Source organism: Cryptomeria japonica, chromosome 4, assembly GCF_030272615.1.
Source record: "Cryptomeria japonica chromosome 4, Sugi_1.0, whole genome shotgun sequence".
Classification (NCBI taxonomy): domain Eukaryota; kingdom Viridiplantae; phylum Streptophyta; class Pinopsida; order Cupressales; family Cupressaceae; genus Cryptomeria; species Cryptomeria japonica.
The window spans coordinates 5,723,085-5,795,173 of record NC_081408.1 but is presented as its reverse complement, the minus strand read 5'-3'; the positions used below and the strand labels follow the sequence as shown (position 1 = coordinate 5,795,173).

The following is a 72,089-nucleotide window of genomic DNA, read 5'->3' as shown; positions in this document are numbered from 1 at the left end:
AATTCTTCTATATGCCATATCAATGTTATGTCATACATGTTCTATTGTTCATAAATGTGCTTTTATGTTGTATATTTGGGCATGATGAAAAGTGTTGGGATCTCTTTTTGGTCTCTACCATGTTGACCAAAAAACAATTCCATTTGTTCATCTTATGTGCTCTTCTTCTATTGTTCTTGTAGTTCCAAGTTACCTTTGGGGGGTGACATCAATTCAATACAATCATAATTGATATACATGATTTATCAAAAGTGGTTAGTAGCCCCAACTAGTGGATCCCTTATGTTCTTTCTCATTATGTTTTGTGACTATTGTCCTTGATTTGTCTTTGCTTGCAGGCATATAATTGTGGCAATGAGCTTGTCTTTTGGATGAATGTATACTACCTTAAAGCTATCGCCCTCTTTGAGGTGTATTCAATCATTTTAATGTGAGAACAACGATTCATTTATTGTTACATTTTGTGCACACACAATGAGACTCGCTTCGTACACTTTTTATTACATACCATGACATGTTTGGTACATGTTGTAGTACCAAATTTGTGGTCGATTTAATTCACTTACTCATATTACTTTGTAAACTAAGTCATTTTCTTGGTTATCTTTTGCACTTGTTTTTCAATTCAAAATTTCCTTTCTGAAAATGACTCATAGTAAGTATAAGCCTTACTAGGCCAACATAGTCATGCTCTATTTTCTCTTCACGTGTTGCTATTTTTATCTTGATATTAGATTCATAAGATCCTAAGTCCTTGGGGGTTTTGTGTGTCTTGCCTCTTTAATGTCTCGATGAAAGTTTTACAATTATACTTTGTACTTTACTAAGAGTGTGAATGTAGGCTCATACTCCCACTAAATTGGGGGCTAGATGTAGCATCATAAATTGTATCCCTTCACAATTTTGTCCTCACCTAGGCCTCAATTTTGCATTTTGGGCTTCCTTCCTGGATTTTATTTTGATTCAAATCACACCCACCTAAATTCAACATCCTCTATACTTATGTGGGATCATTTTCAGATTTCAGTCCTAATTAATAGAACTAGGATTCCCTAGGTGTCATGGCCCTAGGACTAGGACACCATGGTTCTCCCAAAAGAGGCCTAAATTTGGATCCCACAACAGTCATATTTTGAAGGTGGGAAAACATTCTATATGTTGGTCTACCTAAAAAAATAAAACATATTTGATGTATTTAGGAATAAAAAAATCCTATCCCCCTCATTTTGATCTCTATCTCTCTACAAGTTTCCAATTTCACTCTAGAAAATTCAAGTGAGCAAGAAATAAAACACACTCAAGGTAGTGAACGAGAGGTAAAAGATTAGATTTCAAGCATTCACAATGACATCCATGATCAAGACTTTATGAAAACATCCTACATAAAATTATCAACCTTGGAATAAAGACTTCAATGCAAGATTCATCAAGTTATCAAGTTTCAATTCAAGCATTTCAAATGTAGATCTAGCCTTGCCCTCAAAAGGAAAGATTTTCAATTTCATCAATTTTATTTCCAAGTTCAATTTCAATTTCAATTCAAAGGTTAATTCCAAACCTAGGGGTAGGCAAGATTCATCCTTCTTCATCAAACATACATAAGTTTATCATCACGACCACTGAGTATTTTACAAAGTGGATAGAGGTCATCACCTTGACTACTATTACTGACAAGCAAATATCCTCTTTTATCTTGAATTATCTCATTTGTCGGTATGACATTCCTAGTTCCATTATCACTGATAATGGAAGACCCTTAAAAAATAAAGATGTGAAGGAACTATGCGACCAATTCCATATCCAACATTGTTTATCCACACCTTACTATCCACAGGGGAATGGCCAAGCAGAGGCATCTAGCAAAACCATCTTGAAAATCCTCAAGAAAACAGTGAATGAGGCTAGTCGTGATTGGCATATCCAACTCAACCCAACATTATTGGCCTATAGAACTAGTATCCACACACCTACAAGAGCTACACCATACTCACTTGTGTATGGATAAGAGGAAATTCTACCTATTGAGGTTGAGATTCCCTCACTTAGAGTATCATTGAAGGGACTCATTCCAAATGAGGAATATCGGGTACTAAACAGACTACAAGAATTAGAGCTGCTACATGAGCACCAACAATGTGCCTTTGATCACCTCAAAGCATATCAACAACGCATGTGCTGGAGCTATAATCACAAATTAAAGTCAAGAGCATTTCAAATTGATGATTTGGTACTAAAGGAAAATCCCCGCAATCAATAGGATCGAGAAAAAAATGGCAAGTTTGAAGCAAATTGGCTAGGTCCTTTTGTCATCATATCCGCTTATGGATCGGGGGCACATCAATTATCTACATTAGAAGGGGACTTGTTCGGCGAACCTATCAACATCGTGCATCTCAAAAAGTTCCATACATGAGTTATCCAATGCACGAATAAGGGAAAAATACAAAAAAATCGAAAAAATCAAGAAAAATACTAAATAAAAAAAAAAAACAAAAAAACAAGTGGTGAAAACCCTGCAATAGACACTATTTGTGATAGATCGACTCTTCCATCTATATGTATCCATATCATATCTTTTCACATCCATCTGAACTAAGCCTATGGCCATCACAAAACTTTTTAAATGCAGCACAATCTTGGACATACTTAGCATAGTCATTGTCCTTGATTATCCAAACAATTATCTACATCATATCTCACCATGGCTTGGTGATAAATCTATATATCCATATTGACAAAAGTATCCATAGCTAGGGGCAAAATCCTGACTAGAACTGGGGGCATCTCGCCTTTTAGGATTTTTTTTAACAATGCAGATTACCATCGAAACAGAGTCCTTTTAAATGAAAACAAAGATCAGAACTATCAATGGTAGATACCAAAAACCAGGAACTGAACAAACTAAACAAAGATCTACTTGCAAGATGTTATATCTGATACAAAACATAAAGTAGCATGCATGTTCACCTTTGGTTGTTTTTTAATTTTTGATATCATATCTCCTGAGCGACTCAAGGATGTCTTGAAACTAGAAACACAAAGGAGTGTGATATTTTCTTTCTTTGTTGTTTATGAGCAACACCTTTTACTGTGCATCTTTGTCTCACGATGTGATCAGGTAACATATCACCGAGGACATTTCAGATTTGTATAGGATAAAGGTTAACTCTTGTCTGTTTACACAAGCAACACTCATGTCATCTTGGTTCAATTATACCTTGATGCTTGTGTCATATAGCTATATAAAACTCCATGTAAGTTATACTCAAGTCATTATGGTTCAATTATACCATGATGCTTGTATCAACTTTCAACATATCAAAGGCTCAATGATGACGAAAAGGAAACACAATAAAATTTGATCGAAAGGATGACTATATCAGCAACCAAGGATCATTTTCATACTAGCATACATTTAGTTGCATTAAATAGTCATTGCCACTTAGCTGCATATCATTGATCAATTCATATCATTTAAATGTTGCATTAATATCATTCTGCATCTCATTTTCAAGATACATCTCATTATCAGTCCACAATACATTTCATGGCATATCATATCATTATAAAAGTGCACTTAGTTGCATTTTCATTATCATATCAAAACAACATTTAATTGCATTATCATTATCCTTTAAACAATTCATTTAGGTACATTATCATTTTATATCATTAATCATTTTAGTGACATTCTATATCCTTAGGTGCATTGTCATTTTTTATATCATTTGAAAGGTTGGATGTAGTTGCATTATCATTGTCATTTTCATATCATGTTTAAAGTGCATTTCATATCATTAATCATTTTAGTAGCATTCCATATCATTAGGTACATTCACACTTCATCTCATATCATTAACATTTAGAGTGCATTTCATATCAATTAAAATTGCATTTAGGTGTATAAATTTTTTTTATGTCATTATGATTGCATTAGTTTTGTATACATCTAAAAATGGTCTGAAGATAACTAATTAAATAAGCAATTATTTAATTAATCCTCCATCCCAATTTAATTGAATTCATTAGCAATTTGATTAAATTCCCCATTCACCTACTTATTAATAAATCTAAGGATTTATTTAATAATTTCATTTCAATAGTCCCCTTTGATTAATTAACCTAAATTAATTAATCCTCCCCCCATTTAATTCATTCTTCTAATTCCCTAATTAATTAAAACAAATCAATTTATGAGTTTGTTGAAATTTAATTAACCTTTTCCTATTATTTAAATTTTTAAATTCAAATTACCCACATGCCTCCTAACTTCTAACCACCTAACCTAACCACCCCTTAACCTAACCACCCCCTAACCCAACCAATTCCACCTAATCCTAGGTTTAACTAGTATAGCCTATCTTGCACATCCTAACCTCCTAATCCTAGCCTCCTATGGGTTGGATATTCTCCCCTTGAGACACATGGCACTTTTGCCACATGTCTCTTCCCTTGGACACTTGCCCTCTTGTGAGCAAGATTCCTTGACACTTGTCACCACAGAGATGACAAGTGTCCCTCCCTCCAACCTCCTCCAATTTGACCCTTGATATCTTCAGACTCAATCTTGACCGTTGATTCTTGCCACCTCACCCCTAGCCTTGGAAATCCTATGAATATCCCCCATTTTGGAGCACAATGGATCCCATCTCAAGCATTGTTATTTTAGGCATATCCCATCTAAAGCATTGTTATTATAGGCATATCCAATCTCAAGCATTGTTATTATAGGCATATCATTTCTAGCATTCTAGTTTAGCATTGTTATCATTTATTGCATCTTAGATCTAGCTTAATTTGATAATCTTATAGTATAATTGCTTAATAATATAGCATAATCAATCTCTCATCTAGCTTAATTACATCTATCATTTAGCATAATCATGCATATCATTAGCATAATTAGCTTCTTAGATCAATCTATCTTAATCATGCATTCATCTAGCTTGCACATCATATCATTTTAAGTCCTCTGTCTTGGTGTAGTCCAGTCATTGGGATTGCTCATCTAGATTTGAGAGCAAATCCACACTCGCATCTCTTAGGAGGCAATAGGTCACTTTTCCATTGTTTATCTTCCATTTGATTTCAATTTGCTAACCATGCTTGTAATGATCTATTGAGTGTTTGTGTTGTAGTTGTAGGTATTCTACTTCACACTCACGACAAGTTTCATTATTATTTCATATCATTTTGAACTTTGCATTAGTTTCATTATCATTTCATATCATTTTAAACTTTGCATTAGTTTCATTTTCATATCATATCATTTTTAACTCTACATTTAGGTACATTATCATCTCATATCATTTTAAAGGTGCATTATCATATAGTTACATTACATATAATTTAAGCTCATTCTAAATATCATTTAACATTCTAGTTAAGTGCATATGCTAGATCCATTCATACAAGTTGCATTCATCTCATTTGCATATCATTTAAAATCATTTTCATTTAGTACCATATAAAAACACTTATCATATTAATAACATCTCAATAAGCAATCATCATATAGGCATATCTCACCTTCAAAACTTATAGATTATCTCATCAAAAATCACATCATCACACACATCACATAAAGAGAAATCATCGCAACAAAATCATATAGATCTACGTATCAAAGAATCTAGATCATTAAAATAAATGCATCTATATCATGTATACGCATGTCAGTATCATATCATCATGCTTAAGTGAACCATGTGAATCCAAAGAAAGATTGTTGAATCATGTTAGAATGAATCAAACTGAAAGAATAAAAATCCAATATCCCAGAATACCATATCAAACAATAAATGTGCATCAACAAGAGCTTAGGATCATCACTATCCATAGATCAATCGTACATCAATAAGTAAAACATATCAAATGATCAAAAGAATATCAAAATATACATCATATCATCCATATGAGCAAAATACATCATCAAAGGGAAATCTAAGAGTGGTTGCCACCTGAATCTATCAATCAAGCATTGGGATCACCTCCACTGAGAGGACTTGTACTTGTACCATAACCTCCAGGATCTCTCCTAGGCCCCATGACTCCCTGGTTTCCCTCCCATCTCTGAGATCCCCCACATTGTGAGCTAGGTACAAACGAGGGTGATTTTCACTCTGGTGACACGACCTGATGATACAAACTCCTATAATGCTCGACCCTCTTTGACTACCACATAAGATCCCTAATGGTATCACTCGTCAACCCTCAAACATCGATCTGCTAGACCGTATGTGTAAGTTTCTCTACGCAGCCCCATCACTCTATCTCTGTATCACGCTAAACTATCAATTGAGTGACCTGTCCCTGTAGCTGAGCAACCTGCCCTTGTAGCTGGGCAATCTATGTCTGAGCCCAGGTCAACTTACCCTGTACACCCTGTAATTGCACTATCCGTCCTTGTGCCTGAACCAACTGTGTTTGTAAGATCTGCACCATGGACTGAAGGGCAACTATCTGTGTTTGTTGCTGATGAGGAGGCACTAAAATCTGAATAGTGGGCAGCTGTGAAGGCTGTGGATCTTGACCAATGTGTGCTACTGTAACTTGTACTGGGGTAGCAGGTCGAAGCATACCTACCCTCCTCTGCCTGATCAAAGGTTGCACATCCTCCTCCTCCTCCTCCTCCTCATCCTCACCCATCCCACCCATCACCTCCTCCCCCAAATCCTCTGACTCAGTCTCCTTGGATGACCCATCCTCCTCCTCAGACTCCCCACACCTACCACCTCCTCTAGCTACAATGGCCCTCCATGACCTAAGTCTTGTTTCCATCCTCCTCCCCTGCCAATAACCCTATAACCTTTCCCTCTATCACCTCCCTCTCCTCCCCCACCATCGCCTCCTCCACCCTCTCCACCTCAGCCAATCTGACCTTGAGCTCTACCCACACCACCACCTCTCCTACCTCTCCCTCTCCCCAGCCCTCGCCTGCCACCCCTCCAACCTCCAGGCCCTCCCTCATCATCATCATCATCATCATCATCATCATCATCATCATCATCATCATCATCATCATCATCATCATCATCATCATCATCATCATCATCATCATCATCATCATCATCATCATCATCTACCTAATCCAAGGGTGGTATCGGCTCCCTAGGTCTTGTCAATTGTGGGAAGAGATCTCTGCAAAATTCTGTGCATACTGCTTAGTCATACCTGCATCTGCCAGCCCTATCCGCATCTCCCACCATACCCATGGTAGTGCCTCAAACTCTGCTTGTGCTATATCAAAATCTAGTGTGGGGCCCTAGTCTTCTCTCTCCTTGTGCACTAGGGCATATATGGCCGCATCCTGAGGTGTCCCCTGGGTACGAGCAAATTGTTGGTACACACGTGTCAAAATGAATCTCCCAATAACATAGGGAGTCCTCCCTATCAAGTGCCTGCTCTGAAATAGCACTGGGATCTCTATAGCATCCTCGACCTAGGCCTCATAGTCCTTGTATGGTCTCCATATCACCAAATCCATGTCATCTATGATCCATCTCCAGTAATCCAACTTCCCAAGCATGGCTTGGGTAGCTGCCTGTCGATACATAAATAAGCAAGGTAGCCCGATTGGTCGTGATCTCTCTACAACTGGATGGGTCAATGCTATGTGCTCCCATGCTTAGATCTATATAAGTATGGCCCCTATTTCTAAGCTAACACCCTCATCATATACAACCTGTTGTAGCTCATGATACAAATGGGCCAATGCATAGATACCTTATGCATAGTGTGTCCTCTGTCTAATCATCTATCATAATATCCGTCCCCATCCAACTGAAAATCCATGTGATCTCCTATCTGGATAGAGGAAGCCATTGATCAAACCTGCTAATATAGACAACAGTGGGGCATACTGATCTACCATGTCCTACCATGCAACTGAATAACCATTGAGTTGCGGATCAACAAACACCTCCTAGAATGCAGTAGTCTCGCCCTGCTCCTCCACATCATACTAAACTAACTCACCAGTAATTGGAATCCACAAAATCCTATACATTCCCTCTGGTGTCACCATGATCTCTCTAGTCGGTAAATGGAAGGTGTTATGATCATTGTGCCACCTTTCTGCCAATGCAGTTAGTAGAGCCTTATTCTTCTAATAGGAAGGCATGAACAAGATATGTGACAAACCACATGCAACAATAACAACCCTGTCATCATGAGTCAAAGCTCCTTGCATAGCCAACATCTTCGAGTATCGCTCCCGAAGCATCAACACACCACATTGAGCCTACATCACAATATCGAACACCATATCAGTTCTATCTATCAAATTGATCAATCAACATGCGTCAATCAACCACTCTTATAACAACTCAGTGTGAGATCTTAAACAATCTCATTGAGCCCTTATTAGTGACATCTGTCATGCTATCATTCAGGAGTTTCAATCATAACCTTTTCATCAGTCAGGTGGGTTCATCTTAGCCTATCCTATCGATTATCAAACAAGACCTCTCCTGTCAGTGACACACGTCACACTATCCAATACAAATCAGCTCATCTTAAGCCTGTCATATCAGTTGACCCATATCAGTAACAAAATGACTCCTATAAAGATATAAGTGACCTATATCGCAATCACGGTTATCCTGTATCAAATCAACATTATTCCATATCGAACACAGAGTTATTTCCTATCGACTCGAGTGACCCATATCAACATCAATGACTCATATCGAAATCAAATGAACTTATATTAAATTAAAGGACCCATAGGAAATCCACATCATAATCAATTTTTTTCATAACGAAAATCAAGTTGATCCATATCAATGATGAAAGTCACACTATCATTCTAGCGTTTCGATCTTAAACTCTTATCAACAAGGGAAGGTTCATCTCAACCTATCCTATTAGTGACCTATTCATTTGAAATTATCAAACACTTAGAGTGTCAATCATACATTCTCAAGCATACCTCTCCTATCAGTGACGCAAGTCACGTTATCAATCTAGAGATTCGATCATAAACTCTATCTATCCAAACACAAACATACACTTTATCCAGTCCTACCAATATAAAAAATTCAACATCCTCGCACAATCAAACACAAACATGACAAACAAATCATCAAACTAAGAAACAAACATCATCTACATCCCAAATATTAAATTTGCCAACTTCAAAATTTTCAAAAAATATCAAAAATTGATCACTGTCCTAAATGCACCAAAACAGTCTTCCTATGTGCTAAAACATATGCGCTACAAAATTAATCATATGCGCTACACAATTTATCGTATGCGCTACATAACTTTTCAGATGCACCACAACAATCAACACTTGCACTAAAACATTTTTTGAACGCGCTAATCTACCTATCATATGCACTAATTTAAACATCACATGCACTACATCATTAATCCTATGTGCCAAGATAAAATTCAAATGCGCTACCTAAACATTCATATGTGCTTTGAAAAGAAAAGAAATGCACTAACAAATGCTACAACCTAGGGCACGAAAAAGGGGTGAAAAAACATGCGAAAATCTTGAAAAATGTACCAAAAACGCTAAAAAATCAAACAAAAGAGGGTTGAAAATCCACTTACCGAAGGTCCATATGTTGTCGGCTTCTCATAACATCGAACCCGCTCGAATTTGTGGCTCTGATAGGGGGCACCATCTTGCTCTCTCTTCTCTTCTTCTCTCCAAGCTCCAATCTTCAAATGCCAAGTGCACAAATGAGCTGGAATGGGACCCTTAGAAGCTTATATAGCCCATGGTGATGTCAGCAAGGTGTGCTACCTAGATGTGTGGGGCATGTTCGCGTTATGCTCGCACTGTATGTTCACCATTTTTATTTTTATTTTTAATAACTTTTATCACCAGATCAATATTGAAAAATTTAAAAAATCCCAAAAATCGAAAAATTTTAAAAATCCAAAAAATCAATTTAAAAAAAAAAAAATCCAAAAAATTCGATTTAAAAAAAAAAATCCAAAAAATCGAATTTTTTATTAAAAAAATCCAAAAAATCCAAAAAAATAAAAAATGCAAAATATCAAAAAATAAAAAATAAAAATCCAAAAGAATTGAATTTTTTTTAAAAAAATCATCACAAATCAACAAAATCGCCCCGAGCAGCAAATTTCTCTCAATTCATCTCCTAAGGGGGCATCATTATCATAGCAACATCATATCAATATCAGTATTAATATCTAGGGCATCATATCAAAAAATTTGGTGACAACAACAAAATCAGAAATTTTGGCAACATATCAATCGATTTTTCTTTGAACAAACATGTGGTCACACGTCACTTCAAAGAGGGGCAAAACATGTACACCTAAATCTGCACACTTAATTAAATAAATTTTATTTGTTTAATTATCATTTATCCACCTATTAATTAAATTAAAGTTTAATTAATATCCACTTTTCTATCCAGCCATTAATCAAATTTAATATTTGATTAATTCCCCTTTCTTCTATTAATTAAATAAATCCATTTATTTGATTAAATCCCATTTCCACATTTAATTGAATTTATATTTAATTAAATTAATCTTCTAATATAAATAAATCAAGATTTATTTATCTCCCCCCACTTGTGTTTTCCTACAAATGCAAGTTGCACTCATTAATTGAAATAAATTATTTTTGTGATGTAGGAAAATGAGCATAAGATTCAAAACACAAACAATTAGCCAACCACAAAACTAAATGCTATGAAAGTAACTCCTATCACAATCAATAGAAGAATTGAAAACAAGTCATTCAAGAGAAATGAAAACCATCACCAATGTCTCCTTCAATTGACCTCCATTGTCCATCTTTCTCCTCCAAATAGCTTGTTTTGTGGATCTCACCTATGAGTGCAATAAGCAAGAAAGCAAGATTGCAAGATGATTTTGACAGCGCGAGGATACTAGAAATGTGGTTGATTGAAAAGATTGAAGAAATGCATCCAATTTATAGGCAAATTGGAGAGATCAGCAAATTAGCATGAAAAGAGTTAAAAAGGCAATTTGATTTGAAAATTGGGAAAAAGGATTGAAAGAAGAAGGTTATGGCACCTTCTATGTCATAAATCATGACACATTTCCAATGCAAGGTGCAAGGACTAAATGCCAAGTTAAGTGCTATGACATGCTGCTATGTCAAGCACTATGACGCATAAGAAATTCACGCCTCCACTCTATGATAAGCGAATCACGAAAATAGGGACAACTAGAGAGGGACAAATTAGTTGGAAATTAGAAGTTGAAAAATTAGGAAAATAGGTGGAAAAAAAGGGAATTAGAAATTAGGAAATTAGTAAATGAGGGAAAATTAGGAAATTAGGAAAAAAGGTGAAATTAATTAATAAATTGTCATTCACTAATTAATTCACAAAGGGGGGAATAATTAGCTAATTAAATGAATGTTTAATTGTGACAAGAGGAGACTTAGGATTAAATAAATAAATTTATTTAACCTAAAAGGGAAATGATGAATAGTATTAGATGAATAAATCATAAAACCCTAGGAGAAAAATTAGAAATGCAAGAATGTCAATTAGGTCATGGCAAAATTGAAGAAAATGACATAAGGTCGATCTTGATTAAATGATAGAGACTTGATGATTGATAAAGAGTCGATATTGATTGACAAATATTAATGACAAATAGGTCGCAAATTGATAAAAGATCGATAATTGACAATTGACAAGAGATCCAAAATGATTGATAATGATAAAGATAGAGGACAAAACCCTAATTCGACACCAATTAAGATTGACGATGTCCAATTGACATGATAAAGATTGATAATGACCAAAGATTGAAAGTCATGATGATGTCGACAAGACCTAATTGAAATGCGAGAAACGCAATCGAAAGAGGAAGAAATGCAGAGGAATAACAAGATGCCGACAAATGATGAAGATCAAGTGCGCAACATAGAAGAAATGTCAATAAGATGCAAAAACCTTAAAATAAGGTCACACGAACATGATAGAGTATGACACTACAAGCGTTGACCATTTTTAGATGCCTACAATTTTATTTCAATTAAAAATCCTAAATATCTCCCTTTTGCATTCTCCTAAATTCATGACTAAATCTCTTCTAGAACCTTCTAGATTCTTCTAATCATCTTAATTAGCCTAATCCACTGCACATTCATTAAGAGAAGTCACTTCTCACAAAGCCTCAAAGTCTTTGAAACGTATTGAAGGCTTAGTGTCTCCAACAAGTTAACCCTCAAAGTCTCCCAAACCATTAATGGTTAACTCAACCTTACCACATGATTAGAGACTTTCTCTCTAACTCAACCCTCATCTAATGACTATACTTGTGATGACTGATATGAAGCTTTATTGAAAGAAAAATAAATGTAGAGGGATATAATGCCACAAAATCATCACATTTTATTAGAAAAAAAAAGAAACAAACTAGAAACATGAAGAATACCTATAAAATATATAATTTTTTTTTAAAAATATTGATACTCCTTCCATATACCTTTTTTTTAATTCTGAAAATACTAATGCTCCTTCCGTAAACCTTTTTGTTATTTAAAAATACTAATGCACAAGAATGAACCTTAAATTAAAAAAATTTAAATTTTAATTCCAACTTTCCTACTTACTTCTTAATAGACATTATGAGTTGGCTTCATAAAGACATTTGTGTGGTGTGTTGCTATGTCTTCATATTTAAAGGCATTTAATGTTTCATTAATTAATGTGGCTTTACAAGGAGAAAACATTAAAACACACTTCATTTTTCTTAGGAAAAAAGAATTTAAATTTACATTATTTACATATAGATCGGTAGCACATTTGTGTATGTTTTCTTTAAATCTTCACTTAGAGTTCTAAAGATGGTTAAACCAAAGGTTTAACCTAAGAGAACTTGAATCAAGTGATCCAACAAATTTCCTTTAAGTGTATATAAACAACACAGTCTTTACAATTTTTTGGTCCGCGCTGCATCCCAACATCACTCTGGAGGAAGATATTATGCGGGGAGATTTAGTCCGAGTTGAACCAGACACTATTAACGTCTATTTTTGCAATGACCCTTGTGTTTGGATGTACGCCAAGGAAGGGGGCATCGTCCCGTTCATGGAAGCCATGACTGGGTTTGACGAGAACCTCTCCATGTAGTTTGTTAGTGGCTGGAATGACATGAGAGTTGTTATGGGAGATATATCATTTGAAATCAGTGAGGACGTCATTGCCCAGGATACAGGTCTTTCAACCGAGGGGAGGAAGTCGAAAAAAGCCAATAGGGTCGCGAATGAGACCAGTATGAACCGCTTCTACAGAAAAGATGAGGAACCTATCAAGATGCGAGGGGGTTTCAATAGGGAATGCCTTCCATACCCATGGGACCAGGTGTGCAAAATCATTATGAAATACTTTACCGTGGAGGGAAGGTATGGTGTTTTCTATTATTACCATTTCTCGTTGCTCAATCACTTTCGCAACCATGATTCTATTTCTTTTCTGTTCTTTTTATTGCACGCCTTAGAGTCTACTATCAAAGATGTTCGCCATTGCATGACTCAAGATAGCAATTACACCATCCTCCACCAAGGTCTGATGTTTCAACTTTACAACTTCCACAGGGCCTTGTGTCCCCATAAACCCATCTCTGTTCAACCTGCTCCCTCCATCCAGGGCCCCCTTGCTGATTCTAAAAAAGGTCTCAAAAAGACCTCGAAAAAACCTATTACGCCTTGTCAGTCCCCTGACCATGCCCCTCTCATTTCCCCCAAAATTGGGGAGAAGAACAAAGGCAATCCTTCCACTACTAAACCCTCCTCCAAGAAACCCAGGAAAGATCCTAAAATTCTGTTAGTCGAGTCTGACGCGGAGGATGGTGTGAACCTGAGAAGATCCCACAGGTTTGCTAGCAAACCCCATATGAAACAAATTATTGTTAGAAAGAACTATGTTAATGAGGAGGAGGAAGAATCTAAGAAAGCTGAAAGCGATAAGGTGGAGGATGAGATGGAGGCTACGGAAGGCTCAGATTCCTCTAAGCTGGGTAATAAGGCCCCTGACTCTGAGATAAACAAGGATAATAAAACCGCCTCCCCTTGTTCTAACTCTTCCCCCTCGCATATCTCTAAGGAGGATGGAAGAAAGTCTGAGGGTGAGCAAACTGCTACTGAAGGTGGGGAGGAGGAGGTGGGGCAGTGTGGGGGTTGTAATACCATCTCCGAGGACTTGAATGGAGTGAAGAAGAAGCTGGAGAATCTTGAGTCCCATGTCGACAAAATTGGGAAATTCGCCATAAAGGTAATGTACTCCTCGGCTAATACAATGAGCCTGTTGCATCAGGAGAAATTGGATCAGGGCAGACTGGAAGGTGATACCATGAAGGAACTGTTTGAGTTCCTTGCTGAAAATTGGACTGGGCTCATGCTCTCACAACACTTGGGAGCTGGAAAACATGTTTAATGGTGGAAGCTGTCCCTTTTTGTTATAGTTTTATTTTCTGGATTGGTTGGATCCCATTTAAGTTTAATACTCTTGCTACTTTCCGCAATTATTATACTTTGAACAATATGTTGTGTATCTACTGTTTAAGGGGCTATTTGGACGAGATTGGTTTCAATCTTGGGTTATCCAATAGCTATAGGTGGTTTTTGTTTTTTATGTTTAAGGTAGGGATTGGTTGATTGCAGATTGTCTGCTGGTTTAGCTCTCTTTTGAGGTTTGTTGTTCTTCCGAGTCAACCCCCTGTTTTGGCTGCTTTATTATCAAAAACATAGTCTTTACAATATTATTAGATATCAAAGATCAAGATGAACAAATTTAAGAAAGTCTACACTTAACCACATTAGACATGCAGTGTCAAACTTATGAAATATCCAATTCATAACACTCGTAGTCTATCTACAAATTTTTGAGAAAAATCCATTTAGTTTTCACTATTCTACATCTAACACGTACATAAAATTACAATTCTAAATCATATTAAAATAATATAATCAAAATAATAAATAATTATTTACCAATCACTAAAATCAGTTAACTACTTTATTTTTATTTATTGTCATATTTAAAATTTATATTTTTTGAATATATATTATTTATTCTTTATTAAAATAAAATTTAATTAAAAAATATATTTAATAAAAATTTATATTACATCATTTGTCACATATTTAAGTTAAACTAGGTTGTTAACTGTCATATTCATCATTAAAGTTTAATTTTTTAAAAATTCAACTAGGTTGGTGAAATAGAAAAATTAGGAAATCCATTTCTTAAATGCAGTACCTTTCATGAATAAGCTTGAAAGTGATGGGTATGAGGTAGTGCATTAAAGTGAGTAGATATTTGGGTCTGACAATCTAATAATATACTAAAAAGTAGTCATCTCCATTGAACCTGTCTATTGACCGTTCTGTTAATGGGTTGAATCTAGTTTGATTATGATTTTAATCTCTATTCTATAAAATTATATTCCATTAATGATTTTCCACCTATATAAGCACTTGCTTTTGCTTTTGCTTATAAAGAAATAGTTAGCCACCTCATTCTGGCCATTCCATCTTGGTGCCATTTGAATATATGGCATTGTGCTGCATCTGTAATAGCATTGCACTAAATATAAAATCCTCAACTTCCATTGTATTCATCATCATATTCTTTAAACAGAAAAAATCCAAAATGTAAAAGTAGATTCAATCATATTATTGAATACAGACTGATATTATGTTTACAGTCATATTCCATAAGAGGAGGAAAATAATAAGAATCAAATTCTAAGAAAAAAGTTTTTTATTAAGAAAAAGAAAGAGAGATTTTTTTTTTTATTCTACCTAACTTATCCAATGTAATCTTTTATTCCTCTGTTTGTCTGGGGTAGGTAGTCAGTCAGATTAGTGGATCGTCATATAGATCAATAATAAAAATTATTAAACATAACAAGAATTACAAATCAAGAAGGGACAATAGTCCAACAAAGAACAATTGCACATTTCTATCATCCTCCAAAACTTGCTTCAAATTGTGACAAAAATCCATAGGCAAGTGTCTCCTATCCACAATAATCCAATCCTGCATTAGATCAGAAGTCCATTCGGCGAGACAGTCCGCAACTCTATTCCATTCTGAAAAGGTAACAGATTCTAAAGACCTGCACAATCATAGAATTTGCCGAATAACCATAGCTAAGTGCCAATTAACATCATCCAGCCGCTGCTCATTCAATAAAGTCACCACCACTTGAGACCTTGTGTCAACCAAGAGCACAACCTCTCTCCATAACATACAAAATGGCGAGAGCCTCCGATGAAACCCTTTATAAATGAAAAATAAAACTGAACCAAAACTATCATGACCAATACCACCAATACTAACATAATCATAATTCTTATATAATCTTACAGAATTATTTTATTTTTAAAAATTGATAAATAATATGTCATACATATTTAAGTGCTGATGTATTTGATGTGAAGATTTTTCTATGGAATATGGACGAAGTTAAAGGGAGACATTCAGAATAAGAACCTAAAGAAAAAGTAAAATCAAGGAATATAGTGCCCCCACTAAAGTATCTATTGCAACATAGTACCCATGTCATTATGTTGATTGTATGGGTTACAGGTTTCAGAGATGGTATATTCTTGTCCTTTTACTTTATTAAAGATTTCAAAGCAGGTGGGATATGCTCATTAGCTGAACATGCACATACATTAGCATGACAGTCACCAGGACCTTTGATTTTACTAATGAAATATAAACAATTTAATCTTAGTAAACCATGGGCCTGTGGAACAGCCATAATATGTTGGTTTCAGTATAAATGAATAGTTTAGACTGTCAGACAAAAATGGAGGAGCAAAAGTGAATGCACTATAAATTTGATAGAAATATTTAAAATAATATTGCATGATCTTCTGCTTTTCCACAAAAGAAGAAGAAAAATAACAATAAGGTATATGGAAGGAGCATTAGTATTTTTAAATTTTTATTTTGAAAGAGATTGTATAGATTTAAAGTGTTACAATGTGGCCAATATTATAACTGTTTAAACTTTTCAATTATTTAAATTTCACTTTTATAATCTTTATAATTGTGCATTTGTACAGTAGTTATTATTTTAGATCCTGATAACTATTTTGTATCCCTTTTATAATCATTTTTTGTTCCAAGATTAAGGTCTGTAACACCATTTCCTATGGCTTTTTTATCAATCATTATTTTCTTTTGGAAAATGTCAGTAGAGAATGCATAAATAGTAGAATATGCATGGTTTGTGAATGGCCTACACCAAATAATTACCCATCAATCTAAATAAACCAATGTATGCAAAATGAAAGATGATTGATGTATAGAAGGGACAAATTTTTGGAGCCTATAAGAAGTCAAGGAAATGCGCAGATTGCATCAGCTTTTTTCACGTGCCATTGTCATATGTAAGCAGATTCTTCGCACTGACGTTTCTATGGACTTAAAATCTCTTAAGTTTTTGCAGTTAGTAAAAAGTTTCTGAGATGAAGCTTGCTCCGCATTAATTTTTATCAACAGTTCTCTGTAAGGAAAAAAGCATTTCTTCAATGATGTTCAGATCAATGATTAGTAGTACCCAAAAAGAACTTCGTCAATCAGAATGGGAAGAAGATGAGGATTGCCCTTCAAATTGCAAGCGTGCTAAGATGGAGGAGTGCCAACAAGAGGTGTGTATTCGCTATTCAATGAGTACAGTTATGAGTGTTTTAAGGCTGCCACAGTCTATTTCAAAAGGATTATGGAAAAGATCCGTGATATCGTTATTAAACATACATGTTCGTATAGCAAGTGTTCATCGTGATGATGGATTCAATTAGGGTGATTCGAAATTCAGATGTTTAATATATGTATCACAAGTTTTTCTGAAGCCTTTTTCTTGTGTAAAGTTGTAATTGCTCTGATTTGTATGAGTTTGGCCATTCGGCTTCTTGTGATGCTAAAGTTGTGTAGGCTACTGAGAGGAGACCTTAGAGATTTCAAACTTCCCTATCCATGATAGAGAAAACAGCTACAGGAGAAATACACGAAAATATTTTGGGAATCGACATTTGAATCTTTTCATGCAGTTTCACCCAAAGCTATTTTCATAAGAGGAGACCTGTTGGAGATTTTCTTACGTCTGCAATTTTACCTGCTGTAGGCCTATTTATAGTATCTTTTTGAATGTTTTAACTTCTGTAAAATGTAACCAGGGTTTTGGAAAATGTGCAACCTGGATGTAGAGTGACCGTTGATGTGTAGAGAACCCATAGTCCGAGGACAAGGTAAGGTAATCATTTAGGTTACAGCCTATTCAGCATGTCTCATGGGCATATGAGATCCCTTGTGTGCACAAAGGAACAATACACCTTATGTATATTGTTCAAATTCGTACCTCTTTAAGTTTAAAGTCAAACCCTTTGAAAAGGCTCGTGACAGATCAAGCCGTATCGATCCATCTATGGTCCTGTACTTGACTGGATACAGTTGCAGTGCCATACTAAGTTATTTATCCTAGCATGTAGCTGTTTACTAGTAGCTTACTGGACAATGTCATCATGTACAACATTGTAATCACTATAGGGTTTCAGCCGAGTTTTGACTTTCTAGCAAGTTTTGACATAGGGTATAATGTGTAGTGTATTGTATGTGCTTTGGTTTGCAAGATGGAGGCTACAAGTTCATATCCGGTTTACTTGGATAGTAAATTGATTTTGACCTTAGTGTTTATTGATTCGTCCATGAAATTTAGGTTCCCTGCAACAGATATTTCACTTATAGATGGAGCTTATAGGTAGATTAAATTTGTGACCGACCTTAGATCTGATGCCAGCCTTTGAACTTTGATCTGCATGCCTAACAGGCTTGATATGTCTGGGGCATATATAGTTAGCGTGTCCTCTCTTTAAGGATCACTGATGCATACTCCATACTTCTAGGCTTCTAGCAGATTGTTTAACCCTACAAAACCCACTTTTGCCAAAGCATTTTTTCTTTACAAGTAATTTTTGGATGCTCTTTTCAAACCTTACTATTCCCGAATTTCTGACTTCAACTGAACCTTTAATGGACACAACATTTTCGAATATAACATAATAAGTGTGAATGGACACATATCTGGAAGATTAAGATGCCTATTTCCATTGGCTTGTTCAAATTTTCATGACTTCTGGAAAGAACAGTTACTAAATTCACCATTGTATTGAACAAGAAGTTCATCTGAAGAGGTATGTATGCACCTATGGGATATTGTGTGTAAAGCATTGCAATTCAAGAACATCTCCACAGTCTCAAAAAGTTTTTAAGCACAATAACATTAGAATGTGACGTTTTCTTAGCTTTGACATCCAGCTGTATAAATCTTAACAGATATGTAACATATTTTACCTTGCAAAGTTAGTTATTTTATGCAATGTTTCATTCAGCAGCAATGGAGCCCTACAAGGAGTAATGAGCCGACTCTGTTGGTATTTCCACTAGATCAGCCTAGTCCATTGGGTTTAACATTGAGAAAGTCACATTCGCTGATAAATCTAATACAAACAAAGTTGTCTGAAGGGGATACTGAAAGTTCAGAAACTGCAAACAATAAAACAGGAGAAGGGAATGAGGTGGCTTCTCAGGCTATTTCTGACAAGACAAAGGCATCAAATTTCCCAGCCTTAGCTTTGAAAATTGGCACATGGGAGGTAATGATTTTATTTCTATTCAACAAAATTGTCATGCTGCTGCAATGAAGTCCAAGTTAGATTCATCATAGTAGGAAATAATATATCTGATTTTACTAAATTTTAAAATAGTGGATTTTTTGCTCATTTATTTCATGTACAAGTGACAAATTTTTTCTGCCTTTCCTTTCTTCGGTTTATGTTTTTGGGTTTTAGATAATATGTTATTTATTCATCATGAGGCATTCAAATTTGTCAGTGCATATCAAGATATGAAGGAGACTTAATCGTAAAATGCCTTTTTGCAAAGCATAAGTTTGTTTGGGAGGTCTTAGAAGGTGGTCTTAAATTCAAGATAGAGATTCATTGGTCAGAAATTACAGCTATGAACGCAAGCTGTCCAGATAGTGGACCAAGCACCTTAGAAATTGAGGTAAGAATTTTTTCCCTTAAATGATACAGCACAGTATGGACTCACAAAGGACTTATCCACATATTTTCTCCAATCCATGTCTTGTTCAGGTATCCAGGCCTCCCTTATTCTTCAGAGAGACTAGTCCTCAACCAAGAAAGCATACGGTGTGGCAGGCTACTTCTGACTTTACAGCAGGACAGGCAACTATATCCAAGTAAATCAGATGCTTTTGTGAGCTGTATTTTAATATTAAAATGTTTCTGTTACAAATGTATTGTGGCATAATCTTAAACATTTACCATTGACGCATTTGCCTAAAAATGAAAGAAAATATTACTTGCATAAGGTGTTGAAGATCAATACTAACAAAAAAAACTGTGTGATGGTTTTGATTTCGATTTTTTGGTTGGACTTTACTTTGATAAGGATTTAGACCATTTCATGAGAAATGAAGACATGACCAGTATGTAGTAGGCTTCAGGCATACTTTAAGGATTCAGATTGCTCCAAACAGTCTGTAATGAGCTTCCTTCAATAAATGAAAGGATAGCTATTTTTTCAATTCAAGCATTATATAGATATGTGTATAAAAGTAGTAATATGCAAAATTGTATCAAAGCAAGCCCTCAGTCCTTCACACTAAGCCAAAGCAGATTGATTATCCATGCATGCAATACTAATAGTATGCACTCTGCAATTTTGGAAAAAAGAATTGCATCAAAGAAAAGAAAAGCAAAATGCTACAGAATGCCAACAGGAGCTGTTTTATACCCTAGACCAAACATTTGTGCAGTAAAATGCTTAATCTTGGTCAATAACAACTGGAAGAGAGTGTCTAGTGCCGTTTCACCTTTTCCTACTGCTACGATGGACTTTGATTGAGTGTAAAGCATTTCATAAATCAGGAAAATCAAAAGCTATGTTTAGCCATTTAAGATTGCCAGCTGTATTTTCTGATTAGAAGGGCCTTTCCTTCTTGTCTTTTCCAGGTGGGCCAAGCTTGTCTCACATTCACTTTTGTCAAAGACAATATAATCGGTTCTTGTCAGAGATTCATTCCTTGATTTGTGGCGGTTTTAACAATGGTGGCAGCCAATTTCTGAATTTTTTTTCTATTTGGGCAAAATATTTACCTTTCTGGATGCAACCCTTCATTCTCCCTATGCTCATGGCTTTTGTTTATGTTGTTGTTCGACCTGTCATCCCTTCAGATGCTTTACTGTTGATGTTCCTTGGCTGTGTGGGTGCTTTGGTACTGTTCTTAGCTGTTAAAATCATTATGGAGATCATTCCTTTCCTGTTGGCCACATGTAGTAACCCTAAGGACTTTGACATTTGGTTTTTGCGAGGGATACCAATAGTTTCTTGGCCATGTGTTACAGAAAACAATAGAGATTGACAAAATGAGAAATTTAGACCAGGTGCCAGAGAGAGCAGGATATCAAGTTCGAAGAATGGAATGTTGAATGAAGCAGTTTGATGCTATAGCAAACAGAATGAAAGATAATTTGCAGAACATGGAAAAACGGGGCATGTGAAGGAATTTGAAATAGAGCCAGTATACAGAGGTTATAGGAAGAGAACTGTGATCCAGTAATGAAGTTTGAAGATAATATTTTTTTATGAATTTGTTTTGATTAACTAATATGTTGTAAGCTAGACTAGATCTCCTACAGAAGGCTTTTGTATTCCTGAAGCATTTGTATCTCTTGTGCATGTCTGAATGAACTATACAAGCAAAACTAAAACCTGTCACTACATTTTGACTCAAATTGCATTGGTTACTTCTTGGTTTGAATTTTTTGAATTTGGCAGCAATGCTAGGCAGTTTTTAACTAGCCTCCCCTACGTCATCTACACCACAAATTTATATCAATTCCTTCACACTAATTATATGTTTCTTCTTTTTCATCACAATTAGAAATTGGAAAATGTATCTTCAACTGATGTTGAGGAATGCATGGTTTTTGATGTGAAGTTGTCCAATTTTCGCAGGCTGTTTCTAGTCTCAATATAACTAGAAATGATATAAAATTCAATTGCGATCCATCTAAGTATTTTTATTTTTCTCAAATTCTCTAATGTTGTATTTTTTATTTGCATGTAGTTGGTTATGGTGAGCAAATATCCAAAAACAAAATATATTATTTTATCCTTTCCAACTGACCAATCCACATGCTTTTTAAGAATCCTTAGGCTTAAGGAGTAGGAAATCTTGGCAAGGATCCAAAAAATCTCGAACAAGTAGATCATTAGAACAAATTGAGGATATTTTCAGTGAATACGTATCAGACTGCAGATTGCAAGCTTTGTTGAACTTTGTAAGCAAACCTGAAGAACATAGTGTACACGTGGTTGAAACCTGAGAATTATACTACATGTCTGAGAATTTATTAATTTAAAAACAGGGTATATGTTTGTGACATTGTATTGTATATATATTTACACCTGCAATTTATGTAAGAAGAAGTAGCATATCCACTGTTGCTCCAAGGTCATCCTATATAGACATTCTAAGCAATGAAGACAATAGGTGGATCACACTACCCAAATAATGTAGGTCATAGAAAATCTGTGTTACTAAAATCCCTTTTGAAATCATGCTACATAATTTTTCATCTCAATTTCTGAGAAAAGAGCGAAAAATCAGAGTCTGCAAATCCAAGGTCTACCCTTCAATTTATATTTGTTGTCGGATCTGACATGTTTTGCTTTTCTGCTGTAATGATAAGGCATACTCAACGAAAGGCCACATAATTAACATATATCACCTGTCATTTTACCTACAGACCTAGGTCCCTAAAGCAAATTAAAAAAAAGCAAGTCTCTACAACTTCAATGAAATGTGCCAATACCCTTCCAACCTAGTGGATTGGAGAGACATCGTTTTGCCTTCAAGCATAACTGGTTAACTGTAGATCTAAATATATGATTCTTTCCTGAACCATTAAAGCATGCAGTCAATGCAATAGTCATGCATCAAATGCACCTTAACGACAAAAAGGAGTTCGACATTATCTGGTTTACTTTTTTAGCTCTTCAAAAGAACATGCCATTTCTATGAATTTATTCTTCTTCAAATGTTCCATCATTGTCTTCTTGTACTGTGAGCTCATTTATTTCTTGAACTTCTTGACAATTCTTTTATTATTGGTGATCCTTTGTTAGCGAGTGATTAACGAGGAAGCCAGTTATTCTTTTCTAGAGATCATGAGGACATAGATGTTGGTTTAATATTAGACTAATTTTCATTTGTTTGACTGGACTGGACACTAAGTTTTTGGTCTCCTGGTTTGGCATCTTGCATTTGTTTCTGCAAGTTGTAGTCATTTTAAAAACATTATGTGTGTCAGTTTTCGCGTTTCTTATTCCTTTGTTAAGGTGTGAAAGTGATCATTTTCATTAGAATCAGCTCTTTGTCACTATCGTTAATTTTCAGTTTAATCCATTCTTCACAAGTTTAATGTACTCTTGCAATGGGGTGTTATTACTTCATTTACCTGCATCCATGATTTCACCTGTAGTCATGTGAGTATGTTGGAAGATTGCTTGTATTCCTCATGTTCTCCTCTCCCTAAAGGTTTGCTTTTGTGAAAAAATAAAATAACTTTGATTCTTCTACAGGATTGTTGTAGAAATATTCTGTTTCCAATATCATTTACTGGTCGGCTAACTTATCAAGGTCGTCATTTCTATCATAGGGCAGAATCCTAAAAGTTATGTTGACTTTGACTTGTGAGGTGGATTTAAAAAAACAAATAGTTTTCAGTATGCCCTGTTAATACTTGCTCTGTGAGTATAACAAAATGTTCCGCCTAACTTGTTCAATTCATGACTGCAGTCAAGGAGAAAATCAAGCAAAACACATATTAGAGCCCACCACCAGGTGTTCTTAACAAAACAAATTACAACTTTTATTTTTTGCCTTTTCTGTTGGACAAATATTTAGGATTTGTTTAACAATTGCCCTTTAAAAATAAATGGCTTTTCATGATTTTAGCCACTGAATGTTGTAGATTTTTGTGAAATTCCATTTTTGGAACTGCTTTTGACAAGGGAACAAGATTTCAGACAGATTCACATCTTATTCTAGAAGATTCCGTGATTGTGCATTGAAAATATAAAAATACTTCTGTATTCAAACAAAAGATGCAGAGTTTGAATCAGAGTCCACATGCAAAAGATATTATGAAAATCTTGGAGAAATTGCAAATTAAAGAAAAAATGCCGAGCAAGCAAAGAAGAATTAAAAATCTTAAATCATCAAATGATACATGCCCATGATAGCCTCAAAATTTCTTCTCTAACTGCAAATGAAATTGACCAACTTATAGCATAAAGGTTTCAGTGATGTCTTTAGCGGTATTCGGAAATTTAAATTTAGTATTATACTACATTTCACAATTTTATTTTTGAAAAAGTCGGTCTTTTAAACCTAGTCTTTACCCTCACAATCAGAATGGCCTGGATTCAAACTTTATTTATCTGCTCCTAATAATTTGATATTGTCTGTCTATTATGTTTCCAGGCTAAATTGAATTTCGGTCCATGCAGGGTACATTGCTTGCAGTTTGCTCAAGGAGTGTTTAATAGGCATTATCATAAAATTATGCAGTGTGATCCAAGGCTAAACTTGCTGAGCACTGAGAAGGAAATAAGCAAAGATCCTTTCAACTCACATATCATTGCAGTTCAAGATCAATATAGAGATGCCAGTTATAGAATGGTACAGGACCACAAGTCCTATTTATTGCCTGAAGTTGGTTATGATGGAAATGACTGCCTGCCTCACTTCCCATGTTTCTCAGATACGGAACCGATTATGGATCCGACACCAGCCCCAAAACTTGAAAAGAACCAGCTTGAATACAGGATGGTGGAATCTACCTCTCACCATCAACCCTTTAGAAGTATATCAGATCCATCACCGATAGCGGTTCCAATTCTGGTTCCAAAACTTGAAGAAACTGAATCTGAAAATGAAATTCAGATGATGGATTCTCTCCTTGAGAAAGAGGAACTTCATGCATCTCAATACCAAGGGAATTTTGAAGACTTAGTTACATATAGTCAATTGAGAAAATGTGTCCAAGAAAATGAATCTAACTACCTGACAGATGAAGATTATGATATAAGCGCTTTAATTTCTAGGTTTGGTGATCAAGTATGTTCTCTCGCCCTCTTTGATCAGGTTACTAACGATTCTACTGATTATGAAGACTGTGAGATTTGGTTTCACAATTCAACTGATCCTGTAGGGAGTGAAACACCATGGGCAGAAGTGGAATACTGATGCAGATGACAATTACAGATAATCAGACTCGAGGTTCAAATGATACCCGCACCTCATTAGTTACCCATGTCCCAAGACTGTCTTGAAGTGCAATACGCTTCATTTAGTCTGCCAAGACTGTCTTGTAACTTTAACTTCATCACAAGAAAATCCAACCATTCATCAATGTCATTGCAGTGTTAAATATGGATTACTCAAATGCTTGCTCAAAAGATGATTTTCTTATATTTTTTAAAGAGATTTGTTTACTTTTTTTTTCAGATGTTGGAGATATCTAATGTGCACATCAGTCATCAGGCATTCGTAACAGCTGGGATTGAAACCAATTATGTGTCTGCAAACCCACACCACTTGCCCTCCAGTTACCCAATAGTTTCCTTACATTTTAAGATAAGGAAAACAAATTATCAGTACATGGGGATAACCAAAAAGCTAAAATGAGGATTTCAGCAAAGGAGCCAGTTATACTGCCACATGTTAGTGCGACAAACCAAAATCTTCCACAACTGACCTATTATAAGTTATTTGCTTACACAGTAGTTGTGAGTTTTACCTGTAAGTTTTTGTACTATGATTGATGGTATTCACAATGTCCTCCGGTGTTTGAACAGGAGGAGCAGTGCCTTTTGGTACCCACACATCATCTGGAAAATAGTATTTAAGGATTGGAAAGCATCCTCACTTTGTATTTGTTCACCACAAACAAATCCTTTACTGCAATCTTGTTTGCCATGGAAAACTAACACCAAAAATATTTACCACAATTCTTAGAAGCAAGCATTTCTCGAGAGGAATGATATATGATCATGTTTGAAAATGACAAAAAGGCACTTGCACTATCACTTATCTATAATGGCTAAAGGCATCTCTAATTTGTGGAGAAGGTGGTCCCATGAAACTTAAAATGGCTGCTTACTTTTATGCAATAAATAATTTTTGTAAGTGAAAACATTAGTAATAATTTTGCAAATAAAAATTATAGGCAAAATTGTAATCAAATAGAAAGGAGAGGAAACAAATATGGTAAAGCCACATGTTTGTTTTTTCAATAAGCAGCCACTGCTTACTTATAGCCCCCTTTTTTTCGAAGCTTATTTTCAACTTTTAAGTGCAAGCTGCTCCACTAAAATAGGGGAAGATTCCAATTTATCCTTTTTGTCTAATTAAAATTTTACATGGGAACACTCTGACTGTAGAAAATGTTGATAAACAGCCCCATGGGGACATGGGGTAAGAGCTCTGCTGTTATAGCTTAGTATCTGATGTAGACTTCTTCCTTGAGCGATCATAAGTTTTACTAGAGATAGTGAAAGCCTAAGTACCATCTATAGGGTTGTCACTATCTCCATTTGCCTCTTATGCTCGGCTGATTAGAGGTTGCACCAAGCACCAAACAAACTTGGTCTTCATTGTATTGCTTAGTGTAATTGAGCTCTAAACTCTTTTGAGTAGTGTATAGTTTAAATATGGGTATGCATTAGTATAAATATCTTAAATACATCAATATTAGTTTTGAGTTTTTTTAGATGTATATATGTTGATTCTGATTCTATTAAATTAAATTAAAGCAAATATCCATAAAAAACAAAGGGATAGAAGGTCACCCATGGAGTCATAGCATACCAAAGCTAAAACAGAGGCCTGGAAAGAGAATACCAAGTATACAAAATAATAGACATAAGGACAAAGTGAAGTTACTTTAAAATATTTATTATATAATGACATTTAAATTTTTATTTTTATTTAAGAATTATTTAATTTTTTTATGTATCATTTTAAAAATTCGCCATTAATTATTTTGGTAATTAATTTGTTTTATTTTTAATTTGAAAATTGCAGTAATTATTATGAACTCATATGTTATTTTTTAATAATTGTATATTTATAATTTCTCATTATTTTATATTTATATGTTTTTTATATAACTATGTCAGTTATAGTTTTAATTTTGTAGCTTTAACTTGTTTTTTAAAATATGTTTTTACTATACCTTGATTTTTATATACGTAGACATCACATGACACTCTATGTCTTGTTGTCATTATAGAATTACTCTTAGCATAATAGATAATAATGGTCACCAACTATAGAGCTCTAATAACAAAGCTCTTGACTTAAAGAACACATTTATCATATTCTATGTGAACTTTAAGTTCCACCATTGCTTCCAAGTCTTGTACCTAGAACTTCTAACAAAAATATAGATAATGTGGAACTCAAGGGGCCGTAGCAAGGTAGTAGCCAAAAAGAGGAGTATAACCATGAAGGGAATTATAACAACCATATACACCAACAATATATATTCTTAGGGTTCTTTTGAAAACTAAGTTGCCTTCTATTGCCTAGTGTTGTGTTTGTGTACTATACATGTGCCTTTCCAAATTAGTATTAGACAATAATTATTTTAGATACATAGTAGACAAATTAGCGATTTGGAGAGACAAATTGACAAAAATCATTTGAGTTCCAATTTGGAGGGGGAAGATGAGCTAGAGAAAACTAATAAGCAATGAAAAATTCCAAAGGAATTTGTTAATCCATGTATCGGTTAGTACATTGTGTTATGGGGAAACAACAAGAAGAGAAGATTTTTGTGACTAGGCCTACTAGAAGAGGGAGAGAAATGAGGAGAAGTGTTAGCCATATATTATGGAAATGATTCAAAACAAAAAAGCATGCTTGATAGATTTAGGTTTAGCACAAATCAGAGAAGTGCATAGGGAGAAGGGCACATAAAGAAACTTGAGGTGGGTACTTATGGGTGTAGCGTCCTAAAATTGCGACACTTGCAATTTCGACTGCATTTGGGTCTTCACGATGGCGACGCAACACTAAACCTAAATGGAGACCCTGAAACTTGCTCATGACATCAAAAACTGCATTTCTCAGCACCCTGGCCTGATCCTCCTTGCACCCTGCTGTCCCGGGAGGTGGGACTAGAGCGCCCAGCGCCCTGGTCCCCCAGGACCATGGCGCCCAGCGCCTTGGTCCCTGGCCTTATTTTGGGCTCGGTCTCCTATGGGACTTCGGGTCTTTTTGTTTGCAATTTGGAAAATAACATTTCCCGGTCGGCCTAAGGTCGGGAAAATCAGTCTTTCAACTCTAATTGGCAAGTATATAAACTACATTTCCTCTCCCATTTGGGAGAGGAAGGACATAGGTGTACAAGACGTGGAAACGATATTCAAGCATTCAAACATTCAAGCATTCCTTCAAGCAATTGATCATTCTAAGTCTCCATTCAAGGCTAAGTGTTGCATTCAAGACAAGGATTCAACCATTGAAGAAGAGATCACATATTACAACATACAACATACAACATACAACATACAACAACATCTATACCTTCGCATATAAGGATACAAACATCCTTACAACAAGGTATTAGTACTTGTTTTACATTACATTTACAAGCATTTCTCATTTCTTGGTTAATTCCAAAACCGGGGTTTGACCTAAGGGCAAACCCCTAATCCCTAACCCCCCCAATCGTCTTCGCTTTTCTGTGTGTAGGTTGCAGGTACGCGGCTGAAATTGAAGATCTGGAATCCTTGTGCAGAGACGAACAGATCCCCCTTCGTTTCGCGGATTTTTCGGAGGACCGTGTGCACGCCGAGCGCCATCGTCCCGTCAACTTTTGCTCAAATTTGCAGGACAGCGCCGTCTCGACATTTTACTGCTAATTCTAGGTCCGCAGCTTCATATCATATTCCTATCTCTGTTTATAAGTGAATCTTTCTTGCTTCTACATGCATTCCTAGTTCAATCTTTCTATCTACATTCTTTACAAAAGAGGGTATCCTTGCTATCACAACCCTTGAAACTCATATAGAATCCAATCTTGCATTGCGTGGGATTGGATCTTGTGGGTTTCAACCCCTCTTTTGAATGTAAAGTCCTTCCTAAGTGAAAACCATCAACCCTAGTGACTCTCCCTTCTCTCTCCTCGGAGTTGGGGAGGGGAGAACGACTAGGGTTCGATTTTTCCGCTTTACATGGGTAATTTAACATGCCATATTTTACATGCTAGATGAGTTGAAATTAAGCATTTACTTTGGAATTCCAAATATGAAGGCTAAGATTGTTCAAGTTTTCTCCACTTTTAACATGTGATCATACATTTGTATTTTGCATTGAAATGGAATGAGAGGGTGATTGGAGGAAGGAGTTGTCTATAAATATCTTTAAAGGGGAAGAAGTTGATGTTACAAGTGGTAGGTTAGCTAGTTTGACATGCAATAATTTCCATGCCATGAGTTGGGATTAAGCATTGATTTTGGGTTTTCAAATTTAAAGACTAAGTTTGTTTCAACTTGTTCCACTTTGACCAAGTGAGCTTAAATTTGTATTTTAAATTGAGATTGAGTGATAAGGTGATTGGATGATGGAGATGCCTGCAAATAGCATTAAGGAGAAGAGGTGGATGCTATAGGGCCACTTATAGTCCTTTGAGAAATTTGTATGATAGAATATGGACAACGAGTTAGAGAGATCAGGTAGAAAAATTTGCTAACTATAAAAAATTAGTCATTTGTCAAAGGGTGAAATATTGAATTGAGTTTTAAGAATCTCCCACAATTTTCAATCAAAGTTTCTTAAACCCTAGAACACCTAAATATATTTTAAAAATATCCATTCACCTTTAAATCTTTTGGTGATACCAAAAGGTTTCCCATCATGTTGAGTTAGATGGTTCCATTATATGAAAGAATTTGCAAAGCTTAGACCTTGACAAAAGGACTAGCCAAACCAAGTCAACCTTTTTAAAATAATTTTCTAAGCATTGTGGATGAAACTGAATGATGTAATGTTGAAAATATGGTGAACAAAAAAGCAATATGTTAAATATTGTTGCTTCCAAAACAAAACAATAATAGATCCTATAGGAACAAAAATCAACCATGATAAAAAGTGAGTTATAACATAATATTTATGTGGACAAAACTTTGCAAACAAAAAATCCACACCTGAAAGGATTCAAGCTTATATTAATTTAATAAAATAGTCGCAATCTACTTATGTCTATGAAATATAGCAATATAATATTGCTTGAATAACCTACAAAATTAAATCACAATAATAGAATCTCAAGGCACCAATATATAGGAGAGATGAATACAAGATACTATGAAATGTACTCCAAAACAAGTAGCCAATAACATTCACCCAAATATAGGCATCAACCTCCTTCATTAAGAATCTCACACCTTGTAAAATTGATCATCTACCCTAAATTAACTCTTCTTATGCACCTTGTTGAACACAAACAAGATACTGAGAAGGGAGGGAGTGAATTGGTACATTAATCATCATTAAACTTTTCACCAGATCTTAAGATAAAAGCCTTACTTCATAAACAAATCATATCTGCAACAATGGATGTGATGGTTGGTAAAATTAGGATTTCACCAATTAAGATAATAAAACCACTAATCTTACCTAATTAACCATATATTGAAAAGGAGGAGGAAATTCAATAGATTTGGCCAGAATTCAATTAGGGAAAAGGGTTGAGATATCAATTAAACTTACCTATAGGTTGACTCCCCTTTTGGAGTTGAAAATTGGATTTTGTATTGTAAGGTTGAAGGGTTGGAGTAAAACAATAATAACAAGGTGCTCCAAATATCAAACACAACCACAAACAAATATCTAAGAAGAAGAATAGGATTAGAACCAAATATTGAAAGTTTGAGCTAAATTGTCAGGACCTGGGTGGTAGGTTAGCCTGGTCCTCTACTTTTTGCTCCTATAAAAGTGGAACTTGTCCATCGTTGTATATTCTGTCGAAATCCTCAATCACAGCTCCTGAATTAGTTTACTGCACATAAAAAGAGAGGAAAAGGGGTTGTGGATAGGGGTTTTCCTTGGATCAAACCTTGATTTAGGAATCATCCTGGAATTGAATTGAAATGTAAATGCTAGAAGATTTACCTCAAATCTACAATAATTGATAAGAAGATTAATGATGCAATGCTCTTTAGATGTGATCATGAATGTTGAATGTAATAACATGACAAACACATGAACATGAATGGCCTAATCAAACACACATGCTTGCATAAAGATTGATGTGATTTTTCTCCATGATGCTTGAAGGATGAAATGTTGCCTTGAATATTTGACAATGCTTGATGGATACACAAACAATGCAGTATGTGTGTGATGCTCAAAATGAATTGATAGGATATCTTTATATAGGGTTCTCTAGGTAAATTATTGAAAATGCCAACCTCTAGTGGTCAAGTGTAGCCACAAGGGTCAAAATCCATCAGGGAGGGAGAACGCCCATCCACATTTTAAATGGGACCTATTTAAGGAGGACCAGGGCGCCATGGTGCCATGGTCTAGAGAGGGGTGCCACAAAATCCTTGTCCTCCAAAATCAGAAAAAGAAGCCACAAAATAAAGAGGGCATAGCCCTCGGATGGGGTCCACTCAGCCATGTACGTGACATCGGGTTTGGAGTAAAAGGGGCCAAAACGGGCCTAGGGGGAATGAATATAGGGCATGCTAAAGTAGAAGCACAAATATGAGCTATGAATTGTACAAGGTTACAATTTTGACGCTACATTTAACCCCCACTTTAACGGGAGTATGAGCCTATGCAAATACTCACAATAAAGTAGAAAGATGAGGAAGGGAAAGAGAGGAGCGACTAGGAGATAAATCACAAAAAGATGAGACATCACTAATTTTGAGGAACCAAACCCTCAATCTTAGGGTCGTAACTCACGCAATCACATGCAAGGCACACAAAACAAGACAAAGACATAAAAAAGCCAAACAAAGGCAAACACATACAAAAGACACACAAAAAAAGGGGTTAGTATTAAAAACAAAAACAAAAATATCTAAGTCAACTAATTGAAGAGACCGTGATAGTCAAAATGTCTTAGCCACTAATCTCATTCTTAGAATGCTATTACAAGAACACAAGTGGTCACATCAAAAGAGCAAGAGCATGCATCAAATGATAAGCCATGATTCACCAAGTAACAAAGCTATGAGCTCATGGAAAGGAGAAAGGAGAGAACATGGATGCCACAAGCTAGCACGTTGTGTTATGCTAGGTGATCCACGAGAAGAAAAGCAAGAGAGACAGTGGAACCCATAGGCTAGCAAGTTGTGTTATGCTAGGTGATCCATAAGAACATGAATACCAATAAGACAAATATCCATAAAAATTACACTGAACAGTGACCCATTTTAATGTAGTTTGTTGCACAGCTTGCAAATGTGCTTCATACTGGAATTGATGGGTTACTTGTGAAGATAGAATCCATATACACAGCTGAATACAATCACCTTACACTACGTGACGCTATTAAATCCACTGAACAGTTGAAAATGTAACATAAAAATTTCCATAGAAATAATTACACTGAACAATGACCCATTTTAATGTAGTTTGTTGCACAACTTGCAAATGTGCTTCATATTGGAATTAATGGGTTACTTGTGAAGATAGAATCCATATACACAGTTGAATACAATCACCTTACACTACGTGACGCTATTAAATCCAAGGTTTGTAAACATGCTTTGAATTTTTATTCACAAATCTACGCTTTGGAAGGAATTAATTATAGCTAACATCACATGCTCATTGTCAAATCTACCCATACAATGATATTTTATTTCTTATTTGAAATTAAAGGTGGTGCAAAAATTGGGTTTGACAATGAAATATTTGCGAATTGTTTTGTTATGATCGTTCTTCAATCTTTTGGTTTCTGTTTTCACATCTTTTAGGTGATGTCTTTCTTGAATGCTTCTTGCATTACTCATTTGATTTGTCACGGAATTTAATTAACATAATGTTCTGACTCATGTTATCTTGTTTGGAAGGGCAAATAATGGCACTATTGTCTAAGAGCACCATTCCATATTACCACCATGATATGAATATCCATCATATAGGACAACAATTTGACCTCTAGAAGTTGCAATGGCATGATTTTGGAACTTGAAGGATTAAAGATTTAGCAACGGATTTCACATGGTGGATTGAAATGGAATAATTGTCTAGGTGATAATTAGGGGAGAGGGATCAATAGTTGAACGAGATCCAATAGTGTTATAGTAATTGTGCTCATAATATTCAATCTTACCACAAATTTATACTATATATTATAAATAAATAGCCCACATGTAAAAAATAAAAATCAATGCTCATAATATCCAATCTTACCACAAATTTATACTATATATTATAAATAAATAATCCACATGTAATGTAAATAAAAAACAAAACAAATATTGGTCAAAATAGACCTATACTTGAACACTCATTAACAAATAAATAAATAGGTTTTTGTTTGAAAGAAAATGTCATAACTGTCCACTATAAGTGTGTCATTTAAAAAATAAGATGCTCATTTAATAAAATAAGATACTTGTTTAAGCAAGTATTGTTGTGATAGTGAAAAAATAGTATTCCTATGTGTACAACTATTGGGGTAGCAATGTATTTCATTGGAGTGTTTCATATTATTAATTTGTCTTATCACAAATATAAAATGTGAGCACAAAAAATACCTTGTATTTTTCCATGAAATGAGAAGGATTTTCAACAAGTTTTAGTGTTCAACTATTGGTCTTACTAATATGTATTTGGCCTATTTATGTTGCATATTAGTTATACTCTAAATTGGTCTCACTAATATGTATTTGACCCATTTATGTTGCATATAAGTTATACTCTAAATTGGTCTTACTAATATGTATTTGGCCCATTTATGTTGCATATAAGCTATACTCTAAAAATATATATGATATTTTACTAACAAGAAATGATATAAATTTTTTCAATTGTGAGACATTTTTAGATGAATTTTTGGTCGAATATTTAAAAAGCCATTTTTTTGGACACTTCCGAGTAGACGTGTTATTTTGATGAGTTGCATGATGAGTCACACCTTCAAACCTTAGTTGTAGATATTTAAGTGTCCATTTTACATTTCTAGAAAAAAAAACAGAGGTCTTACGATATTCCATGTGGCGACTACATATTGACGAAGTTAGCCCTAACGACTATTGGTCCCTCTCCCCTATGAACATAGAAATAAAGGAAATTTATTGGTTGTTGCGAAAAATACTCTGATAGAAGGTGTTGCGGTTACAACAGAGCCACTAACAAAACTAGATCTTGTTGCCTATCTAGCATCGGGTTACAAAACTAAAAATAAATGGAAGTACACTTTTCTTATCCTTCAAATTTGACAATGGGCTACATGGTTATCTCACAGCTCAAGTCGTTGTAAAGGAAAATTATTTTATCTCTTGTATCATGGTTATACTGTATTAGCTTAACTATATATATATATATATATATATATATATATATATATATATATATATATATATATATATATATATATATATATATATATATATATATATATATATATATATATATATATATATATATATTTGAAAACTATAGCAAGTCATAGACATTAATGTGATTGGAGCTAACTGCCCAATGTGTTTAGGTCCAAGATTCCAAACGAGTCTTAGTTAGGAGTTGAAAAATTTAGCATAAGTAGTGCAAATACGAAGGATGTTCTGATTTCCTGAAATAAAATGATTTAGGTTGTTCAACTCTTAGGGGAGAAAATCATTTCTATAGGCCCAATAAATGATCTGTCAACCATGTAAGAATATGACAATTTTCTTTTATAACTTCCCATTGTCACACAATCTAGTAAAGTATAGTTGAATAATGGGGAATTGCAAACATTATTTTTTTAATACATTTATATTCAAGATGATTCTGTTGAATCACTGGCATTACTTTCTCTTCTAGTAATGAAAAGGAAAAATAGCCTATTAATTAATTAATCTATAAATCAAATTATTAATCAAATCACTGAACTAAATTAATTGATTAAAATAGCCTATAAATCCATGAACATGAAAAATAAAAAATCAAATAAATTAAATATTTGAAAAAAAATCTAATTAAGTCATTAAGTCAATTCAAAAAGTAATAATAGTCACCTTATCCTTATCCACTTCATCAATCCTCATTCATGTCAGTAGGAAGATGCTATAGAAATAAGCAACTTATCAAGAATGACATCTATTGAAGGTTTGGATATTTACTTTTGGCTGATTTGATTTTAAAGATTGTTTTGAACCTTATTTCTAGTCTTGCATGTGCTCAGATCTTGCATATTTGGTAGGACTTCCCGATTTTACTCAATTTCTTTTATTACTAAAATGAACTATTTGTGTAGAAAGTTCCTTTTTTTTTTTTTTTTTTTTTTTTTTTCTGTAGTATTAGCTCTAGTATTGAAATTATACACTAGCATTAATAAAGATAAAATTGATCTAGGATGAAATTGATTTTTGAATAGAATCCACCTTAGATGAGATGGCGTTGCGCGTGGAGGGAGCCGAATGTGGGCTAGGGCATCGTAGCCCTAGCTCGTAGGAGGAGACTGCATGCTGGTGCGACAGCATAAGGGTGGCGTTTGCGGAAGGGGGTGTTGCTACAGGAGGGGTTAGCTTCGGGGCTGCGGGGGTAAAGGTGGAGCGGTGTCTGCGAGTGGTGGGAGGTGCTGCGGGGGGCAGGGGCTCGGGGTTCCTGCGGAGCTGCAGCGTATTCGTGGGGAAGGGCAGTGGGGGGTTCAAGCTGAATGGTGGAGAGAGGGTGTGTTGTTGTAAGGGGGTGTGGAGTCCTTGGCCAGTTCCTTTTGGGAGGTGGGCTCTCCGAGAGGTGCGATGTCTAGATCTGGTGGAGAGGCCTCGAAGGCGCCTCACGATATGGATTTCCGGGCTGCGGTGGGTTTGAAATCTCCACCCCAAAATGGAAAGACCTTTGATAATAACCTTTTTGCCTCAGAGTCCAGGGCTGGAAGTGTTGGGGGTTCTCGGATCTCGAAGATTAATGGCTACTTGAAGAAGTGCAGCGAGTGACCTAGGTTGAGTATTCCTCCGGAGATGATAGCGGAAGATGTCGATTACTTTTCTAAACATTCGTTATACTGCAAGTTTTTGGGGATGAGGGTTTCTTTGCAGTTTTTGGAGAACTGGGCTCAAAGATCTTGGGCTCCGGAAGGGGAGATGGAGATTATGTTACTGGCAAACAACTACTTCATGGTTACCTTCAATTGCATGGAGGATACGAGTAGGGTTTTTGAAGGAGGGTCGTATTTTTATAACCATGTGGGGTTGTTTATCAAACCTTGGCATGTAAGGTTCAACCCTTCGAAGGAACTCCCGAATAGGGTCCCAGTGTGGGTCCGTTTACCACGTCTTCCGATGAAATGTTGTCGGGAGGATGTGCTATGGATGCTCGCTTCAGTGCTTGGGAGGCCAGTTGGAGCCTCATCGCAAACCCTAGGGAGAAGGGTAATGACCTTCGCTCATATCTGTGTTGAAATTGATCTTAGTAAGCCTCTGCCAGATGCTATAGATATGTGTGCGGGTTCTTATTCTTGGGTTCAGTAGCTGGATTATGAGACTTTACCTTTTCGATGTCATCTATGTCATGAGTACGGTCACTTGCAGCGCAAGTGTCCTAGGTATAAACTGATGGTGTGCTAATCTCAACAGCCGACCCGTAACACAGATGAGGCTGATAAAGGAAAAGTCGCCATGACTGGGGAAGTTGTGGGTACTAATGATTTTGTCCCAGTTAAGACAAAGAACAGGATTTGGGGACAAAAGAGGCCCCTACAGGAGAGACAGGAGGAGGATACCTTTAACAGGTTTGAAGCCCTGGACGACCTCACCCAGCAGGAGGTGAACCTTGGGCTGACTCCTTTGGATCAGGGTGCACCAGGGCTGGTCAATGATAGTGTGAATTGGGAATCGACCTAGGATTTGCAAATTGCTGGGAGCTAGCAAATGGAGATGGATCAGCCAGTTGTGGCTCAGTTGGGGACCATTCCTAGTGCTGTAGTGGAGTTGGCTAGGGGGGAGGTCTATCCTTTAGCTCAAAAATTGGAATCTGTTGGGGCCAAAAGTAACAAGACGGGCTTACATTTGGGTCTCCACCAGAAGGACATTAAGAAAGGATCGTTGGAGAAGAGTTCAAAGGCTGACAGAAAAGAGGACTTAGAGAAGATCAAATTGATGGGGGAGAATTTGGTTGAGTCAGGGTCAGTAAAGACTCTAGATTCTCATTTTTCCAATCCCCCTAAATGATTGTTTTATCATGGAATGTGAGGGGCTTGAACAGTGGCCCTTGACAAAAAGTTGTTCGGGAGTTGATAAGGAGTCATTCCCTTGATATCCTATTTTTGTAGGAGACAAAAATTTCTGTGGAAAGTATGATGGATCTAGTGCCAAAGATTTGGGGGAGACGCCAGTGTCAGTGTATTGGGGTTGTGGGTTCCTCGGGAGGGGTGGCCTATCTTTGGAACCCTCTAAGGATTCGCCCTGGTTGGTGGGCAACCTCCAGATCTTCGTTATCCGGAGTTGTCTCTAGTCTTGAGACTGGGGAATATATCTTGGTTACTAACATCTATGCCCCCACTGATCTTCAGGGTAAGTAGAACTTATGGTCCCATATCTCTTGCATGCAGAGGTTGGTCCCTTTTCATCCTTGGATTATGGTGAGCGATTTCATTGCCATCCTTGAGTTGAGTGAGAAGAAGGGGGGTGTTATGCAGTTAGAACCTTCGTCTTTCCTTTTTCAAGATAATATATAGCTTCGTTGCATCTTGTTGACATTAAGCCTGGTAATGGTCTGTTCACCTGGAACAATAGGAGGGTAGGGGAATATTGGATTACGGAAAGGTTGGATCATTTTCTGGTTTCTAGTTTTTGGATTGGTGGGGAGTGGTCCACAAGTTCGGAGATTCTTGATTGGAGAGGGTCCGATCATTGGCCCATCAAGTTGGTTTCTTCTTCTGCTCGGGTCACTCACTCCCCTTCATTCAAATTCCAACTTATGTGGCTTCGAGATCATGCTTTGCAGACTCTTGTAGTGGAGTGGTGGAGGCAAGGGAGGCCAGCCTTTGGCACTACTATGAACACTTTTGCCAAGCAACTGCAATTTGTTAAGTTTCATCTTAAAAAGTGGAACCGTCAGGGGTTCGGGAATATTTTTCATGCTAAGAAAGTTGCTCAGATAGTGTTGAATGGCATCACCAGCGACATCAGAGGGCATAGTTTGTCTGAAGCCTTGCTTAGGGAGGAATCCAAGGTTGTTAAGGCTCTAGAGGAATGGGAGCTTAGGGAGGAAATATACTAGAAACAAGAGCTTGTATTGATTGGCTTCAAGAGGGGGATAAGAACACTAACTTCTTCTTCAACTCAGTGAAAGAAAGAAGAAATGGAAATGTCATTCTGGTTCTGGTTAATGATAGAGGTGAGCAGCTTTTATCCCTGTAGGAGATTTCTAGGGAGTATTTACTTTATTTTCGGTCCCTCTTTAGGGAGGATTCTCAGGGAGAATCAGTGGAGGATAATCAAGTTCTTGATTGCATCCCTTCTCTAGTTACTAGGGAGATGAATGAGCATCTTATGGGTCCCATTTCATTGGAAGAACTATAGAGGATTGTTTTTCACATCAGAAAGGGAAAGGCTCCTGGACCGGATGGGTTCCCAGTTGAATTCTTTCAAGATTTCTGGGATATTATCAAACTGGATTTATGGGAAGTAGTTCAAGAGTCCCAAAGGAATAAGCAGATGCTTCGAGCCTTGAATGCGACTTTCATTGTACTCATCCCCAAGTGTGATGGGGTTGACCGGTTAGGCCAATTCTGACCTATCTCTCTCTGCAATGTGATTTACAAGATCATCTCTAAGTTGATAGCGGATAGGTTGAAAAAATGTCTGGGGGATGTTATCTCTAAGGAGCAGAGTGGGTTTGTGGAAGGGCACCAAATCCTGGACGGGGTGGTCATTGCTACGGAGACCATTCTCTCTATGGCAATCTCCAAGAAAAAAGCTATGTTTATTGAGTTGGATATGGCTAAGGCTTACGATAGAGTTCGGCGGTCCTTCCTCCAGAAGATTCTCAAGGCGTTTGGCTTTGCTGATGAATGGATCCAATGGGTTATGAGTTGTGTTACGTCTACATCTTTCTCGGTGCTAATCAATGGAGATCATACTGAGCAGTTTGGGGATTCTAGGGGTCTTCGCTAGGGGGACCCCCTATCCCCTTACCTATTCATTCTTCTGGCTGAGGGTCTGGGGAGGTTGATTAAGCATAATGTGGGCCAGGGATTTATTCAGGGATGGAGTTGGGGTAATGACTTGCAGCCGCAGTCTCACTTGCAGTTTATTGATGACACGACCCTAATGAGACTTGCTTGGATCAGAGAGGCCACTAATCTGAGAAAGGTTTTGGATGTTTATCTCGCAACTTCGGGCTAGATGATTAATGAGGGTAAATCTTCTATCCTCTTTTTCAACACTCCTGGTTCTATTCAAAGGATTGCTCTTATCTTGAGATTCCAAGTTGGTTCTTTGCCCTTGATTTATTTGGGTATTCCTATTTCTTTTGGTTACCCTCCTAGGGAATCTTGGTAGGGTATCTTGGATAAATTTCGCATGAAGCTTGATCACTGGACTAATAGATGGTTATCCTTTGCTGGGAGGGTTCAATCGCTTCAGTCGGTGGTTCAGGCTCTTCCAATTTATCGATGTATGCTTCAAGTGGTTCCTAAGTGGTTCTTGAAGGGATTGGACTCTCTGGCTAGACAATTCTTATGGGTAGGTAGCCTCTCCTCCTCCAAATGGAGTCTTGTCAATTGGGATTTGGTGTGTAGCCCGAAGCAGTCGGGGGGCTTGGTTTAAGGAAGTCTATTTTATTTGGGGAGGCTCTGGAGGCTAAATTGTACTGGAGGTGGTGTGCTGAGCAGGATCATGGCTGGGCTAGGATTTTGGCCTACAAATATATGCACAGGATCCCGATGGAGGAAATTCAAAAATATCCGCTTGATGGTAAAGGTTCAACGATTTGGAGTACTCTTAAGAAGGGGGCTTCTCTTATTAAGGAAGGTCTCTTTTGGATTTGCAGGAGGGGGGAAGAGATCCTATTCTGGAACGACTCTTGGGATGGTTACCCCCCCATCCTGGACCAGTTTCCCAACCTTGGGAATCTTTGCTAGAGGTTTTTGGAGGCAGGGTGGTCTAAGGTGAGTGACTTCAAGGTTGTGTATAGGTGTGGGTGGCTAGAGATGGAGCGGTGGAAGGCTCCTAATGAGTGGTCGGTTGCTGGGATGGAGGAAGAGTGTGTGGAGTTGCATGACATTCTAGTGAATAGATACTGTAGTTCTCTCAAGGGCAGGGGTGAACTTGCTTGGTTTCTGAATCCTAAGGGCGTCTTTACTGTAGCTAGTGGTTATCGGGTACTGTTGAACCAAAGACTTGAGGGAAGAGAGGTGCCCTGGTGGAAATAGGTGTGGAATAATCTTTCTTGGCCAAAGTGTAACTGCTTCGCTTGGACTTTGGCTTTGAACAAATGCCTAACCTAGGACAATATCCGCAAGCGGGGATTTTTGGGGACTTCCATTTGTGCCTTGTGCGGTAATGGGGAGGAAGACTCCTCACACCTATTCTTCAGATGCCCCTTCTCTATGCTTATTTGACACTATTGGTGGGGGGTGTGGAAGCATCCTTGTGTTCACATGGATTCACTGGTGGAGTTTTGGAGCAGTTTGGGTAGACCTCTTATCTCCTCCTCCTTCCTCCAGGCTGTCTGGTACATTGGGCCCATTTTCATACTGTGGCAGATTTGGCTCGAGAGGAATAGGAGGATCTTTCGTGAGGTCAGACTGGTGGTTCAGCAAGTGTGGAATAGAATCATTGTTATGATTCGGGAGACGGTGGAAGCTAAATGTGAGGTGCATTTTCCTCTGAATAGAGATGAGGTGGATATTGTGAGTAGGTTGGGGTTGCAAGAGTTGTCTCCCACCTCAGCTTGTGTCAGGAGAGGTAGACGTACTTTGAAGAAGGTTCAAAAGATGGGAAGATGGATACCTCCTCAGGATGAGTTTATCAAGATTAATACCGATGGCTCCTCTAGGGGTAACCCAGGCCCTGTTGGGGTTGGTGGTGTTGGTACGAATCGTATGGGGGAGGTGGTCTTCTTATTTTTGGTTCATAAAGGGTGGCATTCTAATGATTTTATGGAGGGTTTTTCTATTCTCTATGCCTTGGAGCGTGCCTGGGAGTTGGGTCGAAGGAAAGTTATCTATGAATCAGATTCACAAATTGTTGTGAACTTGTTGACATAGTAGAAGGTGAGTGGGGTTCATTGGCAGTTGGCAGAGATTATTCGTCAGATTCTTCATATTAGCTCGACTATGGAGTAGGTGTCTTTCATCCATATTCCTCGTGAGTGGAATAGAGCAACAGATTGTTTGGCTAAGTGGGCCTCGGAACACAGTAGTGATTGAAAAGTTGAAGGTTGGGAGCATCTTTCCTCGGATTACCGTCAAGACTTGCAAAAGATTCTTGCTGAGGACATGGATGGGTATGTAACTGGCTGATTTTGGGCTGGGCTTGTGGTTCTTTTCTGGGGCCTTGGGGCCTTGGTTCTCTTTGTAATTCTTGTGTCTGATTTTCAATAAATTTTTTACCCCTTTATTTCAAAATTGATTTTTGATTACAAATATTTTCTTTCAATTGTTGATGGTAACGATGCAAATTTTAAGAACGCCTCCTTTTTTGTGCAGGTGCTGCATTGGTTTCCATTGCAAGTTAATAAACAAAGATCATCATTTTCAAATACCAAACTAGATTTATTTTATATATTTTAATGATTTATTTTATTTTTTTAAATAATTGTATTTAGTTTAAGTTTCAAATATTTTACATTCTTAATAGTTTCATTTATATGATACATGATTCTTTTTGAAAAATTAAACAATTTTAAAAAAATTAAAAAAAAATAAAAATCATTATATAAAAATATTCCAAAAAGTTAAAAAAAAAATAAAATTATTATTTATATGTTATAGTTGCATTAAATTGAAGATTCAAAGATTTATTCTTTAACATCAACTTGTTTATTGTGTTATATAGGTTTATTTGGTTGTGAATCCAGATGCAAGACTAGATGGAATGGATGACACTAAAAGTGGATGAATCTAGTGTCTCCCCAAGTGGGGTGGATGAAACTCAAAGTGGATGAGGTGTTAAGAGAAAATCCTTCTATTATCAAAGATCATGTAGGCTGGATGGTCAAAGCTATTGTATGAAGACTTTTGATAGGCACCAACAACAATATAACGGTACAAATGAGTATGCTTACTTTATCTATTAGCAAAAGAGACTTACAAACTAGTATCAACACTCTTCTAAAGAGGTATCTCCATATTAAAAAATTGAGAATATTTTGAAGCAATGCTAACCTCCTCTTGATAACTTAGTAGAATATTCTATAAACCACATCTATAGAGAAGTCAATAGAAAGGCTAATTGATAAACATAGAAATAATTTGAATTTTAAATATGTTACTGAAAAATTCATCTTCATGTGGCAAAAGATTATAAGTAACTACATGTCAGCTCAACCAATAATATAAATATGCAAACTGTTAATACACATTTTTTTATTCATTCAATAGGATTAAACTCTTTCATCACGTGAATCTGATTAAGGATCAATTGAAGAAAAAAATCAGACAGTTATTTCCACCATAGTAGCAAAAATCATTCAGGGAAAAAAATGGCAAACCAAAAGTATAAGATTTTTTTGAAAAAATTGGCAAAAAATCGGATTTAAAAAAAAACATAAAAAATTGTAGAAAAAGAGACAAAAACTATTTTTTTAAATAACTTCGGGGCATTTCCATAGCATAGAGATATAAAGAGAAAATAAAATAATCAGTTAACTTTTTAAGAGGGCAGTCACCGAATACACCAAATAGTTTTCTAAGTCAGATCAAATATTAACTAAGACTATGAAAGTAACTCAGATCAAAAGTTAACAAACAAATAGTAAAAGTGAAAGTCAAATACACCAAATAGTTTTCTAAGTCAGATCAAATATTAACTAAGTCTATGAAAGTAACTTAGATCAAAAGTTAACAAACAAATAGTAAAAGTGAAAGTCATTTTGAAGTGATCCAAGAATTTCATTGTGATTGAGGCAAGGAGTTTTGTAGGGTCAATTCAATATTTTAGAAAGCTTATCAAATCATAATCCACAATTGCAATGCTTTATATCATAGTAACCAAAAGTATAAGATTTTTTGAAAAAATGGATAAGAAATTGGATTTAAAAAAATTGTAAAAAATTGTAGAAAAATATACACAAACTACTTTTTTTTTGAAACTTAAGGGCATTTCCATAGCATAGAGATATAGAGAGTAAATAAAATAGAGTTTAGCCCATGAATTATAGAAAATAGATTTTGTTGTTTATATTCATGTTGTTGATTAAAAGGGCAGTCACCAAATACACCAAATAGTTGTCTAAGTCTGAGATCAAAGATTAGCTAAGTCTATGAAGTAGCTAAAATCAAAATTTATCAGACTGAGATCCAACCATTGTTAGGAATTTAGTAAAAGTGGAAGGCCATTTTGAAGTGATCCAAGACTTTCATTGTGATTGAGGCAAGGAGTTTTCTAGGGGTATTAGCTAAGTCTATGAAGTAGATGAGACCAAAATTTATGAGACAAAGATCCAACTATTGTTAGGAATTTAGTAAAAGTGGAAACCATTTTGAAGTGATCCAAGACTTTCATTGTGATTTAGACAAAGAGTTTAACCCATGAATTGTAGAAAATATATTTTTGTTGTTTATATTCACATTGTTGATTACATAGGCAAATATTCATTTAACTTTTTAAAAGAGCAGTCACCAAATACACCAAATAGTTGGCTAAGTCTGAGATCAAATATTAGCTAAGTCTATGAAGTAGCTGAGATCAAAATTTATCAGACAAAGATCCAACAATCGTTAGGAATTTAGTAAAAGTGGAAGCCATTTTGAAGTGATCCAAGACTTTCATTGTGATTGAGGCAAGGGGTTTTCTAGGGGTGGTTCAATATTTGAGAAAGCTTATCAAATCATATTCCATAGTTGCAATGCTTTATATTCCCTGATGGCAATTGGTAAATCTTTTAAATGGGGTAGAACTCAACAAAAGGCATTTGTTTAGCTGAAGTAAAAGATTAGCAAGCCACTAGTTTTGGCAATACCTAGCTTGCAACTACTATTTTAGGTAGAGACACATTTTAATGATTGTCTGTTGGAGGCTTTTTTATTACAACTGTGTAAGCTTGTTTGTTGTCATTCATATTTCGTGGAACACTTTAGATATATTGTTGACATAATGAATAGCATGTTTTTGTTTGAGCAAAAATTAATTGTATCAATTATAAATTATAAATCATATATCTATATCTACATATATTAAATATGTCTTTGAATGTTTAGTATTGTGGTAAAAAAATTCCATTGGTAAGGTAGCCACCAAGGTTCAAACCCCTACTAGGCCATTGAGCTTGTGGGCTTTCTACCTTTGTGTTTAGTGTTGTGGTAGAAAAATTCCATTGGTGAGGTAGCCACCAAGGTTCAAACCTCTACCAGGCCATTGAGTTTGTGGACTGTCTATCTTTGTTGGATCGTTCAACGTTGATTCCACATTGACTCAATATTTCTAGAATCATGATTTTTTGCAGACTATTGCTTCATTGGTTTCAGATATAGAAGCCTAATGCAGATCAACTCTATAGATATCAAAAACAGAGTATGACCAATTTAACCCCTAATGCAGATCAACTCTATAGATATCAAAAACAGAGTATGACCAATTTAACCCCAGTATGACGGAGGAAGAATTCAAACTTCGTTAGATTGCCTGGCGCAAGTACAAAATTCACAATTAATTCCTATTTTTACCGTCTTCTCCAATTAACTCGTTTATGTTTTCCTTCTCTGCCACGCAACATATGGATTTCAGAATATTATGGTGTTTTTACTGCTTCACTCTCACTATGTCTTTTCATTCTCTCTATACGCAGTACCTTTGTCTTCTGAAGATTCTTGTATTTATTCAGCAATCCAAATATTTTACCTCACACGGCAACTATAATTTGGGTCATTTACAAAATAGTTTCATTTACATATTTCAAGAGCACAAAGTTTATATATATTCATTCATTGTTTAAGTCGAACCAAATTTGACAAATACAAATACATTACAACTAGAGCATAAACTAGAACTTCAACTGCACCATTAAACATAAATTTCAAAAATTGAGATGGATAGCAAGTCTTTGAACAAATTTAACCTCAAATAGCTTCATGAAAAACTCTTTATCTTATGGACAAAACTGTTAGTTTAAAAACGAGTAGAGAAAACACATAATAATGAACAGAAAACAGCAGAAAGAATAATAGACACAACAAAGAACTCAAGACACAAGATTAACGTGGTTCACCACTAAGTAGCTATGTCCACCAGAAAACACAGGGAGAATTCTTATTAACCAATATCCAATTACACAGTACATGCACACAGCTATTTATATAAACATATCAAATATGAATGAAGAGCCTTCTGGGAAAGACAAACAGCCATGTGACTGTTGGACTTCATATACCCAACAAAAACTGCACCGTTGATCTCATACGATGAACAAGAATTATAGTTGCAACATAAAGAAACAATCATAACTCAATCTGAGAATCACACCATAGGTCTCACACAGTTAGAGGGCTTCACACCATACGTCTGTGTCAGGATGGTTTCACACCATATGTCTCACACAGTTATGCTGGACAGCTGTAAAAAGAGAGGGCTTTACAAGTTAACACCATACTTGTGTGGCAGGAGGGCTTCACACCATACATCTCACATTGTTATGCAGTACAACTTCACACCATATGTCTCACATAGTTATGCAGTACAGCTTGAAAACAACTACAAACCATGGTATCCTCACATGACCGAGTATTACTTAAACTATTATATTAGAGCAAAAGATTCCTTTCCTTATAAATGTAGGGTTTACAGGTTTTGTATTCACAGTCAAAGATGGTGAATTGCAATGGCTTTTGTCAAGGCCACACAAAGCCAGCCCTTGTGGAAAATAGTGCGCCTGAGAATGCGGTAGGTTGCCACTGGCCATTAAGAGAGTATGAGACAAAAGACAGTATTGAGGAGGAAACGAAATGAGGTCCTTAACTTTGGGCTCAATTGCCCTAGAGCACAAACTAAGCTTTCACGCTTAGTGTGGGGCCCACTCAAGCCATGCTGTTTTTCGTTTTTATGTTTCAGTGATCAGAAATAAGTCAGAGAATTAAATATTTTCATCTTTAATTAATTTTTGTTTTCATATAAATGTAATAACCTTTCAATATTGGATTGTTTTTTCGATTTCTGATGTAAACATAAATGTAGTGGCTGTTCAGCTTCTTTGAAAGCTTATAAATAAGTCCAATTCGAATCCAATTGCAAGGAGTTGGAGAGTTATGGAGGTACAGGCTCAGGCATACAACTCTCTTTTACAGAGTTTGCCCAAATTGGATACATTTTAGGCATACAACTCTCTTTTACATGATTTCAATGATAATTTAATTCAGATCATTCAGTTTGTCAAGGGTATAGTGGGTGCTGTTCATGTTGCGCCGTTTGTCAAATGGCTGGCTAATTTTTTATTTGAATTTGTTTTTTGCCGCTCAAATCGAAATTTAAAACATGTAAGTGAGTGGGGAAAATGAAAATAAAGCTTACTTTCTACAGTAAAATAGTGATCTCTCCTTTATTTTTAATTATTATTTATTAGATTATTTCAATATCTTTTCTCATTGTTTACCCAAAATTTCTAATTATTTATCAAAGTTTAAAAATATTTTGAATTGTTTTTATAGTATTTATATATGTTATAAATATTTTGGAAAGATTTTTTATTATATTGATTTGATTAATTTGTATATAAATTTGTAATACAAATATAGAATATAATATAATTAGAATGGATGTTATGTAGACATAATTTTTTAGTATGTGTTGAGTCAAGTTGTTGCATCCGTACGTGTTACTATAAGCTGCTTCGTTGCAACCCTTTTGACTTGTTAACTTGTCTTTTTCACAATAGAAAGAAATATGCATGTCTTACATAATTTTTGTTAATTTTTTTCGATAAATTTTTAATCTTAACTCATAAATTTTTTAATATCTCTCTATATAAATAATTTGATTTAATTTTTATTATGGTAAAGTGATTTTATTTTTTATAAGATAATAATATTTGAATAATTTTTTATTTCTCAAAGTAGATTTTGTAAGAAATTATTAAAATTTTAAACATAACAATAATACAATATTTATATCATAAATTATATATATTTATAACACATAATTTTACATTTCTAAATAATCAAGGAAATACTTCATAAGAAATAAAATAAAAATAAAATTATTATAATAAAAAACGCTAGTATATTATTTATTTTTATTTTTATTTTGATAAAAGTGGATGAACCACTGAAATTATATTAAATCTTTATATTTTTTACATGGTGTTTGGTTCAACAAGCACTTAAGGGAAAGAACCAGTAAGAAAACCCTTCAATATTGCTCAAAAAATAAAAGCCTATCTACCCATTACAAAAGCCCATAGGCAACCCAGATACAACCCCTGATTTCAATATCAATCGCATTAGATATAAAGGAAGCTTGGAAAAAGCTTATAGGAATCAATGAAGAAGATGGCACCCCAAAATGAAACCACCATGTCCACAAAAACAGTGTCATCACCCCAAAGAGAGCAAATTGTCTATGCACCGCATGACTCCAAGGCCATGCAGAGAACAAAACCCACAGCCAGAAGGGAACCAAGTAAAAGCAGTCCTGACAACACAAGGATAGTTAGCAAACATATGCCCATCCATATAATAAGCCAGAAGGGAACCAAGTAAAAGCAGTCCTGACAACACAAGGATAGTTAGCAAACATATGCCCATCCATATAATAAGCAGAGAAGGATGGAAAAAACCCTTAGGAATCAGGGAGAGGCCTATCCATAAAAGAATCCAAAGCAAAAGCTATAACAACAACAACAAGATAAGGAGCCATCTGCACCACCAAATAACCTATCCCTCATCCGAAATATAACAAAGAAAAGGATAGCCGCTGTATGATTATCTCAACATCATGAGAGAAACTGCCAAGCAAGAGAACTCATACAAAAAGATGAAAATAATTCACTCATATCTTTACAACGGACCCAATCATTAAAGCAACTGCCTAACCAGCAGGGTACCCGCGAAACAAAATGATTCCACAGAAGGACCATCTCTACATAATGTGAAAGGAAAGCTCATGGCAAAGTTACCCATATCTAACCACAAAGAGAATTGATTACCAAAAAAATAGAAAATCAGACTCAATGTATTTTAACAGAGTCCAACCACGAAATTAAATGATTGACATAGAAGATCCGATACCAAAGCAATCCTCAAAATATCCAAAGGAAACCAAGGTATCCATCTACCATGATGATAAACCCGTAAGCCCAACATGAAGCTTCATGGGATAGGTCAATGCCAAGCAAGAAGCCCAAAAATACCAAAACTGCCAGCCGATCATAAGATATCCCACATCTGACCATAAAGGAAAATAATTACACAAGAACCCATACAATCTCACTCTTATAAGTGACAAAATAAGAACGAAGATATCCATCAATAGGGGTATCCATAGTATTCAAAACAACAGTCAAAACATGCTAATCAACTGAAAACCCAATAACTGTCAATAAGTATCCGCTGAGCATAAAATTACCCCTCCAACCTCTATACAAAATAAGGAGCTACTACCAGAAATAACCATAACAGAAATACTGTCATAAGGCTAGACACCATCCCCCCTATAGCCATACAAGGAAGTATAACACCCCACAAAGCAAGGAGATGGGAGAGGTCAGTCGACAAAATAGAAAATCCAAAAAAAGAAACCACAACAAACTCTCTCCTTAATGAGGAGATTCTCCCAATAAATGTCAATAGCAAGGATATTGCCCCGAAGGCCAACACCTCATTATAGGCACTTATGAAAGAACAACCACACCAAGAATAGGGAATGAAGGAAGTTTCTGAATGAAAGGTCTGTTAAGAGAGAAGTTTGATGCAAGAGTTAGGAAAATCTGAAGGGACAAGTTCTATATGATCAACACCCTCAACAACAACCTTGTTTGCAAGAAAATCCGCGAAAGCATTAATTTCTCTAAAACAATAAGAAATAGAGAAAGTGGAAAAGCCATTTAGTTGAAGGAGAATGTACTCTAAAAAATACTGCAAGTGCCAAGAGAGACACTTTTTTCTAGCAACCACCTAAAATACCAACATTGAATCACCTTCAATAACAATGTCCTTTATGTTTAAAGAACGAGCAAGATCAAGTCCAAAGGATAAGGCCTGGAACTCAGCCACATTATTAGTGCCATGACCAATATTTACCCACTGCTTTGATGATCATTGAGGAGTGATAAAAAATAATTACCCCAACCCCATACCTCCCCGGATTACCCTTAGAGGCCCCATCAAACTGAAGTTTGAATGAAGGAAAAGGAGGAGGACTCCATTTAGCCATCTTGTGCTTAAGAGTTGAAGAAACTCCATCTGTTATAACCCCATGAGAAGGCATCAAATGAAGTAAAGACCATTGCCAAGTGACCCAATTATCCCAATGAGAAAAGGACCTGAGATGATCTAAATTTCTATGAATGAAAGCAAGCACCACTTCACTAATGGAAGCTTGAATTTTACCAATTATGACTGTCAAAGATGAGGATTTATGTTTGAAGATTCTTGAATTCCTTTCAAGCCAAAGATTCCAAATCAACAGAGATGGAACGACAACCCAAAGAGATGAATAGAATGAAGAGGGAAACAACAAGGGCCATGACATAAATTGTGAAAGTAGATTTGGACAGAGAGCAGAAGACCATCCTAACATATCAAACAGCCAATACCAACACTCAGAGGCAAAAGGACATAACAGGAAAAGGTGATCTATCGATTCCATACAATAACCACAGAAAACACAAGGAAAAATTATTGTAATCCCAAGTCTATCCAACCACATTCCAGTAAGAACTTTATCTTGGATTGCCAACCAAGCAAAAGCCCCTGCCTTTGGAAGACAAGCAGGATGCCAGAAAAGCTTAGTAGGCCAACAAGATGGCAAGGGGGCCTGAACCAAAGAATTGTACCCCTCTTTAACTGAATAGGAACTTGTAACATTTTTAACCCAAACCAAAGAGTCCTCCTTCATATGGAAAACTAAAGGTCTTTTACGAAGTTCTTCTATAAAAGCTAAAATAAAATCATTATTAATAGATAGGGGAGGGATATCCTTCCATTTAGCCACTAAACATGGACCTGAGGTGACAATGTTGAAATAATCTGCAACAAAAGGTCCCCAAAGATCCGACAGAATATCCGGCAAAGGGGACCAGTCACGAATAGCTGAGAGAGCAGGATGCCCATTCCAAACTTCATCCCAAAAACGGACCTTTTTCCCATTATGGACCACCCAAGATAAATGTGGTAAGATCACCTCCCTAGAAGAAATCAAAAAATTCCAAAATGCAGAGCCCTTTGGAAGGGATGTTGCAGTAAAAATCCTTTCGCTGGGTGCTCCCCTAAAATACTTGGCGAGCATGATGGAAGCCCATTTACTCCGGGGGTTTGCATATAACTTCCAAATCAATTTTGCCCCTAATGCTTTATTTTGAATAACTAGGTCATGGATACCCGCACCCCCCACCTCCTTGGGATGACATATTTTATCCCAAGCAAGAAGAGGGATCTTCGTTTGTCCTCCTAAGTTGTCATTCCAAAGGAATGTCTTGAGGGAAACCTTAATCTTCTTAATGGCTTGAGAAGGAGCCTGCAGGATAGACATCAAGTCTGTAGGAAAGACACTCAACACTGCTTTGATTAGAAGGATCTTACCAACCATTGCTAGCCACTTATGATTCCAGGAGGTAATTCTGGAGGTAATAGAATGGACTACTTTATCCCAAAAGGAGGTCTTATTCGAACCCAAAAAGAAAGGGATGCCCAAGTACATACAAGGAAAGGTCCCAACATGAAAGCTCCAAAAGCGGGCAAGATTGTCCCGAACTAATATGGGGACATTCACAAAAAAGACTTTGGACTTTTGATTATTAACCTTTTGACTAGAAAAGGCAACGTAATCAGAAACAATTTTCTTAATAACTCGAGCTTCCCTCATAGAGGCCCTCCCAAACATAAGTGTATCATTAGCAAATAAACAATGAGATTGTGAAGAAGGGAGGCCATCCACTCTGATACCTGACCATAGACCCGAAGTCATAGCATTAGATATAGCCTTGCTCAATGTTTCCACCAAAAGAATAAACAAAAAAGGGGATAGAAGATCTCCTTGCCTAATTCCCCAGGAGGAAGCAAAAAAGCCCGAGGGAGAACAATTAATCAAAACTGAAAAGCGAGCAGAGGATATACATGAAAAGACCCACTTAACCTAACTATGTGAAAACCCAAAACGATACAAGACTGCCACCAAGGACTGCCAATTAACACGATCATAGGCTTTAAGCATGTCTAGTTTAAGAATCATTGTTGGGACCTTTTGCTGGGATATGGAGTGTATGATTTCATCTGCTACAATGGCACCTTCAGGAGTTTCCCATCTGGGCACAAAACCACCCTGCTCCAAAGAAATTATCTGAGGAAGGAGTTTAGACAGCCTAACTGAAATTGCCTCAGTAAAGATTTTTTATAAGGTGTTACACAAGGCAATTGGACGAAAGTCTGAAAAAGAGGTAGGATTATCTACTTTTGGAATAATAGCTATAAGAGTAGTATTAATTTCTCTTAAGATCGACCTATTTTTTTAGACTCCTCCAAGGCTAACATCATATCTTTTCCAATAAAATCCCAACATTTCTGAAAGAATAAGGCCGTAAATCCATCCAGACCCGGAGCCTTTTCTGGATGCATGGAAAAGACTATCTCTTTCAATTTAGCCAACGAAAAGGGGGCCATAAGCAACCTATTATCCTCTGAGGAAACTAAAGGGGGGATCGAATTTACAAACTCATCATCAACCACCACCGGCTCCACTGAAAGAAGAGACTTAAAGAACCTTACAGCTTCAACGGCTATATCATCCTCATCTATCAGAGTATTACCATTAGAGTTGTTAATACAAGAGATTCGATTGCGAAGTCTCTTGAGCTTGGAAGAGGAATGAAAGAATTTAGTATTTCGATTGCCTTCAGAAAGCCAAAGATCCCTAGACTTCTGTCTCCAATAAGACTCTTCCCTAGCCAAGGTCTCACTCAACTATAGGTTCAACAACTTTAGCTTATCATATATTACAGAAGACAACCCTGAAGCAACAATGCTTTCATTAAGCTGCTCAATTTCCTCCTGAATCCTAGCCTTTTCACCAAAAATATTCTTAAAATGCATCACATTCCAATCCTTAATCCTTGACTTTAAAAATCCCAATTTCTTAACAAGCTGAAACATCTGCGACTCAGGAAAAAATGGAGTTGAATACCACCAATGTTTTAAGGAAGGCAAAAACGATTGGTCCCTAAACCACATTGGCTCAAACTTGAAAAGTAACTTTCTAGGAGCCCTATCCTCGAAAATAGAAAACTAAATAGGGAAATGATTAGAGCTAGTAAAGGGGAGAATTGAGGACACAAAATCCTAACCCGAATTGAACCAATTATCCAAAACCATAAAATGATCCAGCCTTTCCAAAATTTGACAAAAGTCCCTACGCATATTAGTCCATGTAAATGACCCATTAAGAGGTTTACAATCAACCAAATTCAAGGAGTGAATGAAGTTGCAAACGTCTAACATAGCATGTTTATTAGGGATGATTCCCCCAGCCTTTTCATCCATACTAGTAATTGCATTAAAATCTCCCCCAAAATCAGAAAAACATTCCACAGAGGAGTGGCAAGAGAAACCAAGTAATTCCAAAGTGTTCTTTTTTCTAGAACCCCTGATGGACCATACACATTAAATAACCAGAATTTTAACTTTGACAGCTTGCTCTTAACTAGCCCAAGCATCCAATTGGATGAGGCAACAATTAATGAGAAATGTACAGTAGAATCTTTCCAAAGGACTGTCAGCCCACCCGAAGCCCCAGAAGAGGGAGATGAGCAAAAATTCCAAACTTTCCAAGAGGAAAATAACCTATTAGCCAAAGACAAATTTAGCTTAGTTTCTTGTAACAACACCATATCACACTTCATTAAGTCTAATTGTGACTTAATAAATCATTGTTTGTTAGGGGCGTTTAAGCCCCTAACATTCTAGGATATAATCCTCATTGGGCCTGAGGGGAAGCATCAGCTCCCCTCGAAATATTCAACGATACTGGAGAAACCAATCCAACCGAAAAAAACCTTATGCAGACTTCGTTTAGTAGCTAAGGCTCTTGTGAGAGGTGGACTAAAGGGTTTCTTTGATCTTTTCTTTCTGGAAGTCTCCAAAGAGGAAAGAATAGTTGATTGAATTCCCGCATCGATTTCTAATTTAGTCTTAATATGCTTAGGCTTGCGACCCCTTTTCCCTGGAGTAGACAAGGGTGAAGTATGGAGAAGGGGGGTTTGAACCAAAGGAAGCCTAGGAGTGACCTCCATAAGTGCCTTATCTACCCTAACCTCCTCCTTTTCTAAGACCAAGGGAGCGAGAGAAGACACAAGACCTGAAGCCACCAAAGTCTTATCCATATTGAGAAGCTCGAAAGAGTTATTGGTGGGAAAAGTAGCCAAATCATTCTCCAAAGTCCCCAAATCAACTGAAATCAAAGAAATTAACTTATTAGCTAAAGGAGAATTAAGAGATACCTTATTAGTATTAACAATATCCTGTACCTGAGCAATGAGATGCTCATCTTGAATAAAATCAACCTCCATGGGTTTGTCACTATCTATCAAAACCTCTGGGATTAGTGAAACGGTCTCTAATAAAATACCCACATCTGGAGCAATATCCCCACCCATGGTTTTATTCAAAACAACAGGGATTCGGGACTCAGCCCCTAAAATATTACCCAACTCAACCACAGGCTCATAATACACTCCCATATTTGTAGTGACATTAGAAATTTTTAGAGGGGGAGCATTCGACAGACCAATCCTCGGGGAAATAATGGAGTTTTTAGGAGCTGCTGCTGAAACCCTAGAAATGAAGGTCTTCTTCATGGGGGAAGGAGGAATAGTGGCAGCCCCAACAAATTGATCTTTATTCCAGGCAAAAGTTTCCACATTCTCATCAAAAGGAGATTCAATATCCCCCGACCCAAAACAAATGGATTTCATATGAAAAAACATGGGAGAATCCATAGTTACTACAGAGCAACCAAAATCTCCATAATCCCTAACCAAATTTTGACGCCACAAACCAAATGGAGACCGAATGTTACAAAACTTTGGTGGGGAGAATTTAGGGGAAGTTAAGACACAAATTTTGACAACCAACACCCCATCCTCAAATATAGAATAGGAAAGAAAAAATTTACCCAAAGAATCCCCGATTTTCGTTAGTATACCAGATTCAATAAATTCAGATGGTAACAGAGGAAGTTTAAACCACATTGGAACCTGTTTTGGGCCAACCCTAGTAACCACTAGAAAGGGTTTCCAGCTTTCCACAAAAATCAGGTTTTTTCCAAGCCACAAAAATGGAGTACTCAAAGCCTTATCTCTAGCAGACTCAGAATCAAACACAATAAGAAACGAACTTGCAGAGAGAACATGGAAGTACACAGTGCCATACCAGTGAGCATGAAGTTTGTAATGAAGTTTGGACAAAGGAATAGAATCACCCCACACTTGAGTCACAACTGCCAAAGCCCGAAGATCATGAGCCTTCTTCCCCAAAATGGCATACGAGGCATCAATCAATAGGATCAGAATCGAAGCAGGCTGAGAGGGCAATTCCAAATTCTACAAATGACCTCCCGAATCCTTTGAAAGTGGTTGCAAATTTGCAGAGGCATTCAACAGATCAATCCAAGCCTTATTGCCAGAAACCCTAACATTCCGCCTTTGCCTACCCTTCTACCATTTCCCGAAATTGCGATCCCGCCGAAAGAACCCTTTAAAATATGCAAAAGAAGGGAAATCGGGTTGGGATGTTTTAACGTGAGCTGTCGAGGCCAAGACATCAATCCATTTGCCATCCTTAAACACCCATTGCGGAACATGTCCCGCTCGAGAGCCAAAAGGATCTTTGGGGGGGATCGGATTAGACATCGCCTCATCTCCCCAACACCTGTTTCGATGCATGCCAAATGCCTCACACCCGGGAGCTCGCTCATCCCGAAAATTCGCTCCTCCGTTGCTGCGCTACTCATAAGAAATCTGTGCATCTGTGAAAACTTGTGCCCTGCCTATCGTTAGTGTCAGTTCTTCATCACGCTAGTATGTTATTGTTTACCTTTTAAAAATTAAAAAATAATACAATAATTACATTTCAAATCAAAAGTATATGTAGCATTTAAATTATTTGTTCAAAAGTCTTAAATAATTAAAAGAAATAAAATTAAGGGTGAGACAATTCAAAGAGCTTATATGTACAATATTAACATAAACATGAACATCAATACTAATTATGTCAATATTTAATTTGACTAATTAAAAATATTTAATTGGTATCTGCATCATCTAGAGTGTTGTAGGGATATTGTGGATTTTCTTTGAAGAAATTTATATATATTTTTTAGTGGTAATAGCTTAGAAATATGCATAAATTGTGTGCATAAATATGAATGAATTTACTTTATTTTGAGTGTTGTAGGGATCTTTGTGGATTTTCTTTGAATTTTTTTAAATATATTTTTTAGTGGTAATAGCTTAGAAATATGCATAAATTGTGTGCATAAATATGAATGAATTTACTTTATTTAGAGTGAAAGTTAGTCTTTTGACAATCCATAATAGTTTTTTTTGAATGTGAAATAATAAAATTAAGAATTATGAGTTTTTAATGGGAGTGAAATATAATATTAGAAATTTATTTTGCAAAATATGATCACAAATTGTTAGATTAGATGATTACATAAGACAAGAACAAAAGTACTCCAAAAATTAGGGTGAAAAGTGAATCACACACACGCATAGACAAGTTATTATAAGAATATTGTATATTAATTAAAAATTATATGTTATAATTAATTTTATTTTTGTACATATCTTTTATTAACATTAAATAATTTTTAATTATTATTTCATTTTTAATAAAAATTAATCATTTGTTTGTTGGAGAAATCATACTACAATATTACAATATGATTTTTTTAAAGCTCTCTCAATAACTTCTAAAACTACCATATGCCAATAAATCCCAACTAAAAGTTGAATATTAAAAAAATTATCATTGAGTCATTAAGATAATTTTATCATAAAATGCAAACTTTCATTTTTTTAACATTTTTACAAATGTCCTAAATACATTGTTTTAATAATATTATATACATTACCCAAAATCAATATATTCAATTCTTAGGTTTACTTTTTTTCATAAAGTAATTTTAATGACTTAGGATTAGATTTATTTAATATTTAGTTATTAGTTAGTATTTAGTAGTTAGTTGAAAGTTATTAAAAGGATTTAGAAAAATTGATATTGTAATACTATGAAAAATCACTCAATAGTATGATTTCTCAAAGAGAAAAATGATTAATCAAATTTTATTAAAAATAAAGTAATAATAAAAATATAATAATAATAAAAATTAAAAAATAAATAAATATAATATAGAATTTTTTATTAATATAAAATATTCTTATTATAAATATAAAATATTTTTTATAAATTTTAGAAATGAAAGATGTGTTTCACTTTTCACTCTTATTTTTGAACTACTTTGGTTCCTCCCCATGAAATCACCTAATCCGATCATTTGTGATATGTCACTTCCATTATTTTTTATTATAAATAAAGTAAATTCATTCTAACTATTAGAGAAATATTTTGTGCATACATAATTTGTGGATATTTCTAAGATATTAATTTTTTTTATGTTACTCAACCTCTTCAACAAAAATCCACAAAGATTCCCACAACATTCTAAATGATCAACCCACAACTAATACATAAAACTCTATAACTATAACAATAAAATAGTTTTAGTTGTCAAAATTATAGATAATTAAGTTTAATGTTAATGTTCACCCATAATTGCATTTCTTCTAATTATTCAAAACTTTTGAGCAAATAATTTCTGAATTGATTTGCAATGTAATTATTGTTTTATTTTTAAAGGATAAATGGTACCTCATTCTCAATATAAATATTCAATAATAGCACACTAGTATTTTTGCATTATAATAGTAATAATAATTATTATTTTATTTCTTATTGTGTTTCCTTGATTAATTAGAGATGTAAAATCATGTACCATATATATTTATAATTTATAATATAAATATTGTATTATTGCTATGTTTAAAATTTTAATAATTTTTTACAAGATCTACACCAACAAATTAAAAAATTATTTAATTATTAGTATTATTATATAAAAAATAAAATGATTATATTATAATACAAATTACATCAAATAATTTATATATGTATAAGTTAAGATTAAAAATAATACAATAATTTTATTAATATAATTCAGTGGTTTATAAAAAAAAAACAAAAACAATAATTACATTACAAATCAATTAAAAAATTATTTGTCCAAAAAATTTGAATAATGAAAAGAAATCAATTAAAGTCTGGAGGTACTGTCCACGATTAAAAAAAATTCAATTGTGCAATTTGCATATATTTTATTTTGTAATGATATGATAGTTTCTATTAGAAATAATTAGTTAATTGAAATAACCAAATCATCATAAGATTTAAACGAAACATGCACTGCTTGCTCTTGCGTTTTTGAATTTTTGCAAGTGGTAGATATGATCATAGTTTCTCATCTTGCAAAACAAGAGTTGCAGCCAGCGAAGTTCTTGCCAAAGTCTAGAAGAACAGTTTTGATTTTTGCTAATTTGTTTGCATATACATACATTCTCTTTTATTATAGGCTGAGACAAGCCAAGAAACAAATTTTGTTTCATGATGGGTAGCGTTATTTCCAAATGAAGTATACATAGGAAAGGGGGAAATATAGTTTTTCTTAACAACAGCTAGTAAACACGAGAATGTTGCAATTTAAGAAACACAAAGAGGGAAAGAGCACATCGAGCTTGCAAATGGTGGGTCTGTACAAATTCAGTTGGAAACTTCATTCCAACTCTTCTTTCAGTTTTCTGCTAGCCTTTTTTAAAATTGTCGGTCCCATGGGAGGGGTTAGTAGCGAAGAGATTGAAAAATTGGTATTGTGCATGGTAGATCATCCATATTTATTTAACCCATTTAATTCATTACACATTTTTTCAAAACAACAAGAAGTCCCTATTTTCATTCATGAATTATGTAATCCTGCCATAGGCCAATTTTGCAAATTAACACATGCAATGTTGTTCTTTCTTTCATCTTGTGAGTGCATGCTATTGAACTTGAGAGTTCTCAAAAAAAGGTTCTATGATGTCCTAAAAGATAAAACTACTAAAAGAGAATTCACCCATCTATATTGCTGATCCTCTTTGAAAGTGACCACTTATCTACAAGCATATCCAAAACTGGAAATGGAATTTAAATTGGGATGTGAAAATTCCTTAAATTCATAGAAATGAAAACATTTACATTCTCCAACTTAATGAACAAGGAAACTAAAATTTTCGTACTTATGATACAACCCCATGGAAGCTTTCAAATTAGTTGGACATTGATTTATAAGCAAAATTCAAAAGACAAGCCAGAAGCAAAAACCTTCTAAAATTCAAGAAGCAATCAAACAATATAGTTTAATGGCTAGGAAAATTCCATTATCGCATGAATTTGGCAAATTAATTATTAAATAAAATTTTGCTAATCAAACTAAAAAATCATGAATATATACATACCAACAATAATATGAAGAAGAAGATCACTTCCATTGTCCACCTTAAGTACAATTGCAAACTATTGACAATATTTAGTGACAATACTTGCACTCGGATTGTTGAATACACCCTTTAGATGCCTGCCCTCTTTCATAATTATTCAGAAGCCATATGATATATTTTTCACCTCAACTATAGATGCAAATGTGAAAATAGATAACTGAAAAAAACTAAGAATTAGAGAGCAGGATAAAATCATAATTAATCATAAACCAAAGGCAATGGGTAAGAATAAATTCATACAATAAAGAGACAAAAAAGAGCTAAAAGAAAAAAGAGACGCACCTTGCAAAAGAAATTCCTTGTTCCACAACACCGCAATCTGGTGGCTCCTTAGAATTGGTGGATGTTAACACATTTTTTTGTTTGCTTTACAAGATTGGCTTCTGAAACCTCTAACCAACATCTTAGGCACTTGTTTCTAGCACAAAATGCATTCATACAATATCATATCTGATTCATCAATCCAAATTATTTTGTATTAAATGCACCCTTAGATCAACATTAGCAAATCCCTTAGTTTTTCATACACAGGATACTACAACATCATCAATTTCTTCCTTCCTTCAGAGTAAGTCAAGGACTCATCATTGGCATTTGTTGGGCATTCTTACATCAATAAAATGGCATTTGTAAGACCCAAAATTTCTCTATTGCAAGCTTATTAAAACAACATCAATGAATACTACACCACTGATTTCCCCTTGAAGCCATCTGGTTGTGGATACATAGTCTACTTTTGGAACTAAGGTGGTTGTTTGGGAGTACGGATCAAGCGTGCAGTTGATTCTATAGAATACAGGAACTACTGGAAGAGAGAACCATCCAATTCACCTATATGGTTTCAACTTTTACTTAGTAGGTTAAGCATTCAACTTTTACTTAGTAGGTTAAGCATTTGGCAACTACAATTTAGATAAAGCAGACTTCAATCTAGTAAATCCTCCATACATAAACACTATAAGTATCCATGTAGGAGGATGGGCAACTATCAAATTTGCCTCTTTGGTAGCAAAAAAATAGATTTCTAATCTCATTTTTTGTGTTCTCAAATGAAAAATAGATGCATTGAAACATAAACATGAATGATCTAATTACTTTATAAATTTCATAAATCTTGTCAGGCTCAGGGGATCATTATCTTTACCTATATAATTATTTAAAGTGGAGTATTATTTGTATCTGCATGTCTTACATTTTAAATTATGTCTTCAGGTAGTAATCCATGCCAAAGAAAGAGATTTTAAAATTGTGTTTCTAAGTTGTAGAACATATGGGCTAGCTATGAATCTGAACAAATAGATGACAACTTTGTGAAATGGGTGTTACATAGAGCTTTCAAGGGTTACATGCAATCAATGTTATCATCTTCTAACAACTAAATAACTCATCTTTCAATATTACAAGAGAAGAAAGACACTAAAAGGAAACTCCAAAAAAAAAAAGAGACACGTCTCGCAAAAGAAATTCTTTGTACTACAACATCATGATCTGGTGGCCCCTTAGGATTGACGGATGTTAACACATTTTTTGCTTGCCTTACAAGATTGTCTTTTGAAACCTTCCAATCAACATCTTAGGCACCTGTTTCTAGCACAAAATGCCTTCATACAATTTCATATCCCACTCATCAAGCCAAATGATTTTGTAGTTGTCAATTAATGCACCCTTAGATCAACATAAGCAGATCCCTTGCATCCACATTAGAAAATCCCTTAGTTATTCCTATATAGGATGTTACAACACTATCAATTTCTTCCTTCCTATAGGAAGCCTAGGGCTTGTCACTGGTAGTTGATGGGCATTCTTCCACTAAGCCTTCACTCATTCACACATTCAATTTTGATGGTATGTTTATTGAAGCTCTAAGATTTTGGCTCAAGACTCAAACAACCTAAGTGACATACACAGTTATATCTAGAAGCATTATACGCCACTATCAAGAGCTTGGAAAATATTTTGCAAAGGGTGCAGTCTAGGAGATTAGCCTTGTTTAATGTTACTATGTTTAAAATGGATGTGATTTTTTTGATTTTAAAATCATTGATGATAAGTATTTTTTTTGTTTGTGTAATTTTCAATTTATGTCATTATCACTATAATTTCCTTGCTCTATTTTATGTTGCTTCTTCTGTAATTAGCACAAATGTTGCTTTTTAGTTATAAGAAAACATGCTGGAGCTACATTGAACTTATATAAAGCCTTTATGAGATCCCAATTCCACAAAATTGGCCTTATAAATAATAGCCCTGCAACTGTCCTATTTACCCAACCCTCAGAACCTATTCTTAAAAGAACTTATTCTCGCAGGCATCGCCAAGAGTTCATCTCCTACTTTGCACATATGGATAAACATATTACAAATATTACAGGACTCTACAAAGAAACCATAGCTAAAATGAACACAAAATATATTATTGACGCTTTGAAGACAATCAAAATCTAAACAGGGGAAAATAATTGTGAATTATGCATGGCAACAGAGTTAGAGATAGCTTTGGACAAAACTTTATACAACTGGTAGAAAAGTTCAGACAATCTTTAAACATATTGTAGAAACCCTAAGGTACAATGGTCCAGGATCTTTTCAGATTAAAATTCAGGAACAACTGACGTTTATTTATAGAAATTGCTCTGAAACTCACTCAACGTATAGAGTTATTTATAAATCCTTATGAACTATTCAAAACTCAAGCCTACTATGAACATGAACGCCAAAGATTCACTAAATCTTATAGGATTTTGGAAAAATGTGGAAAATCTATGTCAATTTGGAGGATTTTTTATGCAGAATTCCGAAGGACATAGGCGAACTAAATTTTCAACACTCTCGTAAAAATGAAGGGTTAAATTTCAGGATTTTATATACCTACTTGTTGATGGTACTGCTGTAGCTGAAGAAATAGAAAGAGATGCGATGGTTGCTAAACTTAGTTGCAGGATATGAAGACAACCTTGAAAAAGATTAAATGATAAAAGACACTTTTCCATCCACATGACATGGCCACCTCTCACTTTGCATGCAAGAAGATTAAAACTTCAATCGCCAACTGTTCATCTCAAGCAAGATGGGCATACCCTAAGCTCGAAGAAATCGTTGCTTTAATAAATTGTTATTACTTGTCAGAAATATTAATAATGTTTGCAGCTCCTGACAAACACATTGTATCTTGTGTGTTCTCTGGTATGGGAACTCATATTTTTATCTCTGACATTTTGTAGAGGCCAATTACTTGCCACCACATTTTCGCCCACTTAATTTGTGAGCATGTTTGAGTCTCAAATCTTCACCACATAAATTAGCAATATGTAAAACTGGTTTCTGATTGACTCCAATTTTTTTTTTTTAATCACCGGATAAAAATAGAGCCTTCGCTATAGTTTCCTATCGGTAGGAACTAATAAAAGTCAAAGATAAGGTTGGTTTTAATTATTCTATCGAGGAAAATAAAAGTATAAATCATAAAATTCTTATGGTAAAAGTTTAAAATAATATATTTAATAATAAGAGTAAAAAACAGTTTGTATAAAATGATTATATAATTTTAAATAACTGATATAATTGTAATAAATGTAAAGTTTTGGAATATATTTAAGAAAATATAAAATGTATGTTTATAGTATTAGCATCTTAAATATATCTATCTATTTTGAAAGCAATTTTGATTTTTTTTTTAGATTATTTTATTTAGTACATAGACACATTTATTTTAATTTTTATTTAAAATTTATTTTTATTATAATTATTTTTTATTTATTTAAAGAATTGTTTTATCTTTGTATAGAAGTTTTAATTTTACTTTTGAAAAATTAATTATTCATTACTTTCATAATCAATTTAGTTTGCTTATATTTTCAAAATGTTAATAAACATTTATACTTATATAATACCTTTTAAAAGTTTGATATTAAAAGAGTACTCTAAAGTACCCATTCTATCTAATCCCTCAATTTCCTCCAAGGAAAATCTTATCCATAATTATTTCCCTTATCCACTTACATATTAGTAGTAAAGACTTTCCCCCTTTTCCAACATTTGGTCTTGCAAGAAGTTTGTCAGTAGTTTTGTAACTGTTGACTCTAAATTTTACTTTGAAAGTAGACAACCTTATGGAAAATTCAGTGATGGGGAACCAATTGCATGAGACTCACTGAATGAACTCTGAGTTTGAGAAGCCGACTCTTCCTTATGGTTTTGAGAAAAGGGGAAGAAGGAAACTCAAAACAACAAAATCTTAACTACTGAGGCGATGCGCCAAATAATTTTATAAAACATTAACAACATATAAAACCCAAAGACATGCCGTTTTAAAGCTCATTCAACAATCTACAAATCCAAACAGAACCACAATTGAGATACAATCAAAATTCCTTTGCAACATAGAGAAATATCAATCATGCATCTACCAGATAACAAGTGCAAAAAACATAGTTTAATCGACAGAGTCTTAGATATATATCTCTAAAGTTTTTTGAATCACAAAGGGAAAAGCACAGAAAACCATCAAAGCATGCTGAAAAGAGACATCACAAAGGCCGTAGGCACAATTTGATTAACCTTCTTCAGAAAATAGTAATAGCTAAAAGGCTAAAAATTCTATCTAAGAAAACTTAATTGTCTCTTTTTGAAAGTTTTGAACCCCTAAAAAAGGAAAAAAACAATGCATAAATAGAGCCCATGGCTCTGCTAACAGCTTGAACATCCACCAACTAAGCACAACCACCCCTAAAATAGAAAAACCCTATCGTGGCAATCCATAGGAACGCACCCAGCAAAATAGCCTCCGAAGTTGTTATTCCCACTCAGCTACGATGATCTTCATACCCGCCTAAACAGAAAAAGCTATGCCAGGTGCAAAATGGCAGACATCACACGCTGAAGGACATGCGGAAGCTTGAAGGAGCCTCCACGAAAAAGCATCCCAACTGAAAAACTACCAGCAACACGAAGATGCCATGTGTCTCCCATCTTTCTCGACCTGTAGGGTGGGCCCAAAAGAAATGTTGAGTCACCAAAAACTGATCCATTTGTCATCTCTGCGCTTCTCTAGATTTCAAAAATAAAACACGGACCGCCAGGGCAACGCCGAGATGACATTTGACCTGTACATTGAGCACAGTTGGAAAACTAAAAAAAGAATAAAAAGGCATCCCGATCAAAATTTCGCCCATGAAATTTAACTGAAAATAATGTGAACATTTCTTGGTGACTAAAAAGGGGAATTCTACCTGTGGAATACAAGAACCCAAAATTGCTGGTTCGGAGACCAGACTTCATGCTAGGACAAGGCGGGGTAGGTCAAAGACCTGCTGCAAGGAGGTCCAATCCTCCTCAGGGGGAAACACTTGCAATTCAAGATTCTAATAATGCTGATCCAAACAAATAATTTCGTCAAAGGGCAAGCTGACTGGTTCATCATGGACCAACCTCAGGAGTGCGTAAAGATGAGCTAGGGGATGCAAGAGACGTTCGACCTCCTCCGTCAAGATGGGATCACTTAGGTGCTAGATAAAAGATTTGTTCTATTGCAAATGCTTGACCTGACTTAATACTTGTTCCATTCCCAGTATAGAACCATCCACAGAGAACGAAGAAGAACCTCTCTATACATTGTTTGATATTTGAGATAGAGATTTGTAAGGGTTCAAGTGTCATTGATACATGCATGATCACCCTATGACGATTGATGAAAACATTTTTCTTCTTGATCAACTGTCAGTGGTTTTCTATCCCTTTCTCTCTCAATTCTTCATCTTGGGCTGCGTATAACATTGGGATTAGGTCCTGAGCCATGGGGATCTTAGGACCGCGGATAACCATAGAGTTGTTGACAAGGGCTCTCGCCTCGGCATAGAGGGATTTCACTTCTCGGATGAATCTCAGCATGGGCTATAGTGAGGGGTTATACTGCTTAATCTTCTCCTAATGGGAAAAATACAATTCGATTAGAATTGGCAAAAAATCTTGAGAAACCTAGGGGGAGGGATACTTAGCAACTACAAAACCTCTTCACTCTTGGAAGATACTTCATGCTGCAACTCTTTGTACTTATTTTGTTTGATGATTACCTGGCTTTCCAGAGCGAGGATCTCGGGGCTTCCATCTTGCACTTCTTGTTGGAGCTGCATTTACGATCCCATTCTTGTTGCAATAAAACTTCTATGTCTAGGAATTTCCTTTCGGACAATTCTAGACTATCCTCCTTGCTCTGGAGCTCTACTTCGAATCTCACTTTCTCCTCTAAGAGCATAATCTATGCATCACTTAGCTGCTGGGCATACTCTTCTTTCAGACAGACTTCTTCACGTAGTTGAACTTGTACTTGGGTGGCATCTCTCGAAACTCCCCTTAGCTATGGGATCTCCGGGTCTTTCTCCTGCAATTCTTTTAAGGCCACACTCCTTGTCGCTTCCTGGTCCTTCAATTGGATGCTCACGTTATTAAGGGAAGACTGCATCGTTCCCTTCTCTAAATTGGCTTGCATCAACAAACCTTGCAAGTGATTAATTTCTGAGCTCTGTGCCTTGTCTTCCTTCCTCTGCTGGGTCGGGGAATCTCGGAGGTGCGCATTTTCTGCTTGTATTTTCTCCAGGAGATGGGTCTTCCTGATGAAATCTAAAGACATGGCATTTGAAGTTTCTTCCATCATTTCTACTTTGTCAGATGTTGTAGCATTTTGAAGGCTGACGTCGATAGCATGCAAGGTATAGTCATTGGGCCTCATTTGGGTTTTGGCTTGTCAACCTTTGGGAAAAGATTTGCAAAGAAAAGACAATCTTTTGCCTTGCTGAAATGTGTTTGAAGGTGTGGACGAGATGGATGGGCAACTTCCTTTTCTTTTCGCACTTATACATTTGGACTAGATTTCTGACTGAGGTTTCCGACAAAGAAGGTATATTGTGGCCAAATTTGATTTTTTTTTGAAAAAATGCTCGAATTTGTCGTAATTCTGACGACATTTTGCCATTTGGTTTTGATGAAGAAGGCATTAGCAATGAGAATTTTCTTTTTTTCAAAAAAGTGCTCGAGTTCGTCGTAATTCTGATGACAACGATCATTACTTAAAAAAAAGGAAGAGGGCAATTCATTTGTGCATTGAAATCCCGCGTAGGCGTCTGTGGTGACTTCAACCCCCAAGAACATCAAACCCGCGGCGAAGGTATTTGTGGTATTGCTTGCAATCCCGCATAGGAGGTAGATTCAAATTGCCCTAGTTTTTAATTTCATGTTGCAAAAAATATACATGTGGTGGTTAATTGCCCTAGTTTTTAATGCAAACTGGTCAATCTTGTAAAACCATAGAACTGTGATTGAGGAGTGAGTGTTCAATTTTGTTGCAGCAATCCCTTCCCCTCGTATATGCGTGTGTTGATTGTTCACATGAGATCAATCTCTTTGTGGCATCATATCAAACAATTCATGAGCCTTGTCCATGTTTCCACATTTTGCATACATGTCAAGTAGGGCATTTGCAAGTACAACACCTAACAAAATTCCTTTATCCGTTATGCTTTGATGGATGTCCATACCCTGTTCCAAAGCTCCCAATTTTGTGTAGGTAGGGAGGATGCTGGCAAAGGTTGTGGAATTTGGCTTTATGCCTGCCAATTTCATTTGCTTGAAAGTGTCTAAAGTATTTTTGACAAATCCATTTTGTGCATATCCAACAATCATTGCATTCCACAAGACAACATTTCTTTCAAGCATTCTATCAAACAGTTCATGTGCCTTGTCTATGCTTTCACATTTTGCATACATGTCTACCAGGGCAGTTGCAACTACAACATTTGACAAAATTCCTCTATTCTTTATGCTTCGATGAATTTCCATACCTTGTTCCAAATCTCCCATTTTGGCACAGGCAGGGAGGATAGTAGCAATGGTCATGGAATTTGGCTTTACACCCGTCGATTGAATTTGCTTCAAAGTTTCTAAAGCCTTCTCAACAAATCCATTTATGCATATTCGGCAATCATTGTAGTCCAGGAAACCACATTTCTTTGAGGCAATCCATCAAACAGTTCCCCTGTCTTGTCTATGCTTCCACATTTTGCATACATGTCTAACAGAGCAGTTGCAACTACATTTGACAAAATTCCTCTATCTTTTATGCTTTGATGGATGTCCATACCTTGTTCCAAAGCTCCCATTTTGGCACAGGCTGGGAGTATGCTAGCAAACCTAACTATAGAAATGCAATGATCTGCTCCAAAGACATCAAACCACTACTAACAAAACCAAGAGTCTAAAATATGATAGGGAATAGTGTGAGCTGTCCTGAAATAAAATATTTTATTTTTAATTTCAACTAAAACATAATTACTCAGCCATTTAATGTTATTAATAAGTGTTTAATTTACGAAAGAGATAAATGGTTGGCCACAAGTACATGAGTTACTAAATGCACACAAATAAGTGAATTTGATATTCAAAACTATCTACAATGAATTCAATTCTTGTCCATTAGTCATTTATGTTTGCAATAAGCATCTTTCTTTGTTTTTCTTAATCTTTATTCACAGTTATGTGCATATTTCACATTCTATATCTCTACTGAACCCCCTAGACCAAGTGAGTGTTCATAGACCTTCTGTAGGGTCCTCCTAGCCTAGAGTTAGGAGTTTGAAGCCTACATACATTGATTTGGCCTTGTGGCCATCAATGAGTGCTCACCCAATAGGACAAGTCTTGAGACTGGCAATTTTGGAAGTGTGGCATTGTTGAGAGCCAACACTTATGTGTGAACCCCGTCTTCACATATTATGATTAGTTTTCATATTGATACTTGAACCTATCCTCATGGTGTTGGCTCAATTCATATTAGTGTGTTTTATTGAAGAAACATGATGTGAGAAGTTTGATGCAAAGGCAAGGGTAGAACTCAGTATTTCATATTAGGACAACAACCACATTGATTAGGCAAGTTAGATAAGGTCTCTCCAATGTTTAGGATACTAAATTCACATTACACACTCATGGATTACCCCAATTACACATCAGTCAACTTAATATCTTATACAAGGATTGCATACCACAAAACCATTAGATATGTTTTGTGATGAAAAATAAGAGTTAGATGGTTTTGGTTCAATGATGATAATTTCTATTTTCAAGTAATTTGATTCGGTATATTATACTGAAACGTGATTTCATAACTAACATTTTAACTTCTATATAACTAGTTCTATAGCCCAATTTTCTTGCCTGTCAAGAAAGACCATGTCAGACAATATCAACGAACAACAAAATAAGGAGACAATTGCTAGATTGTGGTTAAAGACTAGAAGACTAGAAGACTTCTAATCAAAACAACGAAGAAACATTGTAGGCTGCATGGTCACATTGAAGGTGGACATGATTATCATCCATTGGTAAGTTTTTCATTATATCATTTTAACAATTTATATACATAATAAATCACGTGATGATGAGATCATGATTACAGTTTATTTATGTTTATCAATTTTATATAGGTCGAGCACCCCAGAGCACATGGTATGGATCAACATAACCCTAAGAGTATGGTTTTCAAAGTGGATGAACATGGAGGTGTGAATGTCGAAGCTGAAGATAATGATCCCATGGAAGATGACGATCATGAGCCAGAAAACACAATTGAAGATGATGGTACAAATACATTGATCCATGACTCATTTAGTACTCGCGCAGCTAATCATGATGATGAAGATGACCTTGATGTTGTTCATGATGTCCCTCTACTTGAGAAGGCATCTGAGGCCCTTTACGAAGGCTCGCAGGCAACTCTTCTCTCCGCTGTATTGTTGTTGGTGAACTTGAAGGTTATGAATGGTTTATCCAACATAACAATGTCACGTATGTTAAGGTATGTCATATATGTCATAATAAATTGTGAATCATGATGTACCATTAATATTCTTTATATTAACAAATTATACTTTTTTGTTGTAGATTGATAGGTGAGTTTTTGTTACCACCATCAAATATTCTACCTCGCTCATACTGAGAATTATCTGTCGTTATGAAAGATATTGGAATGGAGTATCAAGCAATAGATGCTTGTCCCAATGATCATATTATATATCATAAACAACATGAATTTTGAATTGAATTCCCTGAATGTCATATCAGTAGATATCGAATAGATCAAATAACAAAAAGGGTTCCTTGCAATGTTCTTTGCTATATTCCCATTATTCCATGTATGCAACGATTATTCAAGTGCACTAGCTTGGCACAATTTATGGATTACCATGCACGCAATAGAAGTCAAGATGACATTATTTGAATGCCTGCAGATGGTTCAACATTTATGGACATAGAGGAAAAGTGACCACACTTTAAAGAAGAACCTCGTAATCTCAGGCTTTCATTGGCAGTGGACGATGTCAATCCATTTGGAGAGATGAGATCTGTTTACTCAGTGTGGCCTGTTTTTGTTATCAACAATAAAATTCCTCCATGGATGTCAATAAAGAGGGAGCACATAATGTTGGCAATGATTGTTCTAGGTATTTTATCATTTAAATATAGTCGTCTAAATTTAATTATAAATATTGCAGTAAAATGGTCATAATAATTATGTAATGTTTTTGTTCATTCGATTAGGTAAGTACCAAGTTAAAGATATGAATGTATATATCGAGCCTCTTATCGACGAGTTGCTGGATTTATGGAATGGTGTCACTATGTATGATGTCTCTAGACCAATAGGACAAAGACAATTTCAATTCCATGCAATGCTTCTATGGACAATACACGATGCCCCGGGGCTAACACATTTTTGTGGTATGTTATAGTGTTTAAGTTGTGCACGAACATTATAATTCAAAAAATTATCATATTTAATCCAATTATACATTATCTTGTAGGTCTTCAAATAAAGGGAAATTTTGCATGTCCTGTTTGTGGTCCAAAGATGAAATCTCGTCATTCAAAAAGTTTAGGAAAGCAGGTGTTTGATGAGTATAAGCACTTTCTCCACAAAAATCATAAGTATCGAAATACAAAAAAACATCTTTTCAATGGGAAAGAAGAGAATACATCAAAGCCACGAAGAATGACACCTTACTTGTGGAAGTTGGAATATAATAGAATTAATCATCAAGGTAATGCCATTCCATCTATTGGTTTGTCGTAAAACATCTTTTCTATTTTGTTTTGTTTACTAATGATGTGATTGATGATCATGAAGGTTGTGAAGGCATAAATGACCACCTTCCTTAGAGACTAAAAAGTTATCCCCGACAATTTAGTAGGTTGCCCTAGTACGAGCAGTTACAAATTGTCCATTTGTTTGATAGTATGCATATTGGAAAGAATATAATAGAGATAGTATGGAAAATATTGGATGGAAGGCGTGACAAAGAAAAAAATGTCAAAATATGTAGTGACATTCAGGATTCCAATCATGCAATGATAAATGTCATTCAATCAAATAGCCATGGAGACCAGATTAATATAAGTGAGATTCCTTAGTTATTAACGTACCAGCAAAGCAATGCTATAAAAGAAGTCATACAAAAAATTCGATTTCCCACAGGATTAGCTGCGAACATAAACAATCTCATATCAAAGAAAAGTGAATTTGGGCCAGGGATGAAAATGCATGATCTCGCTTTTGATTCAACTCTTTATATGTCCTAAAATTGTATGAGCCTAATAGATTCTACTCTTGTTGATAGTTTGGTGGCTCTAAACAATGGCTCCTTCGAAGAAGTGTGATCCTTGTAATTTTGGCCTTCCATGATGTGAAAAAGAGGTTATGGTATGAATAATGGTCCAGATGATTTAGATATTTCTTATTATGTTGAGTATGAGTAAATTTGGGATTCCTTGGCTATGGTCACTATTTTGTACTAACTATTGTCATTTAGTGTGATTTGAGAATGGACTTCAAGTAATCATGAGGGTGGAAACAATATTCAAGTGTAAGGGGGTATGCGGCCTTGACCAAGGGATAAACAAGCAAAGAGGTATGTTGAGTGCATATATACATTTTATGTTGCCATGATATAAGTAAGATATCAAACATGTAACTTAGATTGATTTACAATTTCATTCATAAATATTAGATCTTCCTTGCAATTTCATTCTTGGTATCTCTATCAATCATGTTGCTAAATGAAAATCCTAAACCTCTCTCATTGATGCATGGACATATAGAATGTTGTTGTTTCTACATAAAGGATTATAGGAATTGCTTTCAAAAACTATCAAAAAATTGTTAAACCTTAATAGTCCAAGAATCCCTAAATTCATTGGTGAGAGACCTTCTCAAGTGAAAAATTCTAGTGAAGGTTGTGTAACATTATTTTGAGAATGTATGGCAGTGCATGAAGGTTGTATAATAGTGTTGGGAGAATTGACAAATGATTGACAACAATGACTGTGACAGCCAAGTCACTTAGGACAATCAACAAGATATGATTTGTTTCCACTTATTAGGGCCTCCAAACCCCTTAAAAAGTTTCCAAGGATCACTAAAACCCTATCTCAGATGTCCACCACATAATAATATTATTCATTTCATAATACTCCCAAAAACTCAGTCTTCATTTGTTCACTAGGACAACCACACACTATCTAGGGACAATCATAAAGTTCTTGATGATTTGCCCTACCCAAGGGCCACAGTAGCTTGTAAAGGGTCTGCACTAACCCTTTGCACCCCTCACTACCTTCCTTCAAACACCAAGGGGGTCTATCTTGCACTTACAACTTCAAATCTGCCCTCGATGCTGCACTAGGTCTAATACATGACCAATATCATACCAACAGTCACCATTTGCACGTGCCAATGAATCTTGGATACCTATAAAGCATGAAAACATG

The 72,089-nt window shown here is 35.5% G+C and overlaps 1 protein-coding gene across 1 annotated transcript; it reads left to right on the top strand.

Annotated features, from left to right (window-relative positions):
• The first annotated feature begins 17,135 nt into the window (after positions 1-17,135).
• LOC131050041 (uncharacterized) lies at positions 17,136-25,557 on the top strand. The gene is made up of 6 exons (XM_057984172.2): positions 17,136-17,383; positions 17,536-17,644; positions 19,385-19,645; positions 19,884-20,057; positions 20,147-20,253; positions 24,594-25,557. Exons 1-6 carry the CDS (start codon positions 17,295-17,297, stop codon positions 25,330-25,332), a joined length of 1,479 nt encoding a protein of 492 aa, XP_057840155.2. The 5' UTR covers positions 17,136-17,294; the 3' UTR covers positions 25,333-25,557.
• The last annotated feature ends 46,532 nt before the right edge of the window (positions 25,558-72,089 follow it).

Excerpts from the sequence above, each read along its gene's own strand:
- LOC131050041 (XM_057984172.2), top strand. The coding sequence starts at position 17,295 with ATGTATAGAAGGGACAAATTTTTGGAGCCTATAAGAAGTCAAGGAAAT. Across the intron at positions 17,384-17,535 it reads TTCACGTGCCATTGTCATAT|ATCAATGATTAGTAGTACCC; the intron begins GTAAGCAGATTC and ends AATGATGTTCAG. Across the intron at positions 20,058-20,146 it reads CAAGCACCTTAGAAATTGAG|GTATCCAGGCCTCCCTTATT; the intron begins GTAAGAATTTTT and ends TGTCTTGTTCAG.